The sequence below is a fragment of the Rattus norvegicus genome, chromosome X, assembly GCF_036323735.1.
Source record: "Rattus norvegicus strain BN/NHsdMcwi chromosome X, GRCr8, whole genome shotgun sequence".
Taxonomy (NCBI): Eukaryota; Metazoa; Chordata; class Mammalia; order Rodentia; family Muridae; genus Rattus; species Rattus norvegicus.
This window is the reverse complement of record NC_086039.1, coordinates 138861376-138933247: the sequence shown is the minus strand read 5'-3', so window position 1 is coordinate 138933247 and position 71872 is coordinate 138861376. Positions and strand designations below refer to the sequence as shown.

The 71872-nt window shown below is 41.2% G+C and overlaps 2 protein-coding genes, 1 long non-coding RNA gene and 1 pseudogene across 4 annotated transcripts; 3 read left to right on the top strand and 1 right to left on the bottom strand.

Annotated features, from left to right (window-relative positions):
- Positions 1 to 19987: 19987 nt before the first annotated feature.
- On the top strand, positions 19988 to 28119 carry Ct55l2 (cancer/testis antigen 55 like 2). Its single transcript, XM_039100375.2, has 4 exons — positions 19988 to 20337; positions 21250 to 21434; positions 24322 to 24466; positions 27860 to 28119. The coding sequence occupies exons 1-4, from the start codon at positions 20262 to 20264 to the stop codon at positions 27871 to 27873; spliced, it is 420 nt and encodes a 139-aa protein (XP_038956303.1). The 5' UTR covers positions 19988 to 20261; the 3' UTR covers positions 27874 to 28119.
- An 883-nt stretch (positions 28120 to 29002) lies between these two features.
- Clns1a-ps1 (chloride nucleotide-sensitive channel 1A, pseudogene 1) lies at positions 29003 to 32242 on the top strand (annotated as a pseudogene).
- Positions 32243 to 38702: 6460 nt separating this feature from the next.
- Sycp3l2 (synaptonemal complex protein 3 like 2) lies at positions 38703 to 52721 on the top strand. The gene is made up of 8 exons (XM_217535.8): positions 38703 to 38837; positions 41081 to 41213; positions 41805 to 41874; positions 42263 to 42297; positions 45526 to 45643; positions 46430 to 46529; positions 49990 to 50088; positions 52380 to 52721. Exons 2-8 carry the CDS (start codon positions 41102 to 41104, stop codon positions 52482 to 52484), a joined length of 639 nt encoding a protein of 212 aa, XP_217535.4. The 5' UTR covers positions 38703 to 38837; positions 41081 to 41101; the 3' UTR covers positions 52485 to 52721.
- On the bottom strand, positions 50882 to 57422 carry LOC120099270 (uncharacterized). 2 transcript variants are annotated; one of them, XR_005498345.2, is made up of 4 exons: positions 56918 to 57422; positions 55361 to 55595; positions 55136 to 55256; positions 50882 to 51591 (listed from the first exon to the last, which is right to left on the bottom strand). It is a non-coding gene; the product is annotated as an uncharacterized LOC120099270 (long non-coding RNA). The 2 variants fall into 2 exon arrangements; XR_010061639.1 differs by lacking the exon at positions 50882 to 51591 and adding an exon at positions 53700 to 54206.
- Between the last annotated feature and the right edge of the window lie 14450 nt (positions 57423 to 71872).

Sequence of the window (71872 nt, the reverse complement as noted above, 5' to 3'; positions counted from 1 at the left end):
TCACGAGCCCTTCTCCACCAGCAAAGCCCCACAAACGCTCTCAAAGATTCTCATCCATGACCGTACACCCCACCTATGAAAAGTAGCAAACAGCCCTGCTTTCACAAATGGCTGAATGTCATTGCAGACTAAGAAGTTCCAAAGTTCTCACTCCACAAGTGTTTGAGCAATCCATTCCTTACCCAGTGTCCAAACTTGTTGCAAATCTAGAGGCCAATATGGTGTTTGGTTAACGTCCTACTCACCAGCCGCTAGCAGTTCCTCCCTCGTCTCTCTCTAAGGGAAGGAAATAGAAGCAACCTGCAAAGGCAGCTCGTCTGCTCCTGGTCACACCACGGAGAATTTGCCTACCTAAGTCTTTGGCATCCCAGGGGTTGCTTTTGAGCTCGGAGTCCTTTCCCCTGAAGATGTGTCCACCAAGCAAAGAGTCTGTCTTGCAAAGCCCAGCAAGCAGTTCCTCATGCAAAGTCCCTCCTCCCCGTGCTGTCCATGCCTATGGGGGCGGGGAGCAGGCTCTATTTCCCCGGTTTTCTGTGAGGTCGCATAGGGCGATCCCACTCTCCTATTCTACTTTTCCAAGAAGAGGGAGCGTCTTAGTCTACGCTTCATTCACTTTACTTTAAGATACGTGAAGGTGGCTATAGTTGGGTGTGTACATGTGTGTTTGCATGGAGACTTCGTGTAAGCAGTACCTGGATGGTCGAGAAGAGGGCGCAGCAGCATATGGCTCCGGAATGCAGGCAGTGAGAGCCACCACATACCTGCTAGGAATCGAATCCCTGTCCTCAGTGAAACAAACAAGACTCTGCAAGAGATAAGTCACTGGCGCAGCTGCCGGACATAATCTGATAGTCACTTGAAGAACGTATTTAAGGGCCGGATTCTGGTGACAAGCTGACCTGCTGAAAGTAATAGAATCCCTTATAATGAATTCTGGTCCATGGGCAATGGAGCTTAATGAATCCTGCTGCTTCTAACCTATACCCTGTACAGTTCTCGAACTGAGGCTTATCTGAAAGATTGCTGCTGTGAATCTGTAAAACGGTGGCCCTTTCTGGCTAGAAGCCCATGTCATTTATGGCAAATACAATTGGACCAATGTTTTTTTTTTTCGGAGCTGAGGACTGATCCCAGGGCCTTCTGCTTGCTAGGCAAGCGCTCTACCACTTAGCTGAATCCTCAACCCCCAGTTGGACCAATCTTAGCACTGGTTAAAGTGAGGTACCTGCCTTATTTATGCTTCTCGGTACAGCGATCATTCGGACAGTAGTACATTCCTGGGGAGACCTCCCATAGATCACCACCAAACTTCCTTTTCTCCACCTATGAAAAGTAGCACTTATAGGCACTCTCATATACAAAGTCGGGTCCAGAAAAAAAGGGCTACTTAGTAGAGTATTTGGAAAGAAACAATCTTTCAAGTTTTTAAGACTGTGCTCCATTAAAATATTATAGACAAATGAACACAAACAGAACACACACAGACACACACACGCAGACACGCACACACACACACACACACACACACACACACACACAAGCCACCCGCACAAAGGCACACATACACTCAAAGACCAGCAAGCATGTAGAAAACACTTGCAGAAAAATTTACATCGTCTTAAAATGTCTTCTGTTGAGACTGGCAAGTTGTCTCAGGGACTAAAGGAGCAGACAAATTCCCCTCATGACTTGATTCACATCCCTGGGACTCACAGGGTCTCAGAGGTGGCTCAGAGCCTAAGAACATGCACTACCACTTCAGAGGACCATGGTTCATTCTTACACCCCACATGCCCTCATACTGACTCCTCTTCAAAAGTACAGGAAGAGGGATGTATTCTGGCTCCAAGGATCACGAAAAATTATAACATGCATACATGCATGGAAATGTAAAAAAATTCCAGGTAAAACACTCATACTTGAACCATTCTGGAAATCAGTCTGGAGGTTCCTCAGAAAATTGGACATTGCACTACCTGAGGACCCAGCTATACCTCTCTTGGGCATATACCCAAAAGATGCCCCAACATATAAAAAAGACACGTGCTCCACTATGTTCATAGTAGCCTTATTTATAATAGCCACAAGCTGGAAACAACCCAGATGCCCTTCAACAGAGGAATGGATACAGAAATTGTGGTACATCTACACAATGGAATATTACCCAGCTATCAAAAACAATGCCTTTATGATATTCATAGGCAAATGTTTGGAACTAGAAAATATCATCCTGAGTGAGGTAACCCAATCACAGAAAAACACACATGGTATGCACTCATTGATAAGTGGCTATTAGCCCAAATGCTTGAATTACCCTAGATGCATAGAACACATGAAACTCAAGACGGATGATCAAAATGTGAATGATTCACTCCTTCTTTAAAAGGGGAACAAGAATACCCTTGGCAGGGAATAGAGAGGCAAAGATTAAAACAGAGACAGAAGGAACACCCATTCAGAGCTTGCACCACATGTGGCCCATACATATACAGCCACCCAATTAGACAAGGTGGATGAAGCAAAGAAGTGCAGGAGGACAGGAGCCGGATGTAGATCGCTCCTGAGAGACACAGCCAGAATACAGCAAATACAGAGGCGAAGGCCAGCAGCAAACCACTGAACTGAGAACAGGACTCCCCTTGAAGGAATCAGAGTAAGAACTGGAAGAGCTTGAAGGGGCTCGAGACCCCATATGTACAACAATGCCAAGCAACCAGAGCTTCCAGGGACTAAGCCACTACCTAAAGACCATACATGGACTGACCCTGGTCTCTGACCTCATAGGTAGCAATGAATATCCTAGTAAGATCACCAGTGGAAGGGGAAGCCCTTGTTCCTGCTAATACTGAACCCCCAGTGAACGTGATTGTTGGGGGGAGGGCGGCAATGGGGGGAGGATGGGGAAGGGAACACCCATAATGAAGGGGAAGGGGAGGGGTTAGGGGATGTTGGCACGGAAACCGGGAAAGGGAATAACACTCAAAATGTAAATAAGAAATACTTAAATTAATAAAAAAAATTAATTAAAAAAACACTGAAACTTGGAACATGAATAAAACCAATCATTGTCAAAATGGAAGAAAGGAAGGAAAGGGGTCCTGCGATGTGGGAGCAGGGCAGAATGCCCAGGAAACTGGCTGTATAGAATGTCTTGACTTCCTCCTCATAACGAGCAGGTTGAGTAGGTCCTAAAACACTGAGAAGACATTTTGCCCTAAGGGACTCTGCTCCCCCACACTGCTTATTATATGTACACATACCAAACAGAAAATTCAAAAGGAGCTAAATCTCTCCAAAATTTCTTTCAAATCATGCATTAGGTGTTGTGCCCCGGCGCTCTCAGGGTCAGCTTCATGGTGAACAATTGTTTATATGTGCTAGCTTGTCCCTGTGCACTTCTATTCCCTACTTAGACTCTTTGTGCAGATCCTGGTCCCTGCCAGGATTCCCTGCGAAGCCATCAGCAACATCTAAGTTACAGACAGCACCAACATTCCAGCTGTGTGCCTATGCAAGTTGCACTGCTGGGGTAGAGCGTGGTCACGAGCCCTTCTCCACCAGCAAAGATCCACAAACGCTCTCAAAGATTCTCATCCATGACCGTACACCCCACCTATGAAAAGTAGCAAACAGCCCTTCTTTCACAAATGGCTGAATGTCATTGCAGACTAAGAAGTTCCAAAGTTCTCACTCCACAAGTGTTTGAGCAATCCATTCCTTACCCAGTGTCCAAACTTGTTGCAAATCTAGAGGCCAATATGGTGTCTGGTTAACGTCCTACTCACCAGCCGCTAGCAGCTCCTCTCTCGTCTCTCTCTAAGGGAAGGAAATAGAAGCAACCCGCAAAGGCAGCTCATCTGCTCCTGGTCACACCACGGAGAATTTGCCTACCTAGGAGTCTTTGGAATCCCAGGGATTGCTTTTGTGCTCGGAGTCCTTTCCCCTGAAGATGTGTCCACCAAGCAAAGAGTTGTCTTGCTAGCGCAGCAAGCAGTTCCTCGTGCAAAGCCCCTCCTCCCCGTGCTGTCCATGCCTATGGGGGCGGGGAGCAGGCTCTATTTCCGCGGTTTTCTGTGAGGTCGCACAGGGCGATCCCACTCTCCTATTCTACTTTTCCAAGAAGAGGGAGAGTCTTAGTCTACGCTTCATTCACTTTACTTTAAGATACGTGAAGGTGGCTATAGTTGGGTGTGTACATGTGTGTTTGCATGGAGACTTCGTGTAAGCAGTACCTGGATGGTCGAGAAGAGGGCGCAGCAGCATATGGCTCCGGAATGCAGGCAGTGAGAGCCACCACATACCTGCTAGGAATCGAATCCCTGTCCTCAGTGAAACAAACAAAACTCTGTAAGAGATAAGTCACTGGCACAGCTCTCGGACATAATCTGATAGTCACTTGAAGAACGTACTTAAGGGCCGGATTCTGGTGACAAGCTGACCTGCTGAAAATAATGGAATCCCTTATAATGAATTCTGGTCCATGGGCAACGGAGCTTAATGAATCCTGCTGCTTCTAACCTATACCCTGTCCTGTTGTCGACCTGAGGCTTATCTGAAAGCTTGGTGCTGTGAATCTGTAAAATGGTGGCCCTTTCTGGCTAGAAGCCCATGTCATTTATGGCAAATACAATTGGACCAATCTTTTTTTTTCGGAGCTGAGGACCGAACCCAGGGCCTTCTGCTTGCTAGGCAAGCGCTCTACCACTTAGCTGAATCCTCAACCCCCAATTGGACCAATCTTAGCACTAGTTAAAGTGAGGTACCTGCCTTATTTATGCTTCTCGGTACAGCGATCATTCGGACAGTAGTACAGTCCTGGGGAGACCTCCCTTAGATCACCACCAAACTTCCTTTTCTGCTTCTTCTCTTTCTCATTCTTTGATCCTGTTATTTTTGGCCTGGTGTTTTCTGTTCTTTTCTTTTCTTTCTTTCCCTGTAGTCCCTTGCATGCATTAATCTAAGGTATAATAAACCGTGACCTTCTAAGAAACTTTCTAACGAACATCCTTCATCTGACATGAAAAGACATGGAGCTGCAGACGTGCTTGGCTAAGAGGGTAAGAGCACTGGCTGCTCTTGCACAGGAACCGGGGTTCAATTCACAGAGCCCACTCTGTATCACACAGCCACCTGTAACTCCTACTGTGGGGGTTCTAACGCTAGCTTCTCACCTCTAAGGCTGCAGACCCAGCCAACAAACACATCTTGAAGGTACAAGCATACCTACAATCGAAATGATGAAAATTATACATTTTACTGAGTACCAGGTACAACTTCAGATCCAAATGATCACAGACATTATCAGGGGCAGACCTCAAAATATTGATGTAGGTCAACCTGTTTGATATATTTTGTCCTTACTTCTTTTTCATACTTTGCTGTTTATTTACCCTGCATTTGTGTGACTTGGAGGAGAGGAAGCCAGGGTGCTACCATAGCCTCTGCTTCAGTTCCTGTCTCCATGGTACAGTTCTGATTCAGGTCCTGTCCTGACTTCCCTAGATGATGCAGTTTAGACAGAGTTGTAAACACAAGCAATCTCCTCCTCTAGTAGTTTTGGCCCTGGTATTTATGACATTGAAAGAAAGACAGCATTTAACTCTCTCACTGAAGCCATCTTCTTGAGCTTCACATATTGGATACAAATAATTTTGTTGAGAACTCTTATGAATGGTAGTTAATTTCAATTGTTGCCCTATGAATTTGGAATACATCTTTGATTTTGTTAATGAATCATATCAAATTAAATGGTTTCCCTTCAATCTAGAGAGTAAATGTTGATAGAAAAAGAGTTCTACCGTAGATGTCTTTGAAAAATTTACTAATGGTCCTGTTACCACCGTAGTAAGGGGAAAGCACTGTCAGACTCAGAGACAGAGTTTGAGTGAGGGTCAGAGTCAGGGTCTGGAACAAAGTAGCATTCAGAATCAGAGTCAGAGGTAGAGTCAGGGTGAGAGTGAGAGTCAGAGACAGAGTCTGAGTGAGGGTCAGAGTCAGGATTAGGGTCAGGGTCAGTGTCAGCAGCAGATTTAGATTCACAGTCAAATCAGAGGCAGAGGTAAAGTCAGAGTCAGAGACAGAGACAGAGGCAGAGGGAGCACAGAGAATTCAAAACCACACTGAGATGTATAATTGAGGGTTTGTTAGACAATTCATTTATTTATGATACAGTAGTACACCGTGGCTGTCTTCAGACACTCCAGAAGGGGCATCAGATCTCATTTCAGATGGTAGTGAGGAACCATGTGGTTGGTGGTATTTGAACTCCGTACCTCTGGACGAGCAGTCAGTGCTCCTCAGCACTAAGCCATGTCTCCAACCCTGAGGCTTTATCTTTAGAAATCCTCAATTTCTTAAGGGTCCTATCTATTTCCTGTCCCACTATTCACAAGTCTGGCATGATTACACTTTGACAGTCTTTGCAGGTACGATTTTCATATTAGGAACTGAGTATGACACTAATTTCTTGTGAAAGAAATTCATTTATTCATCATGTTATTTTGATACTGTTGTTTATAAATTCAGATAGAGCTCCTTGGAATCTTATTAGCTCTCCTGGTACGTGCTCTATAGAACAGGCTGACCTGGAACTCAGAGATCAACCTGCCTCAGCTCAGTGAGTGCTGGCCTTAAAGAATGTAGCACTATTGGCTGGCTGCTTGGAATTAATTCAAAGACTACCTACGTTTCTTCATATAACTTACTCTCCTAAAATGTGACAAAAAGAAGGCCCAGCACATTAGTTCATGCTTTAACCCCAACATGAGGGGATGAAAATAATAGGATCGCTTTTGTCTTCATAGACACCCTGATCTACTACTTAGTCACATGGAGGGAACAAGGAATATTTAGTAGAATCTTCGGATAGAGAGGATCATTCAATTCTTCAAGCCTGTGCTCAATTAAACTATTATAGACAAACACACACACGCACACACACACAGACACACACACAGACACACACACACACACACACACCACATCAATTGCAGAAAAATTTATGTCTCCTCAAGATGTCTTCTGTTGAGAATGGCAAGTTGACTCAGGGACTAAAGGAGCAGACAAATTCCCCTCATGACTTGATTTACATCCCTGGGACTCACAGGATCTCAGAGGTGGCTCAGAGTCTAAGAGCATGCACTACCACTTCAGAGGACCATGGTTCGTTCCTGACACATTACATGATGTCGGACTGACTTCTGTTCAAAAATACAGTGCCACAGGAACAGTCATGTCTTCTGGTCTCCAATGAACCAGACAAATTATAACACACATACAGGCAGGCAGGCAAGCATACAAGAATCAAGGGAAAACACTCATACTTGGAAAATGAATAAAACCAATCATTTTTAAAATGGAGGAAAGCAGGGACAAAGACCTTCAGCTGGGGGAGACAACCTGCTACCCCAGGAAACCAATTATGGAAAGTGGGTTGGCGTCCACATGAAAAAGTAGCAATTTGAGGAGGACCTAACACACTGTGAAGACGTGGTGTCCTTAAAGAGGACTTTGGGTTCTGAGTCACAGGAGGAAATAGGCCGAGTAGCAAGGCAAGCAGCAGCAGCAGCAGCAGCAAAATAAGAACAAAAAAACCAGCACCACCACCGTACCAAAATAACTCCAAATTCCTTCACGTAGTCATGTAAAGGATTTTTTTAAATGGCTTATTGGTTCTGGAGTTTTGGCTCAGCCCTTATGAGCATTGTCAGCTCCTTGGGTAGCCCAGACTTCCACTAGCAACATCGCCATAGAAAGCTTACATCTCCTTCTACAGCAATGACCATTGGGATACGATGTCTCGGCTGCCCTACACTCCCTATTCAAAATACCCATACCACACAGAGAATTCAAAATGAGCTAAATCTCTCCAAAATGTCTCACGAATCATGCATTAGGTCCAGTACCCCAGCGCTCTGACGGTCTGCTTCATGGTGGTCAATGGTTTACACGTGCTAGCTTGTTCATCTGCACTTCTATTCCCTATGTAGACTCCTTGATAAGATCCTGGCCCCTCCACAGATTCCTTGCAAAGCCGTCAGAGACTTCTAAGTTTCAGACAGGACCAACGTTCCAGCTGTGTGCCTATGCAAGTTGCACTGCTGGGTAGAGTGCTTTGAGAAGCCTTCTCCACAAACAAACCCATAAAAATGCTCTCGATATTCTCTTCCATGACAATACTGTCCACCTATGAAAAGTAGCAAAGCAGCCCTTCTTTTCCTAATGTCTGAATGTCCATGCAGATTAAGACGTTCACGTATGGTCTCCCAAGACTCTCTCTCCACGAGTGTTTGAGGCATCCTTTGCTTACCCGGTGTCCAAACTTGTTGCAAATCTAGAGGCCAATATGGTGTCCGGTTAAAGTCCTACTGACCACCCGCTAGCAGCTACTCTCGGCCTCTCTCTAGGGAAGGAAATAGAAGCAATCTGGAAGGCATCTGTTCTGCTCCTGGTCACACCATAGAAAATATGCCTACCTAGGAATCTTTCGCATCCCAGGGGTTGCTTCTGCGCTAGGAGTCTTTTCCCCTGTAGCTGATTCCGCCAATCAAAGATTCGGACTGCAAAAGCCCAGAAACGAGTTCCTCAGTTCCTTTTGCTAAGTCCCTTCTCCCCGAGCTGACTATGCCTAGGGTGTAGGGATAGGATCTATTTCTGTGGTTTTCTGCGAGGGCACACACAGTGATCGCAGTCCCCTATTCTACCTTGCCCATAAGAAGAAGACTCTTACTCTCCACTTCATTCATTATAGTTTACAACCTGTGAAGCATGGGAATGGTTCTGTGTGTACCCGTGAGTTTGCATGGACACTTGAGGTGTGCAATACCTGCACTGTCCAGAAGAGGGCGGAACAGCGTAAGGCACCAGAATGCAGGCAGAGACAGCCATAGTGTAGGTGTTGCAAATCGAATTCCTGTCCTCAGTGAAAGATCAAAGCCTTTGCAAGAGACAAGTCACCTCTGCATCTGCCGGATCTCCTCTGACAGTCAGGTGAACAACATATTTAATCTCTGGGTTCTGGAGACGAGCAGACCTGCTGGAAGCCATAGGATCCATTAAAATGGTTCCTGGCCTATGGGACATGGACCGTAAGAAATCCTGCTGCTTCTACATTTACCTTGTCTAGTCGTCGACCTGAGGCTTATCTGATAGTTTCCTGTTGTGGATCAGTTAAACCGTGGCTCCTCATGCTAGAAACCCGTGGTCCATAGGGCCAATACATTTGGACCAATCCTAGCACTGGTCAGGGTTGGGTACATGACTGTTTTATGATTTTCAGTAGTGTAGTTCCGTCCTGTACAGAACTCCCCATAGATCACAGATTTCCCTCTCATGTTTTTCTCTGTCTCTTTTAACTGTTTTTGTCTTTGTTTTATTTTGTGTTCTGTCAGTCACGTGCAAGCTTTTATCTATAGTTATCTCCTCCGGACTTGTTGAGAAACATTGCATTTCTAGCGCCTTCTGAAGACATGAACAAATGTGGAGCTGCAGGCCTGCATGGCTCACTGGGGAAGAGCAGTGGCTGCTCTTGCAGAAGATCCTGAGTTCAACTTCCAGAGCCACCCTGGATCACACAGCCACCTGTATTTCCTACTGCAGCGTATCTGAAGTAATTTTCTGACCTCTAGAGGATTTAGACACAGACAACAGACACCTTCTTCAGGGGAAAACACTCATAGAGTAGAAATAATGAAAAGTATACATTGTACAACCCATCAGGTAGAACTTGACCTCCAAATGATCACACACATTATCAGGGGCAGACTTCAGTATATTTATGTAGGTCAACTTTCTGACATACTTTGTCCTTTTTTCTTTTTCATCCTTTGCTGTTTATTTCCACCACATTCAGGTGACCTGGAGGAGATTAAGCCAGTATTCTAACTTATTTTTTTTTCAGCTCATATCTCCATGGTCCACCTCTGATTCAGGTCCTATCCTGACTGCCTTAGCTGATGAGATTTAGAAAGTGTGAGTTGTCAATTTAAAAAAAAAAAAAGCTCTTTTTCTCCACCAGTAGTTTTGGCCTTGGTATTTATCCCACTGAACCCAAGACAGGATTTAATCTCACACTAATGCCATATTCGTGCAGTTACATATTGGTTACAAATCATTCTTTTGAAACACTGGAGTCACTGATGAACTACAGTTAAGTTTCAATTGTTGCCCGATGAACTTGGAATACATCCTTGATTCGATTGATGACTCAAAGTAGTTAAAATTGTTCACCTACAATTTAGAGAGAAAACAAGTTGTGATATAAAAAGAATTCTACAGTAGATAGTTTGAAAACTGAAATAATCTGCATGTTAACCCTTCACTAGTAGAAACGTCGAGTCAGAGTCAGAATGAGGGTCAGGATCAGGTCACGGTCAGGGTCAGAGTGAAAGTGAGTGTGAGAGTGAGATTGAGAGGCATGGTCAGGGTCAGGGACAGGGTCAGGATCAGGGTCAGAGGCAGGATCATGTTCGGGGTCAGGGTCAGGGTCAGGATCAGGTTCAGGGTCAGGGAAAGGGGCAGGGGCAGGATCAGGGTCAGGGGCAGAGTGTAAGTGATTGTGAGAGTGAGTATGTGAGGCAGGGTCAGGACCAGGGTCAGGGTCAGAATTAGGGTCAGGGTCAGGCTCAGGGTCAGGCTCAGGGTCAGGAGCAGGTTCAGGGGCAGGGACAGGGTCAGATGCAGAGGCAGAGGCAGATAGAGCAAGGAGAATTCCAAGCACCACTGAGATGTATAATTTTGCCTTGTAAAAAATTAATTCTGATATACAAGTACACTGTAGCTGACTTCAGAAGACGCATCAGATCTTTTGACAGATGGTTGTGAGCCAACATGTGGTTTCTGAGATTTGAACTCAGAACCTCTTTGATAGCAGTCAATGCTCTTACCCACTAAGCTATGTCGCCAGCCCCGGAGTATTTCACTTTATAAATCATCATTTTCTCAAAGCTTCTGTCTATTTCCTGTCCCACTATCCACAGGGTTGGCAATATTACAGTTTGGTATTATCTTACGGTAAGATTTTCATATTAGGTAAGTATTATGACTGAAATTTCTTGTGAAAGTAATTCCTTTATTCATTCATTAATTATGTTGTTTAAAAATTATTGGTCTTAGTTTCAGATAGGGCTCATTGGAATATTCCTGGTTCTCCTGATAAGTGCTCTATAGTCCAGGCTGACCTGTTACTCAGATTTCAATTTGCCTCAGCCCAGTAAATGCTGGCATTAAAGTATGTTCCACGATTGGCTGGCTGGTACGAATTAATTAGACGACTGCCTACATTTGTTTTTATGATTTGCTGTCTTAAAATGTTAGAAAAAGAAGGCCCAGGACAGCATTTCATGTTTTAACTGCAAGACGTGGGGATCAATAGGATCTCCGTTGTCCTTATAGACACTCTCATATACAAAGTCAGGTCCAGAGAAAAAGGGCTACTTAGTACAGTATTTGGAAAGAAAGCATCTTTCAAGTTTTTCGCACTGTGCTCCATTAAATTATTATAGACAAATGAACACACACAGAACACACACAGACACACACTCACAGACAAACACACACACACACATACACACACACAAATATGCCACCGCACACACAGGCACACATGCACTCACAGACCAGCAAGCGTGTAGAAAACACTTGCAGAAAAATTTACATCTTTTTAAAGTGTCTTCTGTTGAGACTGGCAAGTTGTCTCAGGGACTAAAGGAGCAGACAAATTCCCCTCATGACTTGATTCACATCCCTGGGACTCACAGAATCTCAGAGGTGGCTCAGAGCCTAAGAACATGCACTAACACTTCAGAGGACCATGGTTCATTCTTATACCCCACATGCCCTCATACTGACTCCTCTTCAAAAGTACAGTGCCACAGGAAGAGGGATGTATTCTGGCTCCAAGGATCACGAAAAATTATAACATGCATACATGCATGGAAATGTAAAAAAATTCCAGGTAAAACACTCATACTTGAACCATTCTGGAAATCAGCCTGGAGGTTCCTCAGAAAATTGGACATTGTACTACCTGAGGACCCAGCTATACCTCTCTTGGGCATACACCCAAAAGATACTCCAACATACAAGGACACATGCTCCACTATATTCATAGCAGTCTTATTTATAATAGTCACCAGCTGGAAACAACACAGATGCCCTTCAACAGAGGAATGGATACAGAAAATGTGGTACATCTACACAATGGAATATTACCCAGCTATCAAAAACAATGCCTTTATGAAATTCATAGGCAAATGTTTGGAACTAGAAAATATCATCCTGAGTGAGGTAACCCAATCACAGAAAAACACACATGGTAGGCACTCATTGATAAGTGGCTATTAGACCAAATTCTTGAATTACCCTAGATGCCTAGAACACATGAAACACAAGACGGATGATCAAAATATGAATGCTTCACTCCTTCTTTAAAAGGGGAACAGGAATACACTTGGCAGGGAATAGAGAGGCAAAGATTAAAACAGAGAAAGAAGGAACACCCTTTCAAAGCTTGCCCCACATGTGGCCCATACATATACAGCCACCCAATTAGACAAGATGGATCAAGCAAAGAAATGCAGGCAGACAGGAGCCGGATGTAGATCTCTCCTGAGAGACACCGCCAGAATACAGCAAATACAGAGGCGAAGGCCAGTAGCAAACCACTGAACTGAAAATAGGACCCTGTTGAAGGAATAAGAGAAAGAACTGGAAGAGCTTGAAGGGGCTCGAGACTCCATATGAACAACAATGCCAGGCAACCAGAGCTTCCAGGGACTAAGCCACTACCTAAAGACTATACATGGACTGACCCTGGTCTCTGACCTCATAGGTAGCAATGAATAGCCTAGTAAGAGCACCAGTGGAAGGGGAAGCCCTGGGTCCTGCTAAGACTGAACCCCCAGTGAACGTGATTGTTGGGGGGAGGGCGTTAATGGGGGGAGGATGGGGAAGGGAACACCCATAAAGAAGGGGAGGGGGGGGTTAGGGGGATGTTGGCCCGGAAACCGGGAAAGGGAATAACACTCAAAATGTAAATAAGAAAGACTTAAGTTAATGAAAAAAATTAATTAAAAAAAACACTCAAACTTGGAACATGAATAAAACCAATCATTGTCAAAATGGAAGAAAGGAAGGAAAGGGGTCCTGCGATGTGGGAGCAGGGCAGAATGCCCAGGAAACTGGCTGTATAGAATGTCTTGACTTCCTCCTCATAACGAGCAAGTTGAGTAGGTCCTAAAACACCGAGAAGACATGTTGCCCTAAGGGACTCTGCTCCCCCACACTGCTTATTACATGTACCCATACTGCACAGAGAATTCAAAAGGAGCTAAATTTCTCTAAAATGTCTCTCAAATCATGCATTAGGTGTGGTGCCCCGGCTCTCTTAGGGTCAGCTTCATGGTGATCAATGGTTCATATGTGCTAGCTTGTCCCTGTGCACTTCTATTCCCTACCTAGACTCCTTGCTAAGATCCTGGCCCCGGCAAGGATTCCCTGCGAAGCCATCAGCGACTTCTAAGTTTCAGACGGGACCAACATTCCAGGTGTGTGCCTATGCAAGTTGCACTGCTGGGGTAGAGCGCGGTCACGAGCCCTTCTCCACCAGCAAAGTCCCACTAACTCTTTCAAAGACTCTCTTCCATGACCGTAAACCCCACCTATGAAAAGTAGCAAACAGCCCTGCTTCCAGAAATGGCTGAATGTCATTGCAGACTAAGAAGTTCCGAACTTTTCACTCCACAAGTGTTTGAGCAATCCAATCCTTACCCAGTGTCCAAACTTTTTGAAAATGTCCATGCCAATATGGTGTCTGGTTAACGTCCTACTCACCACCCGCTAGCAGCTACTCCCTCGTCTCTTCGAAGGGAAGGAAATAGAAGCAACCTGCAAAGGCAGCTCGTCTGCTCCTGGTCACACCATGGAGAATTTGCCTACCTAGGAGTCTTTGGCATCCCAGGGATTGCTTTTGTGCTCGGAGTCCTTTCCCCTGAAGATGTGTCCACCAAGCAAAGAGTCTGTCTTGCAAAGCCCAGCAAGCAGTTCCTCGTGCAAAGCCCCTCCTCCCCGTGCTGTCCATGCCTATGGGGGCGGGGAGCAGGCTCTATTTCCGCGGTTTTCTGTGAGGTCGCACAGGGCGATCCCACTCTCCTATTCTACTTTTCCAAGAAGATGGAGCGTCTTAGTCTACGCTTCATTCACTTTACTTTAAGATACGTGAAGGTGGCTATAGTTGGGTGTGTACATGTGTGTTTGCATGGAGACTTCGTGTAAGCAGTACCTGGATGGTCGAGAAGAGGGCGCAGCAGCATATGGCTCCGGAATGCAGGCAGTGAGAGCCACCACATACCTGCTAGGAATCGAATCCCTGTCCTCAGTGAAATAAACAAGACTCTGCAAAAGATAAGTCACTGGGGCAGCTGCAGGACATAATCTGATAGTCACTTGAAGAATGTATTTAAGCGCTGGATTCTGGAGACAAGTTGTCCTGCTGAAAGTAATAGAATCCCTAATAATGAATTCTGGTCAATTGGCCATGGACCTTAATGAATCCTGCTGCTTCTAACCTATACCCTGTCCAGTTGTCGACCTGGGGCTTATCTGAAAGCTTGCTGCAGTGAATCTGTTAAACGGTGGCTCCTTCTGCCTACAAGCCCATGACGAATACAGGAAAACAATTGGACCAATCTTAGCACTGGTTAAAGTGAGGTACCTGCCTTGTTTATGCTTCTGGGTACAGTGATCATTCGGACAGTAGTACAGTCCTGGGGAGACCTCCCATAGATCACCACCAAACTTCCTTTTCTGCTCCTTCTCTTTCTCATTCTTTGATCCTGTTATTTTTGGCCTTGTGCTTTCTGTTCTTTTCTTTTCTTTCTTTCCCTGTAGTCCCTTGCATGCATTAATCTAAGCTATAATAAACCGTGACCTTCTAAGAAACTTTTAACGAACATCCTTCATCTGACATGAAAAGATATGGAGCTGCAGACGTGCTTGGCTAAGAGGGTAAGAGCACTGGCTGCTCTGGCAGAGGAACCGGGGTTCAATTCCCAGGGCCCACTCTGTATCACACAGCCACCTCTAAATCCTACTGTGGGGGTTCTGACACTAGCTACTGACCTCCACGGCTCCAGACCCAGCCAACAAACACATTCTTGAAAGTACAAATATACCTACAATCAAAATGATGAAAATATACATTTTACAGAGTACCAGGTACAACTTGACATCCAAATAATCACAGACGTTATCAGGGGCAGACCTCAAAATATTGATGTAGGTCAACCTGTTTGATATATTTTGTCCTTACTTCTCTTTCATTCTTTGCTGTTTCTTTACCCCTCATTGTGTGACTTGGAGGAGAGGAAGCCAGGGTGTTACCATAGCCTCTGCTTCAGTTCCTGTCTCCATGGTACAGTTCTGATTCAGGTCCTGTCCTGAGTTCCCTAGCTGATGCAGTTTAGACAGTTAGAGTTGTAAACACAAGCATTCTCCTCCTCTTGTAGTTTTGGCCCTGGTATTTATGACATTGAAAGAAAGACAGCATTTAACTCTCTCACTGAAGCCATCTTCTTGCACTTAACATATTGGTTACAAATCATTTTGTTGAGAACTCTTATGAACAGCAGTTATTTTCAATTGTTGCCCTATGAATTTGGAATACATCTTTGATTTTGTTAGTGACTCATATTATATTAAATGGTTTCCCTCCAATCTAGAGAGTAAATGGTGATAGAAAAATGGTTATATAGTAGATGTCTTTGAAATCTGAACTAATGGTCCTGTTACCACCGTAGTAAGGGGAAAGCAGTGTCAGACTCAGAGACAGAGTCTGAGTGAGGGTCAGAGTCAGGAGCAGGAACAAAGTAGCATTCAGAATCAGAGTCAGAGGTAGAGTCAGGGTGAGAGTGAGAGTCAGAGACAGAGTCCGAGTGAGGGTCAGAGTCAGGATTAGGGTCAGGGTCAGTGTCAGCAGCAGATTTAGATTCACAGTCAAATCAGAGGCAGAGGTAAAGTCAGAGTCAGAGACAGAGACAGAGGCATAGGGAGCACAGAGAATTCAAAACCATACTGAGATGTATAATTGAGGGTTTGTTAGACAATTCATTTATTTATGATACATTAGTACACCGTGGCTGTCTTCAGACACACCAGAAGGGGCATCGGACCTCATTTCAGATGGTAGTGAGGAACCATGTGGTTGGTGGTTTTTGAGCTCAGTACCTCTGGACGAGCAGTCAGTGCTCTTCAGCACTAAGCCATGTCTCCAACCCTGACGCTTTATCTTTAGAAACCCTAAATTTCTCAAGTGTCCTGTGTATTTCCTGTCCCACTATTCTCAAGTCTGTCATTATTACAATTTACTAGTCTTTGCAGGTAATAATTTCATATTAGGAATTGATTATTCATGTATTCGTCATGTTATTTTGATACTTTTGTTTATAAATTCAGATAGAGCTCCTTGGAATATTATTAGCTCTCCTGGTATGTGCTCTATAGAACAGGCTGACCTGAAACTCAGAGATCAACCTGCCTCAGCTCAGTGAGTGCTGGCCTTAATGAATGTAGCACCATTGGCTGGCTGCTTGGAATTAATTCGAAGACTTCCTATATTCCTTCATATAATTTAGTCTCTTAAAATATGATAAAAAGAAGGTCCAGCACAGGAGTTCATGCTTTAACCAAAACACGAGGGGATGAAAATAATAGGATCGCTTTTGTCTTCATAGACACCCTGATCTACTACATAGTCACATGGAGGGAACAAGGGCTATTTAGTAGAATCTTCGGAACGAGAGGAACGTTCAAGTCTTTAAGCCTGTGCTCAATTAAACTCTTATAGGCAAATACACACACACACACACACACACACACACACACACACACACACACACACAAATCACTTGCAGAAAAAATTACGTCTCCTTAAAATGTCTTCTGTTGAGAATGGCAAGTTGTCTCAGGGAATAAAAGAGCAGACAAATTCCCCTCATGACTTGATTTACATCCCTGCACTCACAGGATCTCAGAGGTGGCTCAGAGTCTACGTGCATGCACTAACACTTCAGAGGACCATGGTTCGATCCTGATACTTTACATGCTGTCAGACTGACTTCTGTTCAAACATACAGTGCCACAGGAACAGTCATGTATCCTGGTCTCCAAAGAATCAGACAAATTATAACACACATACAGGCAGGCAGGCAAGCATACAAGAATCAAGGGAAAACACTCATACTTGGAAAATGAATAAAACCAATCATTTTTCAAATGGAGGAAAGCAGGGACAAAGGCCTTCAGCTGGGGAGACAACCTGCTACCCCAGGAAACCAATTATGGAAAGTGGGTTGGCGTCCACATGAAAAAGTAGCAACTTGAGTAGGACCTGACACACTGAGAAGACATGGTGCACTTAAAGGGGGGATTAGGCTCTAATTCACAGCAGCCATCATGTCTAACAGCACATACAACAACAACAACAACAACTACAACAACAAGAAGAACAACAACGGCATACTTTCCAAAGTCCTGTCACATTGTCTTTTGTGGTTTCCTTTGTTAAATGATTTTTTGTATCCGGAGAGTTGGCTCATACCTTATGAGCACTCTCAGCTCTTCAAAGGCTATCAGAGATTGTCTTCCAGGACAAAACTCCATGCCTAAGAAAAAAAGCAAAGCATCCCTGCTTGCAGCAATGGACCAAGAATGCAGAGTCCGAAGAGGCAAAGAGGTAGGGACCGAGAATGTAAGGCCCAAGGAGGCTGAGGAGTCCAAGATGTCAGGGGCTGAGGATATCGACTAGACATGTGCTAAGGAGGCAGATCTGAGGAGACAGAAGAATTGGTAGAGGCTGCGGAGACAGGGCAGAGGAGGTAGAGCAGGCAAAGGCAGGGGCATAAGCAGGATCTTGAATTCCAGACCAGTCTGGTTTGCAGAATTGAGGGCTTGTCTTGAGCTATGTGGAACATTTTTCTGTTTTACTTAAAGTCATTTTATGTGTATGAGTGGTTTGCCTAAGTGACTGTGTGTGTACCATGTACTGACCTGGTAATTGAGGAGATCAGAAGAAGGCATCAGATCACTCTAAGTGTTTGTGACCTGCTCTGTGGGGACTCACTAAGGGCAGTACTTGCTCTTTACTACTGAACCACGTCTTCCACACCTGTTCTTTCCTTTCCTTTTGAAACATGTTTGAGAGTTTCTATATAGCTAAAGTGCAATTTGAATTTCTTATCTTCCTCCACCCACGTGCTGTGATTTCTAGTATGTGCCACCATGCTCAGCTAAGTAGTCATAATTATCAATATTTCTCACTGTTCTTTGCATGTATTTGCCTTATATAGACAAAGATATAGAGCATATTTTCTAATATTTGTTTTTAAGTCTTTTTGGATAAATCCTGTTCAGATTCTTTGTCCATTTAAAAATATTTCTTTTTTTCCTCCTTGTTTGTATACACATCATATACATCGCTGGTACCTCTGCAGTTCAGAAGCAGATGTCATGTCTCTAGGAACTGTGTGTTATAGATTGTTGTGAGTCTCCATATGGGTGCTGGAAACTGGAACCCAGGGCCTATTACAAGATAAATAAGTTCCATCAACTTCTGAGCTATCTCCCCAGCCCTAGCTTAATGATTCTTGTAATAAGATGATGTGAATAGGACCTTCTTATCATCAGAGATGGGACTGTGAACATCTGTTAAAAGGAGCTAGTAAAAGTACCTTGAGTTACAAGCAGTCAGTGTATAGAACATTCTCTATTCTGGCAAAATTATACACTTCCTACTTCAGGCAGTTTCACAGAAGAGTCATTCAGACTCAGTTTTTCAACATTCAAAATATCAAGAAAACTCTGTGTAGACAGGCTTATTGTTTCCCCATCCTGAGTAGGGAACTTATGATTTCATAACGTCAAACGAACACAACTGACATAGTTGATCAGCACGGAATCTTTCCAAAGTAAGCAGCTAGAAATATGCAATCTCCGTACTGGGTTGAAGAATCTGTAGGTGTAGCTAACAGAAACCAATGTATATGAGCATAATTGGCAGGAAAGATCCAGACACACCAAGAGTAATAAGCTAGAAGCTTCTTAAAATCTCTTCTTTTTTTACATGAGAAAAAAAGAAAAGACTTGAAAGAGGAAACACTTGCAATGTATTACCAGCCCTATGTAATCTTTCTATCTCCATGGGTATGATATTTCTCCATTCTTAATGAGGGATACACTATGCTGGAGAATTACTTCCATTCATTTGAATAGTACCAGCTAAGACCCAAGGAAATACATCAGGATCAGAGAAACGAGAGACCAAATTAATATCAAATGGGGCTAATAACCAGCTAATACTGAAATAATTTTCAATAAGAGAAATAAAGCTGCATGATAAAGTAAATCAGGGAAGCTCTATGATAAAATGAAATATTTGAAGATTCTTACTGTTCCAATGTAAAAGAATAGATGATAAATATCCAATTAAAAAACATCAGTGAACGAAAGACAAGAAATAACCCGAGAAAGGGAATGTAAAGAAGAATCCAAAAAATAATTTTTATAAAGGATATTAAGTATACATTCATAATCTGTTGAATGAGTAACACATTTTAAAGATAGTTTTAATATACTGTATTAGTGTTAAACGAAATTAAAATATATGGAATATAGTACAAGAAGTGATCCAAGGAATGTCTAGAATTAGGGTTTGCAATAGTAAAGAGGAGCCATCTCAAAGCATCCCAAAGAACTCAGGAAAAAAATTGACCAAAACTTTGCAAAGCAGAAACGCTAAATACATACTCACACACTCAAATTGAGTGCCTGTACTAACAGCCAAACAGAGTTTTTCCAGAGGCTTTTCTATTGGTTCATTCATGTCTAGTGGGTGGGGCTAAATTTCTTATATCACTGTCTCTCATTGGCTTTCGCGGTGATGTAATCACAACACTGACTCTCATTGGCTGGACAGTCAAAAGTAGAGCGCCCGCTAGTGATCTCCTAGGAGAGGGGAAAAACCGGAAACCTGGAAGCTGCCGTTGAGGTATCCTGTTTTTTGGCTCTCTTCTGGGTTGTCTTTCATTGACTGAAATCTCAGTGAGGCCGAAGAAGCAAACTTGAAAGGATATTTTTTTTTGGTTCTTCTTTTTTTTTTTTTTTTTTTTTTTTTTGGAGCTGGGGACCGAACCCAGGGCCTTGCTTGAAAGGATATTTTAAGCACAGTCAGAAGGCATTGGTGTTGCCCAGGCCTTTGTTAGCATATCGCTATGCTGAGAATTTTGCGAAGGATTTTAACCTTCTTTCAGAGGAAGACAAAGCCTGATGGAAAGCTACAGCTCAAAGGTATGTCTCTGGGAGTCTGATTATCACCCCCAACAGCCCTCCACACCTTCACTCAAGGAAACTCCTCAGAAGAGCTTTCCTCCACCTTGAGGTGCGGTGGGGACACAAATAGCCTAGACGGACCTGCCGCCATCCTGGGTGGCAGTTGAGCATGAGGATGTCCCTGAGTTTCCACGAGTAAGGCCAGTACTGAACTGTGTCCCAAGCTCCTTTGCGATGGCAAAGCAGGAGGGTGTTTGGCAAACTCACAGAACACTTGACACAAGGCTATATGGGTTGTACTGTCTCTGCCTTCGCATCTGGCCCTTGAAAGATATGTTTGTCTCTCCCCTAGAGAAGGGGCGCATCGCACATTGAGAGTGAATTAGGCTTGTTTTTCATGCACACATGGTTCTAAAGCCAGGAGGCAGGTATCTAAGGGGGACTCCATAAAGGACGGTGGCCAGTGGTCCCTGCAGAGTACTCGAGCCAGACTCTCAAACATTACTTACCCATTACCCATTATGCTTATGAAGAACAAAAGGAAATTTGACACTGTGTCCTTAGATCCGTGCATCTTTAAAGCTTTCTCAGAAGGGATGTTGAAGAATCTAGGGGTCTGGCTATGGATTTGCTGCTGCTGTCGAGTGAGGCGAATGCTAGTAAGAGTGGGAGTTTAAAGGGCCTTCCTGAGCAGTAGATGAACCCAGGACTTGAATACTTAGTGAGACAGGTCACCCACAGCTCAAATAGGTGCCATGGAGGTGCGATTGAGTACTCACAACCTTGGGATGCAGAGATGGCTGCTGTGTTACGGTCAGTGAAGTGATGCTTTGTGCTCATGTGTACACGGGTGGTGAGAGAAGAATTTGTATGTAGTGGGTGCTTGCATTTGCCGAGAATCAGTGTAACCTTTGTTTACCTATGTTGTAGATAATGCCACATTTAAGTCTGCCAGAGGAATTGTGACCTATCTCTGCACAGATTATGGCTGGATTAATGAAACCATCTTCTTCAGTGTTGATGTGGTGTGTGGCAATGCTCCACTGAATGTTGGAATGAACGTCATTGCTCTTGTGGAAAAAGATGAAACAAACCATGCCTTGAAAAACATCAAGGTAAGATGAAGGTTGCTAAGCTTCCCTTGTAGTAATGGGATTTTGATATTTTCGCTTGGACTAAGATAAGCATTGTTTTGGATATAGGGTGAAAATTGACATTCTCCTGTGAGCTTAGCAGATTTGATGTTCTAATATTTGGTTGGCATGATGTTTTTTTTAGTTTCTAAAACTTTTGTATCAGTTCTCCAAGGATTTGAACAACATGGTGACTGATAACTTTATACAACCCTGTAACTTTAATCTTAGTGAAAAGCCACTTTCTATTCAACCTAGTAGAATTAGCATAGCAAGCCCTGTGTACTTCATATTCTTTAACATAGCAATAAAGATATATTTAAAACATTACAGATTCTAAGTTCTATTATAAAAATTTTGAATAGAGTTTTGTGAACACCGTGACTGTCTAAGTGTTTACTTATCACGGCCTAGTTTTCAATTATTTTTACCTACATAGTCCAAATTGATTATCTCAAAAACAGGCTATCTCAATATAGGCTTTTGCCTGTATTGGTAAACACTGATGATGATGATGATGATGATGATGATGATGATGATGATGATGATAGAATAATTCCCAAAATGAGAAGTAAAATGAATTCATACTATTTTTTGTTTTTTTAAAAGATTTATTTATTTATTATGTATACAGCGTTTCACCTGCATGTACACGTGCAGGCCAGAAGAGAGCACCAGATCTCATTACAGATGGTTGTGAGCCACCATGTGGTTTCTGGGAATTGAACTCATGACCTCTGGAAGAGCAGATAGTACTCTTAACCTCTGAGCCATCTCGTCAGCCCCGAATTCATACTATTTTTAAAACTCCCTTTTTGCCATTACTAATAAACATGTGGGGTGGAGTGAGTGTGTGTGTGTGTGTGTGTGTGTGTGTGTGTGTGTGTGTGTGTGTGTTTATATGGTATATGCATGTATGGCTGCATAAGCAGACATGTTTAATGGCCACAGTTTAAAAATGGTATGTATCCTAAGTTACTCTCCTCCTCATGTTTAGAGACATATTCTCATTGAACCTGGAGATTCCTATTTGGGTTATTTTGGCTCTCCCAAAAGTCACAGAATCCTGCTGACTCTACCTCACAGTATTGAAGATATGGATGTACCACTATGCCCTACATTTTATGTGGGTGCTTAGAACCAACATTCAGGTCCTATGGGTTGCACAGTAATCACTTCACCCACTGACATACTTCCCTAATGCCTGAATTTCTTTACATCTTAATGATAAAGTAGTACTTTACTCTTTGTGCCCCTCTCATGAGTTAGATTCATAATAGTTTCTTCCATGTTAGGAAAAATATCTATTTTTTTAGGAAAATTGTGCATCTTTCTTTCTACTCTTTTACCTAATACTACATTTTCTTGATTGTATTTGTAATTCTAACACACTGTAAGTATGCTTGTTGTGTTATTATCTTTTGATTTAAGAAAAGATTGTAAGGATAATGTTAACTTATCATTTATGCAGACATTCAATTGTTTTACTATTTATTAATTCTTGCTTTTAGGAGAAATGGTCTCAATATGTACATCACATGCCTCAAGTTCATTTTCACATAGCCTTGGCTAGCCTCCAGTGCATAGTCAACCTCCTAGGTTGTTGCTCATTCAAACTGCTGGCATTCCAAACCTCAAATACCGTGCCCTGTTTGGGTTTTGGTTCTTTCTAAAAGCTATATGTATATTGAAATGTAAGCATTCAGACACCCTGATTTTGACATAGGGTTCTAAGATGAGGATCCACATTTTGCTTTGTAACCGCCTAGGTAGTAGTCCTGTACCATTACTTGGATCATCCACTTAGTGCACTTTGTTTTAGGAGGACACCAGTATATTAAGATATTTTCTTAAGCCTTACAATCTATCTGTATATTTCTGTGTTCATGGTAGTTCTACTTTTAAAGGTTTGTTTTATTTTAATCATGTATACACATATCTCTCTGTGTTTCTGTCTCTCTCTCTGTCTCTCTCTCTGTCTCTCTCTGTCTCTCTCTCTGTCTCTCTCTGTCTCTCTCTCCCCCTCCCTCCCTCTCTCTCTCTCTCCCTCTCTCTCTCTGTCTCTCTGTCTCTCTTTGTTTTTATTTCTTGATCCAGGGTCTCTTTTTGTAGCCCTGGCTGTCCTGGAATTATTCTGTAAACAAAGGTGGACTCAAGCTCACAGAGACCGCCTGCCTCTGCCTACTGAGTGCCAGGATTAAAGGAGTGTGCTGCTGTCGCCTAGCTGCAGATGTCTCTGTGACTGCCTGCCAACCATGTATAGATGCCTATTGAGAACAGAGTCACTAGTGATAGACGTAACCTCATTATGAGGTGCATGACATGGGTACTGGGATTCAAACTCAGGCCATCTGGAAAACTAAATATGCTATTAGCTTCCATGCCATCTGTCCAGGCTGATTAGTGGTACTTCTTAGGTGAAAAAAAAGAGAGAGCTGGGAGAATACAAGTTTGACGGGGAAATCCCCACATTATTGAAGGCACAGCATGCCTGTGGTTTAGTGTAGAGTCAGCAGAGGGAGTATTTCCAATTTCTGAAGTTAAGGCTGTGAGTGCATTAAGTATAGGTAGGGAATTTATTTGTGGAATGCACTTACAAATCCTCTGAACAAGCACAGACACAATTAATGCATATTTTCAAGTCCATGCTCATGTTGAGAGGTGTCATTTAAAAGATAAAATGGGGGCTGATTTGATATGAGTAATAAAGTACTTTGTTTCTGACACAGAAGTCATATGTCCCCAAAATCCTTACAACTATGATAAACCAACTCATTAAATTGCCATTGTTTTGATCACTGACACATATACAAAAGTCCTCCTGGGATTGTTGTTTTAGCTTCAGACACCGTCTCCTGATCTTTCACAGGTGAAAACTATGTCTGATCCCATTTATGGTATCGAGCCTTCAGAAGCTGACAGACGACTTTGCATTAAGTGCATTACTGCTGCAACACAGGACAGTATTTATGTCAGCAAGGAAACTTTCTTCCCCATACAACTTCTTTCTGGAGGTATGGTTTAAATTTTATTTAGTTCCCCAAGAATTTAATACAATGAACTTTGACCATTCCCCTATTCAACCCCCTGAACAGCCCACGCTTGCCTTTTTTTAACTGATCAAGTCCAATTTGCACTGCCTATACATCCGTGGATGTGTGGCCTTCCACTGGAGCATGGTGAACCTATCAGTAGCAGCATTCTTTTTTTCCTTTTCAAATACATGAATAATTTATTGCTGACATGATGGGTATACTCACATATATCTTTTCAGTTTTCTACTTATATTTGTGTTTCAACATCCTATAATATTTTTCACATATTTGAATGTATTTCTTTTAATTGCATTTTAAATATTAAAGATTTTGTGTAGTTAAAATATTTTATTGGATAATTTATGTATTTACATTTCAAATGTTATCCCCTTTCCTGGTTTCCCCTCGAGACTCCCTATTCCATCCCCTTCCTCCTGCTTCTGTGAGGGTACACCCCACCCACCCACCCACTCCCACCTTACCATCTACACTGGGCAATCGAGCTTTCACAGGACCAAGGGCCTCTCCTCCTGTTGATGCTTGGCAGGGCCATCCTCTGATACATATGCAGCTGGAGCCATGGGTCCCTCCATCTATACTCTGTGGTTGATTAGTGGTTTAGTCCCTGGGAGCTCTGCAGGGTCTGGTTGGTTTGTATTGTTGTTCTTCCTATGGGTTGCAAACCCCTTCAGTTCCTTAAGTCCTTTCTCGAACTCCTTTAGTGGGGACCTTGTTCTCAGTTCAATGGTTGGCTGCGAGCATTCGCCACTGTTTCTCAGGCTCTGGGAGAGCCTCTCAGGGGATAGCTATATCAGGCTCCTTCAGTAAGCACTTCTTGGCATCCTCAATAGTTCTGGGTTTGGTATCTGTATATGGCATAGATCCCCAGGTGGGGCAGTCTCTGGATGGCCTTTCCTTCAGTCTCTGCTCCACATTTTATCCCTGTATTTCCTTTAGACAAGAGCCATTCTGGGTTAAAATTTTGGAGATAAGTGGGTGGCCCCATTCCCAAACTGAGGGCATTGTCTAACCTCTGGATCTTGTCTCTACAGGTTCTCACTCGGCCCTTTGTTGAGCATTTCAGCTAATTTGATCCTTGTTAGATCCTGGGATTCTCTTGCTTTTCAGGCCTCTGGAACATGCTGATGGCTACCACTGGCTCCCCATTCCCCATTGCTACACACCTCTGTTCAAATTCCTGACCCTCTGTATAACATTCCTGTCTCCTCCCATACCCGGTCCTGCCTCCCTTTCCCCTCCCACTCCTCTCTTCCTCCAAAGTCCTGTGAGAATTTTGTTCCCTTTTCTAAGAAGGACTGAATCATCCATATTCTGGACTTCCTTCTTCTTTAGCTTCATGTGTTCTGTGAATTGTATCTTGGGTATTCCGAGCTTTTGGTCTAATATCTGCTTATCAATGAGTGCATACCATGTGTGTTCTTTTGTGATTGGGTTACCTCACTCAGGATGATGTCTTCCAGTTCCATCCATTTGCCTATGAATTTCATAAAGTCATTGTTTTTGATAGATGAGCAATATTCCATTGTGTAGATGTACCACATTTTCTGTATCCATTCCTCTGTTGAAGAGAATCTGGGTTCTTTCCAGCTTCTGGCTATTATAAATAAGGCTGCTATGAACATAGTGGAGCACGTGTCTTTTTTATATGTTGGGGCATCTTTTGGGTATATGCCCAAGAGAGGTATAGCTGAGTCCTCAGGCAGTTCAATGTCCAATTTTCTGAGGAACCTCCAGACTGATTTCCAGAATGGTTGTACCAGTTTGCAATCCCACCAACAATGGAGGAGAGTTCCTCTTTCTCCGCATCCTCGCCAGCATCTGCTGTCACCTGAGTTTTTGATCTTAGCCATTCTCACTGGTGTGAGGTGAAATCTCAGAGTTGTTTTGATTTGCATTTCCCTTATGACTAAAGATGTTGAACATTTCTTTAGGTGTTTCTCGGCCATTCGGCATTCCTCAGCTGTGAATTCTTTGTTTAGCTCTGAACCCCATTTTTTAATAGGGTTATTTGTCTCCCTACGGTCTAACTTCTTGAGTTCTTTGTATATTTGGATATAAGGCCTCTATCTGTTGTAGGATTGGTAAAGATCTTTCCCCAATCTGTTGGTTGCCATAATACTGATTCACTGTACTGGCTAAGTGTTATGTCTTCTTGACATAGGCTAGATAGAGTCTGTTGAGAAGAGAGAATATCAACTAAGAAATTGCCCCCTTGTGGGCATGGTGGTGTATACCTTTGGTCTCAAAACTTTTTAAAACCTTGTCTCAAAAAACAAACGACCAAACAAACAAAAAGTCTACTAACTCAGCACTCAAAAGCCTGAAGCTAAGGTTTCTTGAGATTAAAGACAAATTGTGGATATATGATGTGATTTAAATCACTCTGGAGAAACCTAACTGAAAAACCAAAAAGTTTAAAATGAAAAACTAAAGAAACACTTGATAAATAAGAACCATATAGAATGATTAGTGGCTGCATCCACATGGTAAATAATACCAGGAAAGTTTTAAACTATATTGCCAATTCCCTTTCTATATTCTTAATTTACAATTGTTAGAACACCAAATACATTCTTAAGATCATATAACCCAAGCCCATTAGACTATACCTATCTTACTTGTTGAATGGCTTTAAAAGAAACTTCCTGCAAACTGAACCTCTTACGGCCTAGAAAATGTGATATGACTGCTTTACTACTTAACAATTCTCACTTTCTTGGCTGTTTTAGCATTCAAACCTTTTAAAGGAGACTTGGTACTGGTTGAGTATTCCATGAATGCAGGCACTTCAAACATCAAAAACCACTCTGTGAGCCCCCTCAACTCTCAGGATATGGATGAGGTAATTGACCTCCATTTCGTCTTGTCATGAGTAGGCAGCTTCCTCTCCTTCTTACTGATCCCTTTCTTGCCCTGGATTTTGTTTGGTATGTTTGGCAGTAAATCTTCTGCAGAGTGGACAGTACTGTCCACTGACTGAAAAGTAAATATGGAGAGGATAATGTAGAGGGTGTGTGTGTGTGTGTGCTTAAGTGCTAAATCCGTAAGTTGTGTGCTTTCCTTGATGTTATGCTGTTCTGTGGACAATAGAGATCATCGTGGCTGTGAAGACATCGTGGGGAAATGTTGAGTGCATTGGGTTTGAGGTGTTCAGCCCGCTGATGAAGGCAGGTCAAAGCATTCATTGTAGGACAACCTGAGAATGAGTTGAAAAGTCAGGAAGGTAGAGCATGAGGTCATGATGGGGTGAGGGGCCTGCTGATTGGAACTGGGTGTCAGGGGGTGTGCAGGACCATCTGTGGTGGATTATATGCTTCCCTAGACTCATAGCCATCTTTCTCAACATTTCAGGTCTGTGTTACTAGCATTGATGGGAGAAATGGCGTGGTGGACGACATCGTCTTTTTCACCCTGGATTCTCTGGTTATACACCTAGACTATATGACATTGTGAATGTGGTCACTGTGGACAGCATCCAACCATATTGTTCTTGTAGAGCAGTGTCGATGACCCCAGTGGAAATGGTGTATTAACCATGCCTTATAGTTCATTTTCAGTATTATTTCTATGGTTCTAGTTTAATAAAATAATATGGGCATGTAATCCAAAGATCTATGAACTATGAGTCTTTTTTTAACACTCTGGTAATTTTATTGGCAACACGACTCACTTCAGGAAGGTACCTTGTCAATTAAAAAACATACTGTATTGAAACGTGCTTGAGCATAGAAATAGCCCTGCCCTCAGGTAAATGCACCATTCTCCATAAACTGAACCAGGTTTTCTGCTGCCAGTGGCCTTTTGGACCTCTAATCCTCATGCGGAAGCAAAACATTTAGTTCAAGATCCCAGGAGTGAACAGGAAATGTGACCAGGTATGATTTAACTTTGCAGCTCGCCTTCCAGTTTAAGAACCTTTGAGCCTTTCCGAAGTTTATTTCTCTACGATATAATTTTCGTTTTATACCAGCACTCCATTTGGTAGATACTGTGTTTATTATAGATTTTCTTCCTATGCTTCCATTTCATCCCCATAAAAATAGGGCATTAAGTTAGTCTTTTTCTCTCTCAAAGCAGTTAGAGTAGTTCTTAGTAGATCCTAGGGGCAGACCAACAGTTACAGACTAGTGAATGAATTCATTGGCCTGTATTAGTGCTTTGTTATAATTTAAATCATCAGAACTTAAATTGTTCCACATCCCATTAAGAACTCATTTAAATCTGGGTGATGGTGGTGCATGCCTTTAATCTCAGCACTTAGGAGGCAAAAGTAGGCAGATCTCTATGAATTTCAGGCCAGTCTGGTCTACAGTCTGGTGTATAGGCCAGTCTGGTGGTGTATGTTCTGGTGTTCCAGGACAGCCAGGACTACACAATGAAACCTTGTCTCAAAACAAAATAATACAAAAACTTGTTTAAACAAAGCATTACCGTATGTTTTTGATATCAATTCTGACCCATTTCAGTGGGGATAGGTGGACTTCGTTTGCAGACATGGATCAGGTGAAAGCCCAGAGTCCCTTGATATTCACATTGCTCACCCAAAAGGGGAAGTATCCGAGCAATCTCCATAGAAATGCATCTAAGGCTAGTGACAACGCATAGATTGAGTATCACTAAAAATCAGTGCTATGTATTCTCCATGAATTGACTAGAAGTTCATGTCCTTAAGTAAACATAGTTTTCCACATATAACCCTGGCTTTAATTTGCCATCACAGCTATACAAGAAAAAAAGCAAAAAAAAAAAAAAGTAAAGATAAAAATAAATAAATAAAACCGTCTAAATGGCATTTTCATTCTTGACTTCTCCATAATTTTTATACATAGCCAAATAATTGCTACACTTGATCTTAGCCAAAAGGCCAAGAAGCGATAGCCAAATAATTCCTTGTCTTCCTACTTGTTACTTTAACAACTCCAAGATATTATTTTAAAAGACTAGAACTTTGATGGCACCCCCACATTAACATGTAGAATTATTTCCTCACCTTTTGAAGCTGTCATGAGCTGTTTTAATTGTTTGAGCAAGTGTGTAAGTAGAGGCTTGAAGAGTGTTCAGAGTTTGCCGCCTTTTAGCTTCATTTGGGACAAAGATAACGAGGTTGAGAAAGAGTCTGGGCAGCATCCTGGAGAGCCAGAATACCTCCAAAGCTATAAATGAACTTGTAATAGATCATCCAGTCCCTTTGAGTCAGCCAGGTGCTGACAATTATTTGGAACACCCTAAAATGTTGACTTAGAGAATTTTGAGCAAGTGAGATTATATTTGCTTTAAGTCAGTGAATTTCAGTGTGGTTTACAATATAGCAACATGTAATCCATGAAAGTTAAGTCCAGACAACTCTTAACACAATTCAGTTGAAGTACTCAATAGGGATAATTGTTGGCAATCTTCAGTTTGAAATTATTTTCCATGAAACAAACAAAATCTACGTAGTAAGAACCAACATGGAGAAAGTACCATAAAGAAATAAAAGCACCTAAACAACGGCAATGAATATACCCAACACAAAAACCAATCAGGCAGAGAAAAAGTGGTGACTATGGAAAAAGAACTGTGATATTTTAGGTCACCTATATCACTAAGTTACTTTCCTCAGAAATAACTATTATGGAAGTATCAATATTGACAGTCTTATTGTTAATCATGTTTGCGTTTCATGTTTGTATCCCAAGACCTAGGTATCTCGAGTTAAGTTTTTGGTCACATTTCTTAGTATCATTTCTTGTTTTCCTTTTGTTGAGTGGGTTTTTTGAATTTATACATTTTATGTGCATTGGTGTTCTGCTTGACTATCTGTACTAGAGTGCCAGATTTTCTGGAACTGTAGTGACAGACAGTTGTAGGCTTCCATCTGCACGCTGGGAATTAAACTATGGACCTCTGGAAAAGCAGTCAATGCTCGTAACCACTGAGCCATCTCTCCAGCACTGTTGAGTGGATATTTTAATCTATTTCCTCTTATTCCACCTTGTCAGGTTGAAAACTAGCTTGGTAGGAATCAGTTTAGGACAAATTCGGTTTTGATATCCAAATGGAGTAGCAGAATTAGTTCTGGTTCAGCTCAATCTAAGTGATGTCTCAGAGTCTGGTAGTAGACTGTCTGAAGCACTAGAAAATTCCTACCGCCAATATTCCCAAGTCTGGATGAAGTGCTCAGCTCAGAACTTCTCAGGCAAAGGGGCTGGAGAAGTTGTTGATGCAAATGTAGGATTCCTACCTGAAAAAGAATGGCAGATGGAGGATCAGAAAGACAGGTTCCAGAACATTTGGTCCTCAGACAGGTCACAGGAATGTTAGTTTAGAGCTCTGATATGTAGAAGGACAGTACCTGGTTGCATATGGTTCCCGTAAGAAAAGACTTATTTACCCTGATGAAGGAGATATATTTGAAGTACTAAACAAAAACAGTTGTCACTCCAGAATTTAAATAACATTTTCTATTTATATGTATGTTTCATTTTCCTGCATGTATTGGTACATAAATATTTGTATGTGTGTGCATGTATATGTGTGTGTGTATGTGTGTGTATCTATATATGCATGTATGTATATATATGAAACATTTGTGTGCACTGTCAGCTGAGGTCAGAAGAGGGGATTGAATACTCTGGAACTGGAGTTACTGATGGTTGATAGCCACAAAGTGGGTGCTGGGAACTGAACACTGGCCCCGTGCAAGAACAGGAAGTTCTTTTAACCCATGAGCCATCTCCCTAGTCCTCCACTACAGAATTTTGTACTTTTTAAAATGAAGACAAAATAAGGACAATTTCTAAAAGCACAAAAGTTTTTATTTTTCAAAAATCTTCACAAAAGTTAATTCTAAGGCAGAAAGACAAGAATAAAAATGGTATAAAGGGGGTTGGGGATTTAGCTCAGTGGTAAAGTGCTTGCCTAGCAAGCACAAGGCCCTGGGTTCAGTCCTCAGCTCCGAAAAAAAAAAAAGAAAAAAATGGTATAAGGAGGGGATTGTATTGCTCTGCTTTCTTGGTTCATGTGGAGCTACACTTTCTCTGACAATTAGCTTCCTCAAAAGTTTCCCACCACCTGGCCTAGCAGACAGGCTCTGGCTGTATCAGCCAGACACCGAAAGTGTAGTGAATGGAAAAGGGCTCTTGGCACCAGCACCCTTTACATTTCAGAGAGCTGCCTGTTTTGGTTAGATGGTTCTAGATTAAGATTCTCACTGGAATATCTCGCCATTAGTTTACATGCAGTGTTCTGGGACCCAAATGCTTATTGTCAAGAGCATTTGTGTGTTATAGTGAATGCCAAATTTGGAGAAGAATCAAAAGAACCTCTCTCTGATGAAGATAAGGAAGACAATGATGATGTTGAACCCACCTCTGAATTTACTTTTGTGCCCATTGATAAATCAGCACTGGAGGCGCTATTCACAACACAGTGTGAGTGCCAGGCCTTGCATTCAGAACCTGAGGATGAAGAATCAGATAACTATGAGAAGAGTATGATGTGGAAGCACATGAACAAGGACAGGGGGACATCCCTACATTTTATACCTATGAAGGAGGACTACCCATTTAACAAAGGAAGGGTAATCCACATTGGAGAGATTATAAGGAATGCTTTCTCAAGTCTGTGAGCAGCCAATATAATATGGCAGGAGTCTGAACAGAAGGTTCAGTAAGAAATTATGAAGATGGCATGGAGGGAGAAAGCACACCAGCTGTTGGCAGACAGTTTGAGGATGCAGATATTGATAACTGAAAATAATTTATGTTGCTATACAATACTGCTCATAACTGTAGGCAAGAATTTGGTGCCTCTTCACTCAGAATGGTGAAAGGCTTTTATTCTCCTTCAAAACTCATTTCTCAAGACAAACTACAATGGCACAGCAAGCTGTCACCAGCAGAAGAGACTCTGGTCTCTATTAACAAAGGTGAATAAACCAAATGGGTATTTGTAGTTTCTCATTTACCCTGAAGCTTCCTGTGACTAGGTATTTTCTGAGAGGGCCCCTAATTCATGCCTTCGCTGTGTGCAATCTGTCAGCTGCAAGGCCTATGTGGTGAAATGTACAGAGCTCACACTGGGCGAAAGTGAGGTAGGAAGCTTAAATGTCTCTGGGACTTAGGAGAACTCTCTGATCCCCGAGATAAAAGCAGAGGCCTCCGAGGGAGCAGCCTCTAGCCTTTTCCACAGAGGCAGGGGCCCTCTACCTGGTGCTCAGCCACATCTCGTCATGATATAATGCTTGTGTGCTAGCTTCTGCTCCTCCTCACTTACCATCAGCTCTGTTACGTTCTCCTAGCTTAGTCCTTGACTGTCTGCCTTCTATGATAGCTTTCTGTCACAGAATAAACTGAAATGAAAAAAAATGGTATAAGAAACAAGAAGAAGCCATAATCCATTCCCGGAGAATTTTGCTTGTTGCCTCTGAGTTCATATGACCTTTGATCATATTAATTTAGAGGGACCTTGTTTCCTTGGTGTCCTCCATTCCCTCGGGCTCTTACACACCTTGTACCTCCTATTCTTCTTTTATAAATATCAAATGGAAGAATTGAAGGCAAGATTACTCTGGTCAATATATAATTCTTAGTGCTCAAATCATAGAAAAGGTTGTATATTTTAAATTTATAAATTCAAAATACAAATGTAGATGGGGGTGGTGGTGCATGCCTTTAATCCCAGCACTCAGGAGGCAAGAGAATGTACATCCCTGTGAGTTTGAGGCCATCCTGGTACACACAGAAAGTTCCAGGACAATCAAGACTTCATAGTGAGATCATGTCGTGTGTGTGTGTGTGTGTGTGTGTGTGTGTGTGTGTGTGTGTGTGTGTGTGTGAAGTTGATAGCTATAAAAGGAACAATTCATTAATACACTATTAGCATATAAGACTTTTAACTCATATCTAAACATTCCTCAATTACTTTGCAGCCAAAGAGACAGATGTGTCAGCAACATAAGCAAAAGACTAAATGTTAGTGAAGAAGTTCTATTTAATGCATATAACCAGAATTCTGTGGAAATCAGAATGTCTTTCTTATCAAGTACACATGACTTTAAAAATGAACATACTATGTAACTGATAAACTTCAATTCACAGGTTTTATTCGGAGGACAGATACTGTTAGAATATCCCAGGAAAACAATGTATCTTTAGAAATATGTTTATTTGAAGTGCTATCAGCACATTAAAAAAACTCATGAATCAAAGAACACACAAAAGAAAATTTCAGATACACAGAAATGGTAGCAAAACCACACTGCTTATCAGAACCTCGGGGATTTACACAGGGAGATGTTTTATCATTCTAAAAGGAAAAGTACTAAAAAGAATACAAGCTAGTGGTCTAAAGTTAATAGCCAGCAAGCAAAAGAGAAAGAGGACATAAAAAAGATCAGAGCAGAAAGTAATTACAAATTAAAAAGCAAAGAAAAAGCCTGTGTGAGGTTATCTGTAATCCTAGTAGTCTAGATGGAGTCAGAGGCAGGAAGGCATCAGAGTCAAGGATATCGAAGATTAAATAGTGACATTTTTCCCGAAAAGGAGACAAAAGCATTAGTCTTGGTTGTGCAATGCTGCAATCTCGACTCCTCAGGAGGATGAAGCAGGAATATCTTGTATTTGAGGATGGTTACAACTAAGTAAGGTCAAATTCCAGTATCAATAATAACAGTGAGAATAAATATCATGAAAAAGCAACTTTATGAAGGGTTTACTATGACTTACAGTTTGAGCTCTTGTAAGATGTCCCCATACAAATACCGAGTATCTTTATGCCACAATGGCATAATTAAATTATCCTAAAAATAATAATAATATATTTTGTTCATAAATCGGAATTTATTATAATATATCATATAGTTTATTGTTCATTTAAGCACAAGAAAAAAATTAACATCACATATATTTTATTATATTACACCATTCATTTATTATATATCCACAACATTTTTCAAAACTAAATGTAGTAGAATTGTGTAGAAAATGACAGTTAACTAAAATTTACCTCCATTGAGACCAAAAAACTCCACAATTATCAAGCTACTATCCCACATGAAATCAAAGTTTAGGAACATGTGTAGCCAGTATTGCAGTTTCAGAAATTAAAAATGAAAAAAATTTATTATATTCAACAAATATACAACTTTCTACTTAAATATGACCGTACAGAAAAGAAAACAAAGTTGAAACTCTACAAAATGATTTTAAAAATTCAAAAGTAGGGCCTGGGAAGAAGACTTAATCCATGAGAACTAGCCCAGTATAGTGCTACATATAATTCAAGGCTGAAGATAAAGACAGACAAATTCCTGGATCTCATTACACAGCCAAACTAACTGAACCATTAAGTTACAAGAATAATGTGGACACACTTGAGGAATGATGACACCCATGGTATCCTTTGGCTTCTATATGTACAACAGGTATGGACTCACACAAATATATAGACAGAAAAGCATTTTTACTTATTGGAAAAAACACCCCTTATTCATTGTTAGGATATTTTAATATAATCATAATACCAATAATCAATTTTAGAATTTGGAAGTGGTACTGATACATAAATAGGTAGATTAGCAGAGTGAGATAGAGACAATATTATATTAAGAGGCTAATTTTTTAAAATGAAAAAAAAAACTGTGCTGGAGCCAGAGCCTCACAGAATTGTTATCAAGCAAAACACAGAGACATCATCAGCACTTGGGAGAGATGCAGATTCCCATAGACAAACATTAGGAAGAGTTCAGAGAGGACTGCAGAGGAGGGGAAGAGAGGATCAGAGAAACTAGAGGGGTCAGGATCACACCAGGAGAACATGGCCCACCAAATCAACTGACAAGGACTCAAGGGGGTGGGCTTGGAGAGAGAGCAGGGGACCTTTAGGGGTCTGACCTAAGTCTTCTCCATATATGTTATGACTGAGTAGCTTGGTGTTTTTATGGAAATCCTAACAGTGGGAATGGGGCTCTCTCTGATTTATTTGCCTACTTGTGGAGCACTTAACCTCCTACTGGGCTCCCTAATCTAGCCTTGATGTGATGGTATATGCCTGGTCTTATTGTAGCTTGTTATGCAGTGTTTGGTTGATATCCCTGGGAGACCTGCTCTTCTCTGAGAGGAGGAGGAGGGGGCATGGATCTGAGGGAGAAGAGTTGTAGGGGAGAGAGCCTGGGAGGAGGTAATGGAGGAAAAACTTTGGTTCAGATATAATATATGTAAGAATTCTTGTTTTAAAAAAGTAGGAAGGAAGAAAGAAAGAAGAATAAACTATTGAATCCAAACACCTATCAGGAGAACTGGCTTAGAATATATTAAGATATATAAAAGAATTTTAGAATTTAGAAGTGGTACTGATATATAGGTAGATCAGCAGAGCTGGAAGTTTACAAATTGATTTGGTTCAGTCTATAAAGACAATATGTTGAACTAATAGATGATATAGAAAGGATATTAAATATGTTGGGATACTTAGACAGCAATTTGAAAATGAGACAAGATTAAACTCAATCAAAATGGATTTCTACCTGCAAAAGAATGAAATTATATCTTTCACCTTAATTATTCTGAAATGATTAAAGTAATTCCATCTTGTCCTGACTCCATTTTTTTCATGTTCTTAGACAATTCTCAGCTCTCTATCTCCACAACAGTCATCATATCTATGTTTTTGAATTTCCATCTCCTTGACCATGGTCCAGATGTATTAACTAAAATGACTAATGTTTATACAAACTCAAACATTAATAACTAAATAAATTATACATCTAAATTGGTGGCATGCTGTATCTGAAATAACTACTATGTTCTGTCAAACCAAATGTTGGAAGGTTACTCAGAGCCACATCTAACACTGGTATAATTTTGCATTTTGCCTTTCAAAATGTTGTGCCCCTGAGTTTTGGCATCAAGACACTTATAATATTTTTATTTGTTTGTTTGTTTATTTTTACTTATTCACTTTACATCCTGCTCACTGTCCCACTCCTGGTCACTCCCTCCCACAAACATTCACCCCCTCCCCTTCTTCTCTGAATGGGTGGGGCTTCCCTAGGTATCCCCCCACTCTGGCACATCAAGTGTCTGCGAGAATAGGTGTTTCTTCTCCCACTAAGACCAGACAAGGCAGCCCAGCTAGAAGAACATAGCCCACTTATAGGCAACAGCTTTTTGGATAGCCCTGTTCCAGTTGTTCAGAACCCACATGAAGACCAAGCTGCATATCTGGTACATATGTGTGGGAGACCTGCATCTATTCCCTGTATGCTCTTTGGTTGGTGGTCCAGTCTCTGAAAGCCCCAAAAGTCCAGGTTAATTGACTTTGTTGGTCTTCCTGTGGAGTTCCTATCCCCTTCAGGGCCTGCAATCCTTCCTACTCTTCCATAAATATCCTCAAACTCCATCCACTGTTTGACTGTGAGTGTCTGCATCTGTCTGAGTCAGCTACTTGATGGAGCCTCTCAGAGGACAACATGCTCCTGTTTACAGACAAAACAGAAGATCATTGATAGTGTTAGGGACTGGTGCTTGTCCATGGAATGAATCTCAAGTTGAGCTGGTTATTGGTTGGTTATTCCCTGAGTGTCTTCTCCATCTCCCATCCCTACATTTCTTTTAAACAGGATAAATTTTCAGTTCAAAGTTTTGTGGGTGAGTTGGTGTCTCTATCACTCCACTGGGGTTCCTGCCTCGCTACAGGAGGTAACCTCCTAAGGTTCCATATCCCCAGTGCTGTGGACTCTTACAATCTTAATTGACTGATTAAAATCATATCATGGTTTGTATCTTTTTCACTTGGATTTATTAAATTTTTTGGAGGTCCCAGTGAAACAAACTTCACGCACACAGGACTCAGTCTTGCTCCTGATCTCCCCAGCCACTGGGGAAGATTCAGGGGTTGTGTCCTGAAGAATTTCTAGACCTCCACACCTCCCACTAGACATGGAGAGGTTTTAGAACTTTTGTGTTCCCAGATGCCAAAACTGAGTCCTTATAATATTCTTAAGGGACAAGTCTGTCTACAGAATTCAGTTCTGATTGAGAAAGACAGGCCTCTTAAGGAGCATTCTTGGGGATTAAGAAGGATAGGGATTTTGGAATCCCTTTTTTAGAGAAGAAGGTGACACTTGAGGAGCCTTCTTCTGGACAAGACTTCTTGGGAAGTCTCCTTACTGTTAAGAAGATTAGACCCTTTGAAGACCTACTTTATACTTCTGAATGAGGAATGACAAATAAGCATGGGTGAGACAAGTGCAGTATAGAGGCCCAGAAAATTGTTGAATAGTGCATAATATTCCAATGAACATGGGCAAAATGCTGGTTCAAAATGGAGGAGTTTGTATTTTTCATATTTGACTCATTTTTGTAGTTTTAAAACAGTAAAAATTATATTTATGTTCACTTATGAGTATGAACATATTTGTTTCTGCACAGGTACCCAAGGCCAGGAAAAAAACAACAAACAAACCATCTGCTATGTTTTGGGACCAAATTCTGGTCCTCTGCAAGGGCAACCCTGCTATAAACTTAATAAACTGGAAAGCAAGAGACCGCAGATCTAGAAGCTCAGCAGTTCGTGGGAGAGTCATGAAGGGAAAACCAGAAAAACTGTAGCTGGTTCTTGAACTTCTAGGGCACCATCCACATAAAGAGGGCCAGGTCCATGGGCCTCGCTCAGAACCCATTTGTGCCATCCCCAGGGCCCAAGTGTATGCCTAGGGTCCATGCACCACCCCCAAGGCCCATGCGCATGCCCAGGGTCCATGCACCACCCACAGGACACACTCTTATACCCAGGGCCCATGCACCACCCTCAGAACTTATGCGCATGCCCAAGGTCCATGCACCGCCCCTAGGGCCCAGGAGCATGCCCAGGGTCCATGCGCCACCCACAGGACACACTCTTATACCCAGGGCCCATGCACCACCCTCAGAACTTATGCGCATGCCCAAGGTCCATGCACCGCCCCTAGGGCCCAGGAGCATGCCCAAGGCCCACACTCCGCCCCTGGGGCTTATGCGCATGCCCAGGGCCCATGCACCACCCCCAGGGCCATGCGCATGCCCATGGCCCATGTACCGCCCCCCAGAGCCATGCGCATGCCCATGGCCCATGTACCGCCCCCAGGGCCATGCGCATGCCCACGGCCCATGTACCGCCCCCCCAGGGCCCATACACTGCTCCCCAGGGTCCATTGCAGCATCAAGTGCGCATGAGCTTATCTTTCAGCCAATCAGCAAGGAGCCTTGATGGTCCTGGCTTTTCTCTCACTCGGCTGAGACTCCATTTTGCCGAAGAAGCTTCAAGAAGAATGCTGGAGTTGTGAGAGTCTTCGCTTAACTGGAGACCGGTAAGCCAGGTTCATTCAACGGGGTTCAAGTGCAAGGAGGGGACAAGTGTAACAAGGAGGGAGTGTGAGAAGGAAAGGGATGTAAGAAGGAAGGAGTACGTAGGAGGGGGAAGAGTGCGCTGCATTGAGGGAGGTCCGTCCAAGCCGCCATTTTATCTGTGAGACAAATCTGTTTGGCTTTATTCTGGATGCTGATGGAGGCCGTGGTCAACCCTTGCTTTAGTTACCGGGAGGAAAATGGAGATGGTAGTGATCCTTACTGAGCTTGCCAAGGGGAAAATGGAGGCGGTAGTCAGTATTGCCGAGGGCGCCAAAAGAAAAATGGAGGCAGTGGTAAACCTAGCTGAGGTCGTCAATGGCAAAATGGAGGCGGTGGTGAATCTTGCTGACGTCCCTGAGTGGAAAATGGAGGCAGTGGTGAACCTTGCTAAAGCCTCTCACAGGAAAATGGATGTGGTGAGCCTTGCTTCGTAATGGACCTTGAATAGGCTGAAGGAAGCCTAGGTGGAAGGAAGGAAAGCCCAGAGGAGTGAGGACCCTGGGAAGTCTCAGCAGTCATTACAAAGATGGCAACTGAGATCAAAGAGGGATCCTATAAGAGAGATGAGGGGATGAGGGCAAGGAGGAGCTGTAGAGGGTAGAAGGGATTGGATAATACAGACTTGGGTGGACTGAGGGTCTAGGATATGTTAAGTGTATTGAGGAACCACTATAGGCCTCAGACGTGTGGCTGGAGGCATGTTGTCTGCAGCTGGTATATAGCAGAACAGAAACTTATTTCTGTACTCTCTTAAGCCAGACCTGTATACTTTAAAAACTCACTTTAATTTTCCTGTATATGTTGTTGCATGTTTGGTATAGATTGTGTGTGGACATTACTTTTTCAAGAACCATACTAGGTTTTTTTTTAAAGGGTGTGTGTGTGTGTGTGTGTGTGTGTGTGTGTGTGTGCTGGGGAGGCTAGAGAGAATATTATGTCCACTGGGGTTTGAGTTCCAGGCATATTTGAGCTTGGATGCACTGACTGCTGATATTGATAAGACTGAATATTTGTCTTTGAGAAGGGGCGGTGACCTGGTGGCACACATCTTTAACCCCAGCACACTAGAGGCAGAGGATCTCTGAGTTCAAGGACAGCCTGGTCTACAAACTGAGTTCCAGGACAGCCAGAGTTACCAAGAGAGACCCTGTATTGAATTCCCCATCCCCAAGTTGCTCAGGGAGCCCAACTGCTGAGCCATTTTTGAAGTCCTATTTTTTTGTTGTTTTGTTGTATTTTGTTTTGTTTCTGTAAGAAAATGATACTGCTTGTATCTGCTTCAGTCTTTCGAGTATTGGGATTATAGCAGTATACAGGCACATCCATCTTTTTGTTTGATCAATTAGGCTTTTGTTTGCTTGACTCCTTTTAAGATAGGATCTTACTGTAGGGCAGAATGACCAGAAACTCCATATGTGGCTTAGTCTGGCCTTGAGATCGCCATTTTCAGCCTCCAGATGGAATACTGTAATTAAAGAGATCAGAGTCATCATGTCTGTTTTTTTTTTTCTGGCAGTTTTGACAGTTGAGCCACACTTGCATTGTAAACCACCAAACTACATATCTAGCCCTGTCAATTTTTGTTTTATATTTATTTTGCTATGAGATTTTGGGTATGTGTGTGATCTATAATCCACTGGTTTATTTGGGTCAGAGGCTCCCTTAAATATTTGTTCAAAATTCCTAAGATTCTGACAGTGATGGGACCAAAATATTAGATGTCTCAGTGCTTAAGTACAAACACATTAGGAGTCAGGGTTAAAGCTATCATTACATTTTTTCCTAGGATTTTAATTTTCAAGTATGTTTGGATGCAGGTAAGTATGGGTATGTGAGTTCAGTTGCTTGTGGAGGTCTGAGTTGTTGTCCCCTCCTAGAGTTGGAGTTATAGGAAGTTCTGAGCCACCTGATGTGAGTATTGGGAATTAAGTTTAAGTCCTCTGCAAGAACAGTATGCATTCTTAATAACTGAGGCATTTCTTCAGTCCTCTTCATTTTTAAATTCAGAACTTACAGATATCTGACTTCTGACTCAGTAATATATTAAAAACTGGTAACCTTTTATTCAACTCAGGTAATACTGATTGGATATTTTGCATTATATTGGTTTAAGTTCGTTGCTCTGGATTAAGATTAGTGATCTGTTCTTATTTCAGTTTTAAATGAGAAAACATTAAAATATATTTTTTCCTGAAAAATACAGGCTACATTTTTGAAGCTGATAATGGACAGTCGGAAGCACTTTTCAGTCTATAGCTTTTATAGTGGTGAAGACGAAGAGGAAGTGGGAGAAAATGATGATGTTCTGGAGTACTCAACACACTCTACTCCCACAGGTACAATTTATCCTGTTCTGAATATTGATGGTATCTCATAGTTTATTTTTGTGTATTGGGTAAGGGGGCTGATGAGAGGACAATTTATAGGATTTGGGTCTTCTCCTCCCTCATGTATGTCTCAGATATAAGTCATGTTGTTTTTAGGCTTGGAAGTAAGCTCTACTTTCTTACCTCCCATGTCATCTTACCTGCTTGATTCATTTGACTTTTTTTTTACATAGTTGCTTAAAATAGAATAAAAGGTTAATCTTTCCATGCACACTTGTTTTTACTCTTATTTGTTCTTCATAAGTTTGTACAGTTCTAGAAATACATATGGTACCTTGCCTTTACAGTCTTCACACATCAATAATTTGTAAATAACTTACAATGGTATTACCTCAGAAAGACTTAAAAACTTATAAAACAGACATAATTTATGATTTTATTTCATCTAACCTTCAAAATAATAACGCATTTATGTTTATGCTTTAAAATACAGTGTTGGAAATGCCTGAAAGAATTACAAATAAAATTGGTATTTTATTTAAATGAACAAAAATAGCATATTTAATTTCAAATGTTTTTAATTTTTCTTGTTTAATACAGCAAGAAGCCCAGTATTTAGTAATACTGAGAAGGCAGTGGTTCCTCCAAGAAGGGATGGTAGAGATACAAGGTAATATATTGACTTTTTGCCTGCTCAAAAAATTATTTCCATAACTGTAATCTCAGCACTGGGGAGGTAGAGGCAGGAGGAAAAGATGTTCAGTGACATTCTCAGCTACAAAGCTAGCTCGCGGTCATCTTGGACTGAGTTCGCATTGAAAAGAAAAACACAAAAAGATTAGGAAGTTTATTCTGTTTTTATCTAACAAGCAGTGTATATGTTATTTTACATTTGATATTCTCTTGAAACCAAGCACTTATATTACAAACATTCAAATGAAAGGTTTGGTTTTGTTTAGTGGTAGGTATCAAACTTAGTGCTTTGAACATTGGGGGGTGATACTTGACCATTGAATTAAACTCCCAGCTTTAACTTTTTAAATGCATTTTCTTTACAGAAATGAAGTAAAGAATAGGATGGAAAACATTGGAGGTACATTTTTTGATGTATCTGTATCTAGAGAAAGTTGTTTAAAGTATATACTGTTAATGTACTATAAGATTATTAATTTGATCTATTTGTTTATTCTCAGTGATAGGATTTTACTCTAATATTTTTGACTTAGCATTGGAGATTTTCTTAGTTAACTTTTTCCTTAATAGGAAAGTAAAAGTGGTACTTTTGGGTATGTCTGACTTAAATGGAATTATAGAAAGTAAAATTGATAAGAAATTTTATAAAAATAATTCTTTGGATTAACAGATTTCTACATACACATCTTTATGTATATCAATGCTTCAATTTACTCTGTTCTCTAGCTCTTCACTAGGAATCCTCCTGGGTTCTTTTCTCCCTCTCAACTTTTTTCTTTTAACATGGTGTCTTTATTATAACAACACCCCCAGAACTTCGTAGACTCCCAAATCTTAATGGGCTCCCAGAATTTATTACAACTGATACCAAGATAGAAGCACCATTCAGGCCAGCAAGTAGGAAGAAATTCCTCCTGTTTTAGTCAGGGTTTCTATTGCTGTGATGAAAAAACATGACTAAAACAACATGGGAAGTAGTAGGTTTATTTGGTTTACTACACCAAAGTTCAATATTTAAGGAGGCCAGAAGAGGAACTCAGATAGGTCAGGAACCTGGAGATAGAAGTTAAGAGAGATATGGAAGAGTGCTGCTTACTAGCTTGCTTCTCATTGCTGGTTCAGCCTGCTCTCTTACAGAACCCAGGAGCATGTGCCAAGGGACGTCACACTGCCATAAACACACACACACACACACACACACACACACACACACAGAAGGAGAAAGAGAGAGACAGAGACAGACAGAGATAGACCTGGGCCTTCTCCCATCACTAATTAAGAAAATGCCCTACAGGCTTGTCTGTAGTCCCATCCTATAAAGGCATTTACTTATTTGGGGATATCTTCTCTTAGATGGGTTTATGTCAAGTTGACTAAAAAGAAATCAACTACAAAAAACTAGCCAGCCCACCTGTTAAAAAAGTAACAGTGACAAAGTCAGAGATTCTAGGATGTGGTTGGGAAAGTCTCTGAGTGGAAAATTCATACATGTAGTAACCCTGCTTTTTTGTTCCTGTAGTCCCATTACTGCCTGATATGCCAACCAGAATATGGTTTTTATGTGTAAAAGGTTAAGAAGTAGAAGGACCGGGACTGCATCATCTGGAAAATTTCCCCATACATCCCCTGGCCTGCAATAAAGACTTTCTATTCAGCTTTAAGAAATAACCATATGGTGGTCTCTGGCGGGATCACCTTGAAATACTCCATAGACCTGGCTCAGGCTTGCCTCAAACTCAAAGGCATGTACCTGCCTCTGCCTGGGCCAGACTCTCTTACGATGTATGTATTTAGCACACTGAGTCCAATTAGTTCTGCCCATAGCATTTTAACAATAAATTATGTCTGAAAAAAATCAAAGACAATTTTACTGGTCAGTGAGAGATCTTCAGTTAGATGCCAAAAAATCATAATTATCAGTTTTATGAGCTTTTTAAGAGATAGTACTCATTTATTTGAATCTTATGCAGTAATATTTTAATTTCTGAGGTTATATTATTATTATTATTATGTTACTTCCCTTTCTTTCTTCCAAATCCTCCAATATATGCAACCCCTGTATTATTTCAAAGCCATTTAAATCTTGTGATATATGTTTATTTTTAAATTGTGACAATTAAAGAAATACCTCATCCAGCTTAGGAGACAATATTTTTTAAAAACAGCTAACATTTCTTCCTTTTCAAGGATAATTCATACTATCAAGTCTTTTGGACTGTTTCCCAGCTGGGTGGTGTTAGAGTACCTGTTTTGTAAATTTATTATAGGTGCTGAAAACATCAAATACTTATGTAATAGTTAAGTTTCATCATAAGTAGTGACAGTTGATTTTGGTATATGATATGGCATACTTTTGGCAAACATTATTTGAAGTATTAAAATTTTTTATGAACTGTAAAAATGTTTTATAAAAGCTTCACAGAATTTTTTAAAATCTTCTTAATAATTACTAAAGTAAAATTGTTTCCGTCTTTGGCCCTTGCTTGCATTTGTAAAAAGTCCATCAAATTATCATTGCTGCATTATGGATAAATTTTTTATCACTTCATTGTTATCCTTTTTGAGTGCTTGCTTTCAATTTTTTTTAAAAAATTCAACTTAATTTAAAATTATTTTGAGACAAGGTCTCACTATGCAACCTTAGTTTGTCTGGCATTTGCAGTATCTGCCTGCATCTGCCTCCTAAGGGGTATAAAAGGACTGTGACCACCACATCCATCCTGGATTCTGGCTCTGTTTTGTTGTTGTTGCTTTTTTCCATATAATTAGTTGCAACAATAATGCAGTCAAACATCCTTCCAATTGGAGCGTATTCTATAAACTAAAAATATGTCTTACGATTTTTCCATGGAAAAATTAAAGGTTCATTTTGTTTTGTCATTTTGTTTATTAAAATTTTTATATCTCCAATTTTAAAACATTGTCTTTAGTAGGAACATCAGAATTATAGTAATGTTAGGTAGTTCGCATTCACAATGCTTAGGAACAGAGGTGTTTCATATACTTAGAATTTTGTTTAACTTTGGAATATTTCTATGAACATTACTGCTTGAGTATATCTAGTCTAAAAATTAAAAATTTTGATTGCTATAAAATACAACATGCATTAGGCATTTTCTTGACTCTATTTTTCCCCATCTTTATTAACTTGAGTATTTCTTATTTACATTTTGATGCTATTTTTTAATTGGAAATTTTACTGTTTGTTTTTTATTAGTACTTTTATTTTTTTACAGTCCAGTTGTTTCCCTTCCGGTCAACTATCCCACAGTTCCTTATCCCATTCCTCTTTCCCCTAGACTTCAAGAGGATGCCCCCCCAAGCCCCCAATCCGGCAGGCCTCCCCACTCCCTGGGGCCTCAAATCTCTAGAGGGTTAGGTGATGTTTCTCCCAGTGAAGCCAGACCAGGAAGTCCCCTGCTGTCTATGTGTCAGTGGCCTCAGATCAGGTTATATATGCTGCCTGGTTGGTAGCTCAGTGTCTGAGAGATTTCAGGGGTCTGGGTTAGGTGAGACTGCTGGTATATCTCTGTTATTGTTCAATGGCTTTTACTTTTATCTGTGTTCACTTGCATATGTGAGAGCAATGTTTTTTTCAACATTAAATTATAATATTCTTTCAATGTAGCTCACCTTAGCAATGCTGTTCTTGAAAAGAAAAAGAGAATGGAGTCATACATTAAAGGTGCTGTTAAAGACTGTGACAAGCATATCAAACAACATTGGAAAGTTCATCAGGATGAAGTGTAAGATCCTTTCTTTATAGCCATATTTGTATGATGTTCTTGTTTATCCATTGGTGCTAATTACTCCCTTACACGGAGTCAAGTAAAAATTTGTGGCTCTGTTTTTCTTCATGTTGATAGTTTCCTGTACTGAAATAAGTTTCTGGGAAGCCTGTAAATATCATTGTTTTCTCTTTTTAAATAATAATTGAGGAGAATTAGCATTTCTAAAAGGCCATTCCTGTTCATTCTGGAAGTACAGTCAAAGGTGGATATCATAGAAGCTATTAATTTTTTAATAGATATGTTTGACAAGGTAGAAAAAAGTCAATTTCATATAAACAATTTATGTATTTTATAAGATTTAATTATTCCCTTGTAATCTTGGCTGTGTCAAATAGATAAAAGTCTTAAGTGAAATATTTCTATTTGGAACTCATGGTGTTGATATTAGAGCATGTATTCAGTAGAAAAAAATGGAAGAAAACTGCTTGGAGATGAACTGATTTTTCACGTCATTATGTATATGATATTGCATGTATATATATATACACACACTTATATAAATATATACAGATAGATGAATGGTCAAACATTCTTATTATTTAATAAGGCATGTGTGATCAGATTTTTAGTTAGAAACAATACTTCTGGAATCAATAAAAGTCTAATTTTACTTTTTAATTTCCCATAAGAATATTTACTTTGCTATAATGTCCTTTTATATTGTATAAAACGGGAATTAAATTCTTTGTACATTCTCTTCATCTTGATCTGTAACATGGCATTCATTATTATGTTTTACAGACGGGAGTTTAAAATTGAATATACTGAGCAGATTATAACTCTGTTTCATCAGTGGGATTCTGATATGAAGAAAGTTGGAGATCTTGAAGATAACCTAACTGTTGGTATCACAATTGGTGTTATACTTCATCTATTATAACTAAGTCTCAAGTAAAAATAGAGAAGCTAACCTTGCTTAAATCAAAGGGAAATGAGTCAGGTTTTGTGATGTTACTAGTTTTGTGTTCTGTTCCTGGTGAACCATAAAGCACAGTAATATAGACACATTCAGTGCTCATAAAAAAGCCATTTGACTTTTGATATTAGCTAAGACCTTGTAATTTCAAGCAGCAGAAACTGGTAAAAGAATAAATGAAAGATTACTGATTTGTATAAAAGAAATTGTGGGTAGGTTTGCTTCAGACATAGTAAAATGGTGTGAGGGATGCATTATGTAGTATTATGTAAGCTGTGTCTGGGTCTTAGTGAATTTACTGAACACCATATGGACTTCCGTTTTCAGACTTAACTACAAATTTATTAGCTTTAGTGAACTGAGACAGGCCTTTCTCGATAGCCCTGGAATAATATTCCTGTGCAGGAATTATCACTGAACTAGTTTTGATCGTCTTCCCATTCCTGAATCCATCACTGTCATCAGAATATGGTTTACATCGTTTTCTTCCTCTCATCTTCTTGCTCTTCTTCTTTCTCCCTTGTTTCACACACCCTTTCCTTCCTTTTCTCCTCTTTCTCCTTCTGACTTCTTGACTTAACCCAGGGCACATTTGCAAGTTAGATGAGCACATTTTTGCAAAGCTTAAAAGAACCATTTCACAACATCATTTACCCTCGGTAGTAAAAAATATGTTACTTATCTAATCCCATCAAAATTAACCCCATGCATACATTTTATGTCATCAACTACACTTTTCATCAGTTTCTTTTCACTTTTTAGAAAACCATTTTCATTATATCAGAACAGTTGTGGGGTTGGATGGTTTCCATTTGAAACACTTGTGACATTCAGTGGAGCCCATTTGAAACACTTGTGACATTCAGTGGAGCACTAGTATGTGAGGATGGAGTTGAGAAAGCCATTTGTTAAGGACGCAGAGTTGAGAATTGTTAATTTTAGTTAATTTTTAAACCATGAAGATCAAATGAAGTCATTGAAGCTATCAAGAGGTGACTGAGCTGTAAATGAGAAGTGTAAGGGCATCTAGATGTCTGGGGTCCTTCCGTGCATTGGTTCTCAAGGGTGAGAGCGAGCTGGTAAAACAGATTGAGAACAACTAATTGATTAGGTAGAAATTAAATTCCTCCAAGTAAAGGAAGCCTTCTAAAAGAAGAAGAGATTATTACTTTTGCAGTATGCCAATTACATGTGAAAGAAGATAGATTTGACAATTTAGAGTTCATCATTGGTGTACTGAATCTGTATGATTAGATTGAAAAAGTGAGCAGAATCTGTATAGAAATAAATGTGCCACATGATAGGAAAACCTATGACAGGCCAAGGAGTAATATAATGGTTTCTGTTGTTTGTTCTAAGAAGAGGCATATATTTACAATGAGGAAAGCAAAGGCAACTGCTGAGTTTCTAAGAATGGGGCATGTGAAGAGATTGAACTTAGTCCAAAAGAAGTGTACCATAGGTTTAAAACTAGAAGGGAAAGCACATGGCATACACACATAGATACCTGGGGGATGCAATGATGGGAGACTGAGTCATCACTTGGGTACATGTGTACATGTGTACATTTCTATATACTCCATGAAGTGGGGTCATCCGATTGTGTAGGTGATGCCATCAGGTAGAGTAGCTAGAGCTGAGGTTTGCAAATTTAACATTTAGCCAAGTAAATGTGAAAGAGTAAGTACTGAGAAAAGTTTATATACAAAGTGTTGTGGTATGTTTTTAAAAAATGGAACACCAACCCACACTATCAACAACACCGTTAGGCTGCGTGGTATGTGTGTGGCGTTCTCATCTCAGTCAGCCAGACTCGGCAGACTCTCTGTCCTGGAGCTTTCAAAATGTCTCTACCTTACTCACTAAATTCCCAATTTCCATCCCATGCTACTTCCAGCTACTCTCTGGGCCCTATGACGATCTCGCCACCATGGTTGCAGTGACCTCCCTTCTAGTTCCCATGGCAGGTCGCTGCCAAACCAGCCCTGTGGTTATAGTCACAATTCCCAGTAACCCAGCAAAATTAAAACTCTAGAAGCTTGTAAGTTATCAATCAGATTTATAACAGTAAATTCTCACCCCACAAAACATCCACACAATAAACGCAGAGCCAATTGATAGTGATAGAAACTGCCCAGTTAGATAAGACAAACTGTCCTGTAATAATTCAGTCCTTAAAAGATATTTATAGCTACCCATGACAATTTAAAGCCACATCTTTCTCCTCCATCTTGGTTCTTCCTTCTTCCCTCTCCCTCCTCTCAAAAACTCTGTGCCTGCCTTACTTTTTCACTGTTAAATTACAGGCCTTGACTTACCTTGTGCCTGCCCTCACCTGCATATAGACATCAACCCACAGCAAAGGGGTAATTTTAATAACTGGTTATGGAATTTAAGGCTAGAAAGAGAAAACTGAAGATAACAGGAGTAGGTACAACAGTGAAAAGAACGTAGAGTTAATGGATGTTTTTGGTCATGAAGGATCACAGCCATAATACTGGGAAGAGTAAGCTACAGTAAAATGTGTATATGAGCACATAATATGTGGAGAGAGAGTTTCTATAACAATTATAGCATAGATTCTAGAAGCATAATGTTTTGGATCTGATTCAGATTTCAGTAATAGGTAGTTCAGGAACAGCAGACCGTGTACCACTGTATCTCACTTTCCTCATCTTGGAAATTGAATGGTGAGCATCCATTTCCTGTAGCTGTTTGAAGTATTAAATGAGTTTGCACAGACTTAATCTATATAATAAGGTTCAAAACAACATCTGCCATGGAGTTAATAATGCATATTTGCCATTACCAGCAGTATAGAGAGATGTGTTAACACCAGCGGCAAAATCTAAATGAGTGTATAAAGTAGGTTAGAGGGCAGAGTCCTTGGTGGAGAATAGGTTAAGGAGCTGAATGGACACCATTGTTGAAAAATCATCTGTGTAAACATTGTGAGAATAAGTTATATCTTGAATATGAAGAATTCCTGCTCATTGGCACACGCTGCATGCATGTAATTCCAGCTGCTAGTAATGTTGAGGCAGGAAGATCATGAGTTCCTAACTGCTCTGTGCAGTGCAGAATGTCTTTTAAAGTTCCTATGCCAGAACTTTGAGAATGTTTTTTCCTGGTTAGTGACAAAAACAAGAATTGCCTAAACTAAGTGATAAAAAATATCAAAACAAATTATTGATTACATCTATTATAAAAACAAGTCCTTTTAAGGACTCCTTTCAAGATTAATTGATAATTGTTCTTTCTTTCTGAATTGAATATTTTAGTCCATGTGGTTAGCTGAGTTGTAGACTTGATCTACAGAACAGCCTCAAAAGCAACAGACTTCATACATGCCTGCTATTACATAGCTATTCATTTCTATTTGTAGAGTGCCTTCTGTCAGCAACAGAAGACCTTTCAACAAAGTAGATCACGGCAGAGCCACAGCCTGAAAGCCCTTAAGCAGGAAAATGACAAGTTCTTAAAGGTATGTAATACATTGTAACACAGTACATTCTCTTAATACATTTTAACTGATTTCTATTCTGAATTAATTGTGACTGAAGTAATAAGCAAATTGGCAGATCTCTTCATGATTTTGATGAGGAATTATGCAAAACAGAAAACGTTGAGACTTTCTATCAGAAATGTGCATACACATCAAGCCTGTATATTAACATCATTTTAACATAATTATTTGAATGTGTATACCTTAATACTGTAGAATAAGGGAGTACTTAGTTGAGGTTGTCCAGTATTTTTGTTTCCAAATGTACTGTAGAAATATTTTCTGACACAATAGATTTTAGAATAATTACAGTGGCCAAAATGGTTTCATAATCTTTTTTTGAGTCCAGAACATAAAAGGTGAGGGTTAAATTTTGTAGATTCAGGGGATATAGAGGTGGCTCAGCAATTAAGATCACCTGCTGCTCTGTCAGAGAACTGGAATTTGCTTCCCAATGTCAAGAGGCTCGTGACTCCAGCTGCAGGAGATAGGACACCCTCTGCTGGCATTCATGAACACCCATATGCATGTGTGTGCACATAGACATGCCCATATAGATAAATGATAAAACCTTTTAAAATGTTACACATTTATAGAATTACCTATAAGTCAGCATATGCACATATTAATAAGTCAAGGTCCCAACAGTAATTTTAAGACATTTTCAAATACTATTAATTTCTAGAAACATCAAAGAGTGGGTCTGAAGTCCAATTAGAGCGTTTTTGGTTACTGCCAATGTGTTCATGCCACTGCTTCAACTTTAGGGTTATTATGTCACGCTAGAAATTGTGCTTCATATTCACTATAGCTGAACAGGACTATTGGTTGCCTCTCTCTTTTGGAATCTTTCCTGCCACCATGAAAACTAGTTCACAGGGAGGCTTTCAGGTCAGATCTAGCTTGGGTCCTCTTGGTCCTATATCCAAAGTGCACAAAAGAATAGTTTAGTTTAAAAAATATTTAAATATTGAGCAGAGGATTAATTGCATATGTCTGCCAAGTAAGCTATCTAAGCTGGTTCTTTCTTTTCTGCAAATCTAATCTATAACTACCTCTTCTACAAGATCCTTTCCATTTACTATATATGCTCATTAACATCATCTCTCTACATAATTGCCTTATACTAGATATATTTTTCCCTTGAATATTTTTAATTCCTTTATTTTTGAAGAATTATTCTTTTACCAATGTAGTTGGAATCACCCCATTTTCTACACAATAGCTAAAATTAGATTTCTTTCTATTCTAGTTACAGAGTGTTTGAATAATATTGTTTCCACTTTTCCATTCAAATGGGTGAGCTATACTGTGTTATTTTTAAAAATCTATCTACACATAACAGCACACCATAAATACTAGACAAAAAAAGTAACTTGTTAGTTAAATTCACTCAATTTTTCAATGGATATACCAGTTCTGGGGAGCCTTGAGAGTAAAAGATGGAAAGTTGGAGACTAGCGTGGGCTACACAGCATGATCCTGTAATAAAAACAGAAGTACAAAAATGTAGTTTTTGTTTTATATAACTTGAAAACAATCTCATAATACAGAGAATCTGATTAACTTTATTCACGTTGTTAGTCATAATAAACTATAACCTGATACTTGAGAACTTTATTAGAAATTTTCAAAAATGATCATGGGTTTTCTAGTGTTTCTAATTCTACACATTTTTGTCCTTCCTCTATATTTAAAGGTATGGTCTTAATGTGGCTCATTCTGGCCTTGGTCTACCTATATTCCTGAGAATATCTGTGAGGCCCTTAATCCTTCTGCCTTCACCTCTCTAGCGCTAAGATTACAAGCACATCTCACTACTTGGTTTATACTGCCCTAAGAATCAAATTTAGGATTCATTCATGCTAGGCAGGCACTCTTCCAACTAACATAAATCCCTGGTCCCACCCTGCTTTTCAGACTGAGTCTTGGTATATTGTCTAACTTAGTGTTCAGTTCTTTATCCTTCCAGCTATGCTTTAGGGTGACTGGTGAGCTTTACTTTTTTTGCTCTATCTAAACTTAGCCTCCCATTAAACTATTAATTCACACAAGGTGTACTACTTTTGCCATTCCATAATTACCTTTGATTCACATATATATTCTTTATGGTATGAATTTGGGTGTTTATATATTACAATGGTTTTATGAAGATGGAATAGGTAAAGATAATGTTTGAATATGAAGAGATTCTTAATTTTGACAATTTAAAATTTTAGAACCTGTGATGTAAAGCTGTTTTATAATTAAACCATTCTTTTGTGTTTTAGAGTATGGAGAACTTGGAAAAGGACAAGAGCAGTGTACTTTCTAGTATACACAGTGAGTTTAAAAAGCAAATTGTTTTCCTGCAAAGAAAAATTACAGATGGCTAAGTATCAATTTCTAAAAGCATGGAATACAAAAAGCACCAAGATAATTTGTTTTCCTGACGTTAAATGTTTTTCTGATGAGTTTTGAGAAAATCTTGAACCTGAGTTGATGTAATTCATATTATCTCAGACACATGTCTTACCAATTTGACTGTATTTTATATTATCTTCTGTCATTAACTGTTTAAAGTGTGACACCTCTATTCCTATTGAGTTCTAAATAAACAGTTGTTAACCTGTGGTAGTGAATTTTTCTTTCAATGTTAATTAACTTTTAAGAGTAAAGATACAGGTTTAGAGGTATGGAATGGTAGTGAGTGCCTTTAATCTCAGCACTTGGGAGGCAGAAGCCAGTGGATCTCTTGAGTTCATTGCCAGCCTACTCTATAAAGCAGCAGTCGCCTAAAACCACTGGGAAACACAGATATTTACATGATGGTTTATAGTAGTACATTCCGGGACATTTAAGGCTATACAGTAAAACCTTGTCTCAGAACAATATGTAGGTTTTGGGTTCAGAATGGGTACATTTCTTATCAATCACAAGGCACAGATGATGAGGCAGTGGGGGACTAGGCAGCGTCTAACCTCACTTCAAAAGTCAAATCTCCCCTGGGGGACCCTGACTTAAGGAACATGAATGAGGTATTACTGACAGAAATGTTGGTGACCCTGCAAAAGCCACACTAGGATGTCTTCACCCAGTATAGATAATGGCTTCCCCATAAATTCATAGATGGAATCGCCCAACCTATATACTCTAACCACTCCCTAGCTAAGAGGAGTGGTGAGACCCCAACAAATCTCGCTGCCCTCTCCTATGAAGGAATGACTGTGCAGTCAACAAGCCCAGTGTCACTGTTTTTTCTTAAGCAGGTACAACCGGCCATATGAAAATGGCAGTTCTGTTTGTAGGATACTGATGTATAACATCCCCCTTTTCCAAGTATTTTCTGAAATGTTGTTCTGGGAGTAAGATTCTGTGAGGACACAGAAGTAACATGTAGAGTGTAATCAAGCATATGGAATGTTTTGGTCCAGGCACTATTCCAGGAAATGTGCTGAAGACCAAAGCTCACAATTCCAGGCTCTAAACGTGACTATGGGTGCTGGCACAGTCCCTGCTCTTGTGTATAGGATTAAGGAAACACACTAGTGTTGGGCTTTAAATTTTAAATCTCGGCCAGTGTCCAGACAGAACATACCAAGCCAACATGGTTCCACATGGAAAGGTTTAATGAAAGAAGAGTAGAAGAGAGGCAGAACAAAGGAGGCCGACCTTTGTGCGCACATGGAAGAAAGGGGGGAATGGGGACAGAAGGGACAGGGAAGAGGGCATGGGAGTGTAGAAGAGTAAGGGCAAAAGAGTAAAAGAAAGGGGAGTGGGCAAGCAGCCCCCTTTATAGTCAGGCACAGCTGGCTGTTGCCAGGCAACTGGGGAGGAGCATACCTAGCTATTGCCAAGTAGCTGTGGGGGTGGAGCTTAGACAGAATTCCAACATTCCCCCATTTTGGTTTAAATAATAAAATAATTAAAGGCGACAGTGGAGCAGGAATAGGGTCGTCATGATCTCTGACTACTTTCTGCTTGCTCTAGGGAACCTAGAAATGTGGATATGGGATGTTTGTCCAGTCTTAAGACTTGGCAGTTTCCTTGTTGTCCAGGGTCTGTGGAACCATCTGAGGATAGGTCAGAAGGAACAGGTCCAATAGAAGCATCTGTGTCTGTGAAAGGAGATTGGAGCATCTGGAGGTCACTTCTCGGGAGCTGTTCTGGGTGTAGTAAGTGCCTGGACTTGACAAGATGCTGGGACACACACACACACACACACACACACACACACACACACACACACACAGATAGAGACAGAGAATAAGATTGAGTGCATTTGGGTGAAAAGAAAAATCTTTATCTTAGATGTACATTTGAAACCCAGAGGAATCCCACCCTTTGGAATAAGTAGTAAGTGGGAACTTTAGGCAGATGTACTTATCTGGGTGGAGTCTATTTGGTCCATGAGAGGTAGGTCTGAGTGGGTTTCCTGTAGCTTATAAGTTTACAAAAGAGATAACAACGTGAGTTAACAACATGAACATTATTTAAGATAAGCTTTTTGTGGAGCAGAAGGAACAATTTGTCCCTCAAAACTGTACTGGATGTCTTAAAACAGTTTGTCATGAAAAAAAAAAAAGACAGACAGAGAAACCAGTTTCCAGATCCTACTTGGAAAGACTGTTTAGCAACAGAAGGGTTCTGGACCTCCCAGACCTGAGGTTCTACCTGAGAAGCTGGTAAAGGAAGCAACATGTCCCTGTTGGTAGGTTGGCTGGCTAGAAAGAGCAGAAGGGCTGCTGGTGAGCTTGAGTTTGGGCAAATGGGTGGAGCAAAACAGAGGCTCCCAACTTAGCTAGAAGATCCCTTCCCAATAAGTGGCCGGGCATGTTGGCTCTACCAAAAAGGAATGGGTGACAGGTACACCCCTAAAAATGTAACTATGTGGTGGGGTTTGGTGAGGAAGGTAAGGTTGTCCCCCTACCCTGACAATGGGGAAATGTGCGAGAGAAGTGTGTCCCCAGAACTCTGTTAGGACCAAGTAAGTGGCCCCAGTGTTCAAGCGGAAGGAAATGGGCTGCCCACATGCCATGATGGTTACCTGGGGGCTCCCTGCTGGTGATGGCAGTGGTCAGGTCCAGGGAACTCAGGCCCCTTCATTTGTCCAAAGCCAATCCTAGGAGATCCACTGGAGGGTTATCTGGACATGATGTTCCTCTGTCCTGTGCAACATGAGAGCAATCGACAGCCCAAATGTCCCTCCTGATGGCATTTAGAACAGAGCCTCTTGGCTTTTGGAAGTTAGGGCAAGCCCTTGCCCAATTACCTTGTTGGCCACATCTGTAGCAGGAGACTGGTGGTCTCTTAGTCTTAGAAGACCAGGAGTTCCAGGCAGTGGCTGAGGCTGGTCAGACAGCTGTCCAGCATATGGTTATTTTAGTCTGAGAGCCTTCTCATCACTTCCCATGGTACACCCTAAAGGTCCGCGCCAAAACTTCTGCCGGTGGAGTTAGGGGCTCTCTCTCTAGCTTTTCAAGTTTGTCTTTTAGGTCAGGGTAGCTCTGGGAAAAGAAAATAGGTCATCAGACGTTGCTTACTTTCTGAGTTTTCAGGTGTATTACAATAAAGCCTCGGTAAGGTGTTCTAAAAATTGGGATGGGTTTTTCTGTTTTCCTAAATGACCTTGTAGTTTTGTTTTGTTTTTAATTCATTGGTTTTCAGACTGTCCTGTAAAGACAGGCCAGGAGACAGGTCATGAATCTATCTCTGGCTAAAATACCAGCTGTGGAATTATAATTTCATCAGGGATCTTGGTCAGGTGCTACGACAAATCCAATTGGATATGTTGGTCTGCATGTATTCTCACCTGCTCCCACACTCGCCAGCGTTCCTCAGGAAGTAAATTATTAGTAACACCAAATGTCAAGACAGGATAGGAATGAAAAATCTGCAGAGCAAGGGAGTAGTGTGTGTGCAGACTTGTGAAGCTGAGTCACTGGCACGAGGGTGGCAGTGTGAGCCCACTGGAAAAGACAGTATGAACACTGTTTTTTCTCGATGCTGTGGAGGGCCGAGCACAGGAGTAAAGTCCTGGACAGAAAGAGCTCGCTTGCAAGCAGAATCCCTGGCAGGATGCAAGGGATGGGACTAGACTCGCTTTTCCTGGTGCTGCTAAGAGGCAGGCAGAGCACAGAAGTGAGTGCGTGAGAGAGTGCACCAAGTGTAGGGGTCCCATGCTCATGGGAAAGCAGATCTCACAGACAGGCCCTGGCTGATGCAAGGGACAGGGCCAGACCTGCTTTTCACGAGGCACGAACCAGGAGTTGCAACAGTGCAACAGCAACGAGGAAGGGAGGAGGTGGGAGGTCTAGGGGTCTCACAGAGTCCCTGTCAGACTCAAGGGATGGGGCCAGACATGCGTTTCCTGCTGCTGTGAACTAGGGACTGCAGCAGTGCAGCAGCAATGAGGAAGGGAGGAGGGAGATGGGGCCAAACAGAGATACTGTTTTCTGCTTAGTGTAAATTAGACCAAAACATCCCAGGAAATAGGGACAGGCGGCAAAGACCGATAGACCCATGAACGAGAATAGGAATTATTAATAGGGGTTATCAATTATTAATACTAGGGCTGGGGCTACACTCAGAACGGGTGCTCCTGAGCCAGAGAGCAGTTTATTCATGCCCGACCTGGCATTTTAAACTGTCTCAAAAACAGGGAGGTGGGAAAAGGTCCTAGAATGAGAGTCAGTAAAAAGATTCATCCCTAGAGGCAGCACAGGTAAGCTCCAAGCTCAAGAACGCTCCCCTGACACCATGTGTGCACATGGAAAGTCAAGTTCTGAGGTAAAGAAAGCTCACAGAGGTCGAGTAGGTCACTGCTCACCAGCACCTGCTTGAAGAGGGCGCTCTCCTTGGCAGGCAGCTGCATGCGGGGCATCAAGGCGATGGGGTGGCCTGCTGGACTGACCAGCCAGTACTCGTGACACAGGTTACTTCAGCGGGATGCCACAGGAAGCGAAACAGAACGATTAGAGCGAAGGTAGATGAATGTTTGGGCATAAAGAACGTCCTTCCATTTACCAGACAGGTTACCTCAGCGGGATGCCACAGGAAGTGAAAAAGAGAGAGTGATTAGATCAAAGATGGTTAGTGCGAGCCTAAGTGACCCCATGTGGAAAGAGCTGGTACTATGTGGTGAACCATGGAGGGCAGCTGTTCACACAGAAGGGGCCGGCCATGGGCATGTGGAGGGAAGGTGGGGATGGGGAGAGAAGGGACAGGGAAGAGGGCAGGAGAGCAGAGAAGAGTAAGCGAGAAAAAACAGCTGTTACCAGGTAGCTGTGGGGTTGGAACTTAGAATACCAACAACCAGTTCATGTAGAATGTTGATAATTTTGAATATGACTACAGCCCAGTGCACAACTACATCTGGCTGTCAGGATTTAAGTCTACTGAGACTAGTGTCAGTCCCAGCTTCCATCTAGAAAGTCAGAGACAATCCAGGTCAAAAAATGTGTTTCTCGCGACTTAATACAAGTACCAACCCTGTTTTGTCCCGGAGTAGAAGTGCTTTAAATATGTGACCCTTGTCATGTCTCCATAATTGGACACCAAGCAGCAAAAGATGGTCAGCAGACAGCAATTGGAATACAGGCTGGAGTTCAGAGGGATGCAGTTTGATTTGTTTTCAGTGTCTTGGTTACTGGGGAAAAACCAGAAATAAACTTCTGGGCCATTTTGATGAGCTGGGAGCTATTTATCCCTGCAAAAACCTCTAGCTTTTGGAGCTTTTCTCATACACAGCCGGGGCTGATTTTCAGATAAAAACCAAAGTTAATGCCCTACCATTTTCTGGATCTAGTATGTTGAAAGGGTGTAAATTTGGAAAGCGTCCTGTAACTACTTTAAAAGTGCCCTAGGAAACTCTTAAGGGCCCTAAAGTACCTTAGTGGTCTTAGATAAATTTGTGTGTTTTCAAGCTGTACCATGAATTCCAGGCATAATGTACCTGAAAAGTGTCCAGGGTTTGTGAACCAACATACATATTGGAGTTGCAATCAGGGTGCTTAGATGGGAAAATTTTCTCAAAGGTGAGTAGCTTTTCAGTATTCATACCAATTGATGAGGCCACAAGCTGATTTCCTTGCTTCTGCTTCAATGTGAGCCCTTTCCTTGAAGTAACTAGTCAAAAGGAGCTTCTGGGAACCATCCCAGGTAGATCAATGAGGACAGAGCACAGATGACAGGAGGAAGGTTGACACTCAGGGCCTATCAGAAAAGGGTCCAACAGTTACACAGATCACAAGTAGAAAAAGGAACATAGATCAGGAAAGGACAGTACCTGCTAAGTCATTGATTGCCCCCATTCCCAGGAAGCAGTGGGTCCTGCCAATGTGGAAAAACAGGCATGAACCTGAGTCAGGTCCAGAGAATGATGGGCTCTTAAGCAGAAAGCCAAGGGCAGTGAAGGAAATGGAAAAAGTTGGGGAAAACTGCACATCTCCACGAGGGATAGTGATGATCACAGAGGAGGGGATTAGAAACAAGGGGTTTAGATCCAGAAGGGGAAGTGAAAGAATTTAGGATGGGTGTAAGAGTGGGATGGGACAGAGGGCCCTGGTGTTGGAGGAAGGACAATGAATATGGAAGAGATACCAGAAGACAGTGATGGCATAGATGAATATGGGTTATAGGAAGGAGGAAGGGAAACCAGTAGAAGGTCCTTGATCTCTGAAGGGGGCAGGACAGGCAGTGGGAGGCTGGTAATGAAGATTTGCTTTGTTTTGTGCATTTGGTGTTTTGACTATTGTGTATGTGACAGGAGGAAATTCTTTTCTGGTCCAGTCTATTTGTAGTTCAGCAGGCTTCTTGTATGTTTATGGGCATCTCTTTTTTTAGGTTAGGGATTTTGTTGAAGGTATTTACTGGCCCTTTAAGTTGGAAGTCTTCACTCTCTTCTATATATAGTATCCTTAGGTGTGTAGTGCTCCTGAGATTCTCTCTTCCATCTCTTGTATTCTGTTGGTGATGCTTGTATCTATGGCTCCTTGTCTCTTCCTTTGGTTTTCTATATCTAGGGTTGTCTCCCTTTGTGCTTTCTTTATTGCTTCTATTTCCATTTTTAATTCTTCACCTGTTTGTGTTTTCCTGGAATTCTTTCAGGGATTTTTGTGTTTCCTCTCTATAGGCTTCTGCTTGTTTATTTGTGTTTTCCTGCATTTCTCTAAGGGAATTCTTTATGTCTTTCTTAAAGTCCTCCATCATCATGATCAAATGTGATTTTAAATCTAGATCTTGCCTTTCTGGTGTGTTTGAATATTCAGTGTTTGCTTTGGTGGGAGAATTGGGCTCTGATGATGCCATGTAGTCTTGGTTTCTGTTGCTTGGGTTCCTGCGCTTGCCTCTCGCCATCAGATTATCTCTAGTGTTACTTTGTTCTACTATTTCTGACAGTAGCTAGACTGTCCTATAGGCCTGTGTGTCAGGAGTGCTGTAGACCTGTTTTCCTGTTTTCTTTCAGCCAGTTATGGGGACAGAGTGTTCTGCTTTCGGGCGTGTAGTCTTTCCTGTCTACAGGTCTTCAGCTGTTCCTGTGGGCGTGTGTCTGGAGTTCACCAGGCAGGTCACTTGGAGCAGAAAAGTTGGTCTTACCTCTGGTCTCGGGTCTGAAGTCACTCCTTGGTGACTGTGTTTCAGCTCTCAGTGAGGGCAGCAACCAGAAGAGCCTGTGCCACCTTCTCCGGGGTCCCTCATACATGTCTCTCTTAATGCCTGATGAATAATACATCATTGTAAATGAACCAGTGTTTAAAGGGCTTTCTGCTTCCCTTCCTGTAGGAAGATGTTTACAGTATCTTAGTATTTGAGGAATTTCTTTACATTCAGGAAATGTTGGTCAGCACATGGCAGTGAGGAAGAGCCTAGAAAATGTGATATGACTGCTTTACTACTTAACAATTCTCCCTTTCTTGGCTGATTTAGCATTCAAACCTTTCAAAGGAGACTTGGTACTGGTTGAGTATTCCATGAATGCAGGCACTTCAAACATCAATATCCACTCTGTGAGCCCCCTCAACTCTCAGGATATGAATGAGGTAATTGTCCTCCATGTTGTCTTGTCATGAGTAGGCAGCTTCCTCTCCTTCTTACTGATCCCTTTCTTGCCCCGGATTATGTTTTGTATGTTTGGCAGTAAATCTTCTGCAGAGTAGACACTACTGTCCACAAATTGAAAAGTAAATATGGAGAGGATAATGTAGAAGGTGTGTGTGAGTGTGTGTGTGTGTATGTGTGTGTGTGTGTCTGTCTGTGTATTTGTGTATGTGTATTTGTGTGTGTGTGGCTCTGTGTGTGTGTGTGTGTGTGCATGTACGTCCATGTGTGCTTAAGTGCTCAATCCATAAGTTGTGTGCTTTCCTTGATGTTATGCTGCTCTGTGGACAACAGTTAGAGATCATCTTGCCTGTGAAGACATCGTGGGGAAATGTTGAGTGCATTGGGTTTGAGGTGTTCAGCCTGCTGATGAAGGCAGGTCAAAGCATTCATTGTAGGACAGCCTGAGAATAAGTTGAAAAGTCAGGAAGGTAGAGCATGAGGTCATGATGGGCTGAGGGGCCTGCTGATTGGAACTGGGTGTCTGGGGGTGTGCAGGACCATCTGTGGTGGATTATATGCTTCCCTAGACTCATAGCCATCTTTCTCAACATTTCAGGTCTGTGTTACTAGCATTGATGGAAGAAATGGCATGATGGAAGCCAGAGTCTTTTTCACCCTCGACTCTCTCCATACTCTCCCTGGATACACACCCTGGCAGTATGACATTGTGAAGGCTACTGTGGTAGACAGCCTCCAATCCCACTACTCTCGCAGAGTGGTGTCTATGATTCCAGTGGATATGCTGTATTTACTAGTCCCTTTGAATCATTATCAGTATTACTACTGGATTATAATGCCTGGTTTAATAAAGTAATATGGATAAACAAAGTAAATATATTTGAGTCAAGGATTTTTCTTTTGAGCACTTTGTTTTGTTGGTGGTGGGTGATGATTAAATGGATTTATTTTTGGAAGATGACATGTAAATTCAAAAATGTGCCCAATTAGTTCTTGAATATAGAACAAACAACTTTCATCCAGGCCATCTCCAACATTGTCCATATGCAAGAGTATATTTTTCAGCAGCCAGTGGAACCTCTTTTCTATGTTAGCATTTCACTTCCATATAAAGGAGCATTGAGTTTTTTCCATTAGCCAGTATTTATGGTAGTTCTTGGTAAATATCAGGGGCAGATTTCTAAAGACATTAGTAAACAAATTCACTGAACAGTAGTATTGCTTTGGTATAATTTCAATAGTAGTGAGTATATTGATCAACATTCTTTTAGCAACTCATTTGCTCACTTACTCAAGTATGTTCTGTGACTGAATTTTGCAATAGGAGTAGCTTTTTTGCAGACATGAATCTGGTGGCAACATTAATGTGTGTTGCTTGTATTTCATATTGGTTTTTCTATGGTAAAGGGTATTAGAATGTCTCACATCTGTACTCCATGAAATTTCTTCCTTCTATTTGATGAACTATAAATGCATCCTTAGTGGCATTTGAAAGCTTAAATATCACTGAGAAATCATGTTGTCCTCAACCCTGGTGTAGTGTACAATTTGACCGTATTTCCTGGCAAAGAGAAAACGGTAGTCTTCTTAAGTCTCCTCCACTCTATCCACCAGCCAATTGTTCCTGCTCTGCCTGATAATGATGGGAAATATTAGGATAGGTCTTGTTGAGTTTGAACTTTGGCTTCACAGTTTCTTTAAATTCTTTCTATTATATTTAAATTCATCCAGTTGTGTCACACATGTTCATGCATGCACACATATGCATCACATGTCACCATGCTCATGTGCAGGTCCAAGGACAACCTCTGAGAATCTGCTCTCTCATAATGTATTGTTCCCAGCAACTGAATTCAGGACAGCAGCCTTGATCAAAAGCATCCTTACAAACCATATCAACTTTATTTTGTGTCTACCTAGACATTTCCCACCCCGAGTAGCCACATAGCCTTAGCAAAATTTTCAGGATTGTCTGTGACTCTGACCCTGGTCTAGATGTATTAACCAAACTAACTGATGTTTGTGCCAGTTTAAACATGAAACTAAAATAAATAAGATGAAATGTAAATTAAAATAATATCCATGATTTATCTGTAAGTTACTGCTGAGGCTTGCAATAAAACAAATGTTAGTACGCTGCCTCAGATTCATTGCTTATGTACTCCCTATAGCACTGAACTACTGTGACTTTTTTCTTTAAAAACACGGTATCTGGGGTTGGGGATTTAGCTCAGTGGTAGGGTGCTTGCCTAGCAAGTGCAAGGCCCTGGGTTAGGTCCCCAGCTTCGAAAAAAACAAAAACAAAAACAAAAACAAAAACAAAACAAAAAAAACACAGTATCTATGAGCTTGGGCATAAAGAGACATTTTGTTCGGTTTAATCAGCATTGATTTTTTTCATTTGAAGCCCCCAGCAAAATTCCTCATGGTTCAGAGGACTCAGCCTCACTCCATGCCTTCCCTTCCTATCCAGGAAGAGGTTGCAGAGATGATGCTCCCTGCAAATGTTTCAGGATCCCTACTCCTCCCATGAGTCCACAGAGGTCTGGAATAGCTGCTATTTTCCCAGGAAACAAAACATATTGAGTCCTTGTAACATTCCTAAGAATCATGTCTGTATACAGAATTCTGTTCTGGTTCTGGTTTGGGTTCTCGTTAAAGATTATCAAGCCCATTTTGGGATCCTTCAATTTGGAAAGAAAAACTTCTGAGGAAAAGTTTTTCCATAGTTCTATTGCACTTAGTAGGGACACCAATAGTGGGGATGTGGTCTTCTGGTTGTGCTTCTCATGGCATAGTTGCCTTTGCTCAAAAGAATGGCTGGCCAATTGGGTATGTGTGTGAGTGATTGAATGCAAGCAAAGCAAATTTTGTTTCTTTTCCAGAGACTATGAAAGACAAAAGATCCTGGACACTTGTCATACAGACCGTAAAAGAACAAATGAGACCCACAAGGCAGCTCACAACGGTCTAAAATACAAGTTATATTTCTTCGAACAGCTATCCCAGTCCCGGAATTCAAGTGGTGCATACATATACAAGCAAAACCCACCTATGCAAGCTGGAAACAGTGGCCCATGCTGTCAGTGCCCTTAATGACATGTCTCTGGAGATGGGCAAGAGGAATCTATGGGTTTGGGGCTCGCCTTATCTACACAGCAAGTTCCAAGTCAGTCAAAACTTCACAAGGAGATCTTATGTCACCAAAACAAAACAAAACGAATGAAACAAAACAACAGGAAAAAAGAGAAACCGATTGATACATATAAAATATTTTTAAAATGCACTAGACACTGTTACCTTTAGAATCCTATGTAGTGGGTCTGTTGTGTGTGTACATGTGTGTGTGTTTGTATGAGAGAGAGAGAGAGAGAGAGAGAGAGAGAGAGAGAGAGAGAGAGAGAGAGAGAGAGAGAGAGAGAGAGAATGAATATGTTAGGAATACCATTCTTATTTTATGTTGTCCTTTTTTTTTCCTTGTTGGGGGGAACCAAACCCAAGGCCTTCTGCTTGCTAGGCAAACACTCCACCACTGAGCTAAATCCACAACCCTCCATTTCTATTTTACATAAAGATACGTTTTACAATTTGCAGCAAACATTTTTTCTAGTGCTTGAGTACAGATGCCAGAACTCATGTTCAATGGGTACAACATGTAAATTGGGCTTTATTTCCTAGTTGAAGTAAAGATCTTTTGGGATATATGCTTAGATTAATGATTGTATGGCTTAAGGAGAGAAGCAGACCACCAGAGCTGGACTGAGGACAAAATATTAAGTCTATACCTGGCCTGGCAGAAGTGAAGATATTCTGAAAGGATACTTGTGTCTCTCAGTCTGACTATCAGGCTGTTGAAACAATGGACTCCCCCAAAATGGGAATTTTCCCAGGAATCCCATGCCGAGAGAAGAAAATGGTCCCATCCAAAGTGAGATGTCATCTTTAAGCAAGGCATTTCAAAATTCCATCGATTTGGCAGCCCACCTCACAGGATAAGACTGAAGCCCAGACAGTGAAGGTCAGAATATGCAGGGTCAAATCTTGACTGGGACTTCTTAGATTCATTTACCTTGAGACTTGTATCTAAACTTAGATCTCTCTTCCAGGCCCTGAAAATGGACCTGGGGGGATACCTTTAGATATCTTTGTCCCACTTCCCAATGTGGCTCCACTAAATAAATCATTTTGTTCTACTTTTAAGTTGGTTCTTTGAATCGGCTTATTTCAAGATGGTTAGCTGGACCTGACTTGAACCACAGCTTGTAACTCCCAAATTAGATATCAGTCCCTAACAAATCCTCTTTAAAGCACAGGATACAAAAAACTTTCACCCCTGGAGATTCCAGATATCTGCTCTTGCATAGGAAAGGCATCCTGCTTTATTTTGATTTGTTCTCCAGGTCCATAGCACAGGTCAGAGACCAGAGAAAGGGTTACTCTGCTGGAGAAGCCCATATGGTCAACATTTGCTGCCTGGCACAGGCCTGTCTATGAGAGTTAGAGGCAACCCTTCATACTTGACCAGTTAGAAACAATTTGTAGCCAATTGAAATGATTTTTTCTGTTCATACTAAGCTATTTGTGGACTCAAGTGTAGTCCTGAGCAGTTTGATCAATGAACTTTTAAAGGCAAGCAGGAGACTTCCTTTAGCCTACATTGCAAATAGATTTTTGGGTAACACAATTAGCATGAGAACAGAAGCCACTATACTCCCCCCCATGAAGACAAAACTTTATTATTTTGCAGGAATCCCCACCTTTCACTTTCTGTTGAAACAAAAGCTTCACTTCTCCCCCAATGCATCACAGTTCCTGACTTCCATTCTGAAGTTAGCACAGCCTTAAAAGAATTGGGATGGCAGTCCTTTCTAAAATCCAGTGTTTCTCAGCAGCTCCGCTGCCTGTCTCGTCGACAATTTAAAAAGTTAAAGTCAATAAAGCAAGCATTATTTAATCTGTCTCTGGGAGACCCTATATCCCCCTTCTGTTTAGTAAGCATTTCCTTTCCAGTCCTGTTACATCTCTACACAATTGCTTGTCCTGTAGGATTTTAAGATATCCAGGGAATATCTTTTGTCTTATCACATTCAACAATTGTTGTATTTAACTGGATACCTGATGCCGGCGTAGTATCAGTTTTAATCGGTAAAGGTATTCCTAAAATTCCCATCACTTGTAATAAATATGTTATTACAAATCCAGCCTTTTCAGAGCTTAAGGCAGAACTCACTGGAATCTTGAATACAGCACAATTGTATGATACACATACTTTAGTTTTCCAAATCTGCAAAATATAGCACAGCTCTTTGTCAAATCTCATTTCTCTGGTTACCTTAAGGGTTACTTCTGGCAGGTAATAGAACTAGATTATATACAGTACAAGTAGAACAATGTTTTTGTAATTTCTTTGGCATTTTGCCAAGTAATATGAGTTTTTTCCCTAAAGTTTTACTATTCACATGATGTCTTTTATAAAATTTGAAGCCTCTAATATACTTCCTATTAATAACTGATCTAGTTCATTTCCTAGTGCTGATGGTCCTCACACACCTGTTTGAGGTTGTATGTATATGTATTATTGGATAATGTATGTTTCAAATTACTTGTTGTGTAATAGCAAAGAATCATCTGGAATAGGTTCAGCAGATTGTGTGTGCAAATCAACTCCCTCCATATTGAGAGTCAGTAAGTATATTAAGAGATGCTGGAAAGTCTAATGAACCACGAGAATATCACATAGTTCTGATTTGTGAACTGAAGCATGTGCACTTTGTACTATTTTGCTTATATTTCTCATTTTTTCTCCATCTTTATTAACTTCAGTATTTCTTATTTACATTTCAAGTTTTTTGCTTCCAAATCTGTTGAGAGCGATGCCCTTGAAGCCCTCCATTGTTGATGTTATTACTATGGTTAGAATTAGGTATGACTGGGTTCATCCCCAGCCAGCTGTAGAAGACTAACACAAATCTGGTGGTCAAAATGAATAATAATAAGATAAAGACATCCTGTTGGCTAATAGACATGACAAACCTGTGACCTTTCTGACAACTTGTCAACATCAGCCTACTCCCTGACCACACGGATATTGTGTCCTTGGCCTGCGTAAATGTTTCTTACTTGCCCCTCCCTCTGTTACCCATGTTATGGCATAAATTCAGCCTTGGGGAAAAATAAAGTTGTCCCCTTGATCAGACTCTTGTCTTGGCGTCCTTCTTCGAGTCCCTTGTCCCCCATTCTATTCCAGGTACCCTCAGAACCTGTCACTTACATAAATGGATTTAGTGGTATTTATTTATTTATATTGCATATATATATATATATATATATATATATATATATATATATATATTGCATTTCCAATGCTATCACCGTTCCTGATCTGGAAATCCACTATCCCATCATCCCTTCCCCTGCTTCTATGAAGGTCCCTCCCACTCCCTCTCTACGTCCTTGCCCTGGCATTTCTTTTTTTTTTTTTTTTTTTTTGGTTCTTTTTTTCGGAGCTGGGGTCCGAACCCAGGGCCTTGCGCTTCCTAGGTAAGCACTCTACCACTGAGCTAAATCCCCAGCCCATGCCCTGGCATTTCTTAACACTGGGGCATCGAATCTTTTCAGGACATAGGGCTTTTCCTCCCATTGATGTCAGACAATGCCATCCTCTGCTACATATGTGGCTGGAGCCATGGATCCCTCCATGTGTACTCTCTGGTGGTTTAGTCCCTGGGAGCTCTAGGTGGTCTGGTTGGTTGGTATTGTTGTTCTTCCTATGAAACCCCTTCAGCTCCTTCAATCCTTTCTTTAACTTCTCCATTGGGGACCTTGTTCTCAATCCAATGGTTGACTATGAGCATCTGCCTCTGTATCTGTCAGGCTCTGGCAGAGCCTCTCTGGAGACAGCTATATCAGGCTCATGTCAGCAAGCACTTCTTGGCATCTGCAATAGTGTCTGGGTTTGGTATCTATATATGGGATGGATTCCCAGGTAGGGCAGTCTCTGGATGGCCATTCCTTCGGTCTCTACTCCACACTTTCTCTCTGTATTTCCTCCCTTGAGTATTTTGTTTCCCTTTCTAAGAAGGACTGAAATATCCACACTTTGGTCTTCCTTCTTCTTGAGCTTCATGTGGTCTGTGACTTGTATCTTGGGAATTCTGAGATTTGGGGCTAATATTCACTTCTCAGTGAGTACATACACTATGTGTGTTATTTTGTGACTGGGTTACCTCACTCAGGATGATATTTTCTATTTGCATCCATTTGCCTAAGAATTTTATGTAGTCTTTGCTTTTAATAGCTGAGCAGTACTCCTTTGTGTAAATTTACTACATCTTCTGTGTACATTCCTCCACTGAAGTACATTTGGGTTCTTTCCAGCTTCTGGCTATTATAATACATTTCAATTGTTATTCCCTTTCCTGGTTTCAGGGCCAACATCCCTCTAACCCCTGACCTTCCAATTCTATATGGGTGTTCTCCTCCCCATGCCCCCCATCACTGCCCTCCACCCAACAATCCCGTTCACTGGGGGTTCAGTCTTGGCAGGACCAAGGGCTTCCCCTTCCACTGGTGCTCTTACTAGGATATTCATTGCTACCTATGAGGTCAGAGTCCAGGGTCAGTCCATGTATAGTCTTTACGTAGTGGCTTAGTCCCTGGAAGCTCTGGTTGGTTGGCATTGTTGTTCATATGGAGTCTCCAGCCCCTTCAAGCTCTTCCAGTTCTTTCTCTGATTCCTTCAATGGGGGTTCCGTTCTCAGTTCAGTGGTTTGCTGGTGGCATTTGCCTACGTATTTGCTTTATTCTGGATGTGTCTCTCAGGAGAGATCTACATCTGGCTCCTGTCAGCCTGTACTTCTTTGCTTCATCCATCTTATCTAGTTTGGTGGCTGTACATGTATGGGTGTTCCTTCTGCCTCTGTTCTAAACTTTGCCTCCCTATTCCCTCCCAAGGCTATGCTTGTTCCCATTTTAAAGGTGGAGTGAAGAACCCGCATTTTGGTCATCGTTCTTGAGTTTCGTGTTTTCTGTGCATCTAGGGTAATTCGAGCATTTGGGCCAATATCCACTTATCAATGAGTGCATACTATGTGTGTTTTTCTGTGATTGGGTTACATCATCCAGGATGATATTTTCCAGTTCCATCCATTTGCCTATGAATTTCATAAAGTCATTTTTGATGATAGCTGAGTAGTATTCCATTGTGTAGATGTACCACATTTTCTGTATCCCTTCCACTGTTGAAGGGCATCTGGGTTCTGGCTATTATAAATAAGGCTGCTATGAACATAGTTGAGCATCTGTCTTTGTTATATGTTGGGCATCTTTTGGGTATAAGTCCAAGAGAGGTATCGATGTGTCCTCAGGTAGTTCAATGTCCAATTTTCTGAGGAACCTCCAGACGGATTTCCAGAATTTTTGTACCGGTCGGCAATATTTCTGACATTTAACCACCCACTCCAGATATATTGGCATCTGTAAAAAGAGAGGAGCTTTAGGGAATGTATCCGCAGTGTCAAATCAGCTAGTGTATGCTGACTGGTTGGTATTGTATGCACCTGGTTGGGGATCCAGTGTCTAAGAGATCCTGAAGCTCCAGGTTAGTTGAGATTGCTGGTCTTCCTATGAGGTCACCCTCTTCCTCAGCTTGTTCCAGCCTCTCCCTAATTCAATTAAAGGGGTTTGTAGCTTCTCTCCAATGGTTGTGTGTAAGTATCTGCATCTCTTTCAGCTGTTTGTTGGACCTCTCAGAGGGCAGCCATGCCAGGCTTCTGTCTGTCCATAGTATCAGAATCTTTAAGAGTTTCATGAGATGAGTTTCTTAAATAGGCTTATTTGGCACTTCAGTCCAGTTAGGGGTGTGTGTGTGTGTGTGTGTGTGTGTGTGTGTGTGTGTGTGTGTGTAAAATAAAACAGGAGAAAAGGTATAAGAAGCTTGTTTAGTCACAACAAGAAGGAATATGTAACCAAACATGAGGCCTATTTATGAGAAAGTCTTAGCCTCAGTGGATATTGTCAGGGTATATCTTACCAGAAGATTGGCCAAGGGTAAAAAGTTGGACCGGTTTTAAGCCAGTTCCAGAACTAATTTAGAAACAATGGGCTTAATAGTATGGTTCTTGTGTTGAACCTGTCCAGATCTCTGAGGTCAGTAGGTGCAATGAAACTTTGAGGTTACACTGAAAGGATTACTGACCATTTGAGGTATAAACAAGGTGAGGAAATGTCCATTATCTGATCCAATGTATAGGGGAGGCACAACCACAGGGATGGACATAAAAAGAGTCTTGGCTGTTGCCAGAGCTATCTCCATATAGGTAGCCACCTACTACAAGAAGGTGGCCACAGATATTTACAGATGAGGAGGCCTCATCTTTCCAATGTTGACTTCCCTTTTTCACCAGAGGCTACTCACTTCAGACACATATCAAAAACTCCTTTTACCCTTGTCTTGGATTGATTTGTGCTCAGCAGAGAGATTGAAAGGAAGCCTGGAGAGATGTAGAATCTTGTGTCTGGAAAATAACTAACTCAGCCAGTCTGGTGATGGCAAAATGGGTAGTCTGGTGCAGTTGATACATCAAGAGGCATCCAAGAACCTCAGGGAGAATAATTCTTGAGTCTGACAAAACAGATCCTGCTTTGCATCCTAGAAGCAATCTTTACTTTTAACTTCCAGGGAGCAGATGTGTTGGGAAAGGGTCTCTGGGTTAGGAAAACTAATTGGAAAGACAGAAAGGGGCTCCTTAAGCATCTCTGCTGCCTGTCGAGCTCTCTAATCTTCCTTGGACTTCAGATATGTTACAGTCTGATGCCCTTTGTCATGGATAACAGCCACCTATTTAGGGAGCCAGAGTTTTTCAAGGATAACTAGGATTTTTTCTGTCAGTTTCCAGTTTTCCTGATAGCAGTTACTAACCCGCAGTCCTTATAAATCATAGCATGGACATGAAGGGTATCAAAAGCATACCATCTATGTGTATGAAATGTTCATTTCCCGCAGTTTAGGCTCTAAGTCATAGCAGTCATGTCTGCCTTTTAGTCTGATGCATCCTGTGATAAGGCTTGTGCCCGTGTGTAGCCTATTGGGTAGTTAGTTAGTGTTGCTTTAGTTCTCCTGGCTCCATTGATAACTAGGCTGCTTCCGTCAGTAAAGGGACCAGCCTCTGCCTGAGGCAGGAGTGTGTCCTGGAGATCTGGACAACTGCCCTGAAAAGTTTCCAGAGAGGCCTCCCAGTTATGTAATGTGGAATATTCTGGTCTCTTTGAAAAAGTTGTATCTTGGGATGTTTTTCTGGAAACCGTCTTATGAAAGGATGTTTTAACTAAAGCAGACATGTTGGAGAATGTTTTTCTGAGAACAGACACATGGTATGTTCCTAGAGGCTGCCTGGAGAAAGGGCACGTGATATTTTGCTAGAGCAGATACTTGAGAGCACATAAGAAGTTTGAAAGTGAATACATAGAATCAAACAGATAGTGTGATACTTCGTGGTATTGGTTCACCTTGCCACTCTTTGCTGATTATTGTTTGTCATGACTTTGTAGAGAGAAGTGCCCCAAAGAATTCCTTGTCGTGTAAATTCAGGTGGCCTCTTGCTACTTCCACAGACTCAGATGTTTTGCTGGTTTGTGAATGGTGTTTGCGAGTGGTTCGACCTACTGCTGCCGATTCATGTCAACTAAACTGAACTGAACTGGTAGTATCCTGAGAACACAGATTGGATTCGCCCCCAAAGAACTGTTCCACACCCCATTTTGCCTTATTAAACTTTGCTATCCACTATGTCTGGTGCGTGGTGAACTAAAAGGGAGGTTAAAGCATTACAGGAGGTTTTTCAAGATATAAGCCTGCAGTCTTGGAGGGGACCTCAGGGTCCTGATAACATCAGGTATCAATATACAGAGTTGAGATTCTGTTCACCATGAAACGAGAGAGAGAGAGAGAGAGAGAGAGAGAGAGAGAGAGAGAGAGAGAGAGAGAGAGAGAGCTAATCAAGCACCAGACTCCAGACTCTATGTGGGCATTTGACACCCAGTGCCCATTTGACCCTCTTAGAAGTGTTTCCAAAACATGGAGAACCCGTAAAGTCAGGTACTGGCCCAGGGTGAGCTTGTCAGCTTCCCTCCCTCATATTGTGGCCTGAGTTAGGAGACCTGTGTTTGGCAAAGCCTGAGCCTTTTTCAGGCAGATGTTATATCCCTATGTCTAGAGCAGTTAGAGCAAGGCCTTTGTGCCTTTCACACAGGTGGTTGTGTTGATTGCTGCGAATAGATCATCCCTGTAGTGGAGCTGAGTTGAATCTAGGTGTTAAGGGTTTTTGTTAACTCTTTTACAAAATGTGTAGGGGAAATTTTGAACCTTTAGGAGAGTCCTGTCCAGTTTAGCTGACTAGATTCAATGGACATTGGATCAGTCATTCAAAGGCAAAGATGGATTCTCTAGTGCCAGCAAACTGGAAAAGAAAGCATCCTTAAGATCCAGCACTGAACTCAATAGACCAAGACAGGGAGCCACAGGCATGATTGAGGACTATCAGCTCACACCTGAAAGGATAGCTTGGAAGTCTCAGCTTGTCCAGATCTCTGTCTAGGCAGAGAAAATTAGACACCTTCATCACCTTACTCCTCAAGAAACTAAAATTTCCCTTGCACCTGCCTACCAATTCAGCTGAAATATCAGCTGAAGAACACTTCCCAGTTCTTCTAGACTCCAAAGTAGAAA

What these genes read in the sequence shown, in the direction of transcription:
- Ct55l2 (XM_039100375.2), top strand. Translation starts at nt 20,262, where the DNA reads ATGCTGAGAATTTTGCGAAGGATTTTAACCTTCTTTCAGAGGAAGACA. An exon ending in TGGAAAGCTACAGCTCAAAG is followed by an intron (nt 20,338 to 21,249) that starts GTATGTCTCTGG and finishes CCTATGTTGTAG; the next exon opens with ATAATGCCACATTTAAGTCT. An exon ending in ATGCCTTGAAAAACATCAAG is followed by an intron (nt 21,435 to 24,321) that starts GTAAGATGAAGG and finishes GATCTTTCACAG; the next exon opens with GTGAAAACTATGTCTGATCC.
- Sycp3l2 (XM_217535.8), top strand. Translation starts at nt 41,102, where the DNA reads ATGGACAGTCGGAAGCACTTTTCAGTCTATAGCTTTTATAGTGGTGAA. An exon ending in AGGGATGGTAGAGATACAAG is followed by an intron (nt 41,875 to 42,262) that starts GTAATATATTGA and finishes TTTTCTTTACAG; the next exon opens with AAATGAAGTAAAGAATAGGA. An exon ending in AAAGTTCATCAGGATGAAGT is followed by an intron (nt 45,644 to 46,429) that starts GTAAGATCCTTT and finishes TATGTTTTACAG; the next exon opens with ACGGGAGTTTAAAATTGAAT.